This window comes from Cajanus cajan, chromosome 2 (assembly GCF_000230855.2).
Source record: "Cajanus cajan strain Asha chromosome 2, NIPB_CcT2T_4, whole genome shotgun sequence".
Taxonomy (NCBI): Eukaryota; Viridiplantae; Streptophyta; class Magnoliopsida; order Fabales; family Fabaceae; genus Cajanus; species Cajanus cajan.
The window spans coordinates 3,353,165-3,425,253 of NC_138518.1; the positions used below are offsets into that span (position 1 = coordinate 3,353,165).

The 72,089-nt window shown below is 37.2% G+C and overlaps 2 protein-coding genes and 1 pseudogene across 3 annotated transcripts; 1 reads left to right on the top strand and 2 right to left on the bottom strand.

The window, feature by feature from the left end:
- Positions 1-16,100: 16,100 nt before the first annotated feature.
- On the top strand, positions 16,101-18,865 carry LOC145954098 (cytochrome P450 82A4-like; annotated as a pseudogene). The gene is made up of 2 exons (XR_014431264.1): positions 16,101-17,030; positions 18,095-18,865. The product of XR_014431264.1 is annotated as a cytochrome P450 82A4-like (transcript).
- A 40,952-nt stretch (positions 18,866-59,817) lies between these two features.
- Positions 59,818-60,354, bottom strand: LOC145954626 (uncharacterized). The gene has a single exon (XM_083069315.1). The coding sequence runs from the start codon at positions 60,352-60,354 to the stop codon at positions 59,818-59,820; it is 537 nt and encodes a 178-aa protein (XP_082925441.1).
- Positions 60,355-62,373: 2,019 nt separating this feature from the next.
- Positions 62,374-63,162, bottom strand: LOC145954628 (uncharacterized). The gene is made up of 2 exons (XM_083069316.1): positions 62,787-63,162; positions 62,374-62,723 (listed from the first exon to the last, which is right to left on the bottom strand). Exons 1-2 carry the CDS (start codon positions 63,160-63,162, stop codon positions 62,374-62,376), a joined length of 726 nt encoding a protein of 241 aa, XP_082925442.1.
- Positions 63,163-72,089: the final 8,927 nt, after the last annotated feature.

A 72,089-nucleotide genomic window follows, 5' to 3' on the forward strand; every position in this document is an offset into this window, starting at 1 on the left:
GACAGGCTCTGTTGAAAGTCTTGAACGAGGCATATGTGTCGCACACAATCTCCCAAGACAAGTTTGAGGGGATTGTTAGTCACATCACGGCTAATGATCACCTCATCTTCACCGATGAAGAAATCCCCGCCGAGGGATCAAACCACAACAAGCCCTTGCACATCTCTGTAAAGTGCAAGGAGTATCACATCAGTCTTGGTGGATAATGGATCTTCCTTGAACGTGATGCCAAAAAGAACGCTTGATCAAGTGGCAATCAAGGGACTCCAAATGCGCCCGAGTAACATGATCGTTCGAGCTTTCGACGGCTCTAAAAGAGAAGTGGTGGGAGAAGTCAATCTTCCAATCCAAATTGGACCCACCGTCTTTAATGTCGAATTCCAAGTGATGGACATTACTCCCGCATACAGTTGTCTCCTCGGCCGACCTTGGATTCATGATGCGAAAGCTGTACCCTCTACGCTCCACCAGAAAGTCAAGTTCATAGTGGGTGACAAACTGGTGACCGTGCAAGCTGAAGATGACATACTCATCAGCAAGCCATCCAACATACCTTATGTGGATGCAGCAGAGGAAGCTTTGGAAACCGCCTTCCAAGCATTGGAAATCGCCAATGTTGAGACATTTCCCCGAGAAATGAAGAAGGTAGCTCATATGCTCACAAAGAACGGATACTTGCCAGGACAAGGATTAGGCAAGGACTCCCAAGGAATCCCGGAGCTACCCATTATCAAGGACAATCCGGGGAAACAAGGGTTAGGATACAACCCTGTTAAAGATCAAAGAACGAAGAGGAATCAAGATCCTTCTCGACGTTCTTTAAGCCAGATCTTTAGGAAGGCTGGTTCACAAACGTCAAGGCCAGCTGTCGTCATCAAGTGTCATTTTCCTTCTAATAGGGATGTGTAAATTCAGTGACTATTAGAGATCACTCCTCGGGGACAGCTCGACCCCCGAGCCTCGATAGGGCACATGTTTCCGCTGCGATTATAATAAAATCATTCTTCATTATTTCTTATTGCTTCTTTTCTTGCTTGCAATAAAATTCTAAACCGCATTATGTAACCCTGTTTGAATAAACATAAATGAGGTTAAAATCATCTTAATAATCAATAAACCCGCATCATTTTTATGTGGAAGTGTGTGACAACTTGGAGCACCTTTCCTTGGCCTCAATAAGTGCCGTCATGGATAAAAAGAAATCCATTCAGGACAAAAATCCTAAAAAACAAAAAGCTCGGCAGGAAACCCAAAAAGGGGACTGCGCAAAAATAAGAGCAAAAGACCCGCTAGGAATCCCACAAAAGGGTGACCTAGGCAAAAATTAGGGTTACAAAATAATGAACAAAAACAAAAGCCCGCTAAAACTCCACAAATGGGTGTTTTAGGAAAAAGTTAGGGCCGTCAAAAAAGAAAAAAAAAAATAAATCCATGATGGTACCATCAATTGAATTCAACAAGGGGCTCAAGAAAAGCTATCCAAGTTGTCAAAGCACAATCATTAATAACAAAGATGTGCTTAACTTCATAAGTGTTTAATCGAACAAACCTAAACACAATAAGCCTACCTTGGCCAGCCATTCTTACAAAAACAATTTTTCAAAAATAAAATAATCCCCTCTAAAACACAAACTTTTGAAAATATATCCTTTCCTTCTTTTCTCTCTTGTCCCAACGATTTTTGAATAATCTAGTGGAAACATGGAGATATAGTGGTCAATAGGAGGGTTGACATGTCTTCTAAAGGAAGGGGAGGATCACTGGGTTGATGACGCCCATCTCAATATAATACGCAGCATTCCTCGGTTACAGAAATCGGCAGCGCACAGCCCGTCTAGAGGAATGGCAAAAATCCAAACAGAAAAAATGCATCGGTTAATTCTTTTGAAAAATGAATCAAATAGAATTAGGTGCATCATACATGCATACAGATGATAGGTGTACTGGAAGATCACTTATTCTCTGTTTACAGAAAAAGCCAAAATCAACAAAAAATACAGCAAAAGCTGAAATCAACAAAAAAAGGCAAAAACACAGAAAAAGCCAAAATCAACAAAAAGGCAAAATACAGAAAATCCAACAAATTATACAAAGTAATTGAGCCTGGAGAGGCTTGCTGAAATAATACTCCCACAGAATAATTAAGCCTGGAGAGGCTTGCTGAAATAATACTCCCACAGAATAACTGAGCCTGGAGAGGCTTGCCGAAATAATACTCTCAGAATAACTGAGCCTGGAGAGGCTCGCCGAAACAATACTCTCTGACCATACAGAATAACTGAGCCTGGAGAGGCTTGCCAAAATAATACTCTCACAAAATAATTGAGCCTGGAGAGGCTTGCTAAAATAATACTCCCACAGAATAATTAAGCCTGGAGAGGCTTGCCGAAATAATACTCTCCAAAAGACGCCTCAGCTCGCATTCTCGGGCTGAACAAAAAACCAATTCATCATACAGACTAATTGAGCCTGGAGAGGCTCGCAGAAATAATACTCCCAAGAGAAACCTCAGCTTAAGCTCATGGAACAAATCCCCAGCGAGAGCTATCAAAGCAAGATCGTCAAAATCCCCAATGGAAGCGCGATCATCCAAGCAAAATATTCAGTCAAAGGACTTGAAACTTCCTCAGTGGAAGATAGCTCTCTGACTCAAGCGCTGAGTGAGGCTAAGCCTGCAGAGGCTTCCTAAATAATACTCTGGGATATATAAACTTTAAATCCCCATTCGCCTACTCAGAGGCACCCTTTCAAAAAGAGAAAAAATCAAAAACATCAATAACCATTCCCCAAGCGGAATCCGGCACTCAGCCGAACATTGAACATCAAGATCATTCGCCTACTCAGAGGCACTCCTTTAAAAAAGAGAAAAATCAAAAAGATCAATAACCATTCCCCAAGCGAAATCCGGCACTAAGCCGAACACCGAACATCAAGATAATTCGCCTACTCAGAGGCACTCCTTCAAAAAGAGAAAATCCAAAAAAGATCAATAATCATTCCCCAAGTGGAATCCGGCTCTCATCCCAAACATCAAGCGTCAAGATGATCTGCCTAACAGAAGAGGCTAATCACAACAAAACGACAAAATCCCCCAGCGGATGATAGCCTACACAGAGGCAACAAAATTGAAAAATCAAAAGAGTCACCCGAATAAGGACAACCGGGATACTCCACTTACGTCAAAAGGACGTCAGCCAAACATAAGGCATCGCTCAATTCAAGAAGAGCACCCGTGTCTGCACCCCAAGGAGTCAAAAATTCCCCATGGGTACCAACTATGTAAATGCAAGTTGGGGCACAAGAACCTATGAATGACTGCACATCCCCTAGACGGATCCCTGCGTTATCCAGCCCTCAGTGGCACAAAATCAGAAAAACCATCGAAGCAGCATAGTGGACTGTGGAGACAAAAAAAATCATATCAGATCCCTGGAGAGGGTAAACTCGCATTGCCGAAGTGATCAGAAGACACGGACGCAGACCCTGGAAAGGGAAAACTCAATTGCCTAGGTCGTCAGAGACAACCGAAGCAAAGTCTGGAGAGACAGTACTCAAAGTCTGGAGAGACGGTACTCAAAGTCTGGAGAGACGGTACTCAAAGTCTGGAGAGACGGTACTCAAAGTCTGGAGAGACGGTACTCAAGGTCTGGAGAGACGGTACTCAAAGTCTGGAGAGACGGTACTCAAAGTCTGGAGAGACGGTACTCAAAGTCTGGAGAGACGGTACTCAAAGTCTGGAGAGACGGTACTCAAAGTCTGGAGAGACGGTACTCAAAGTCTGGAGAGACGGTACTCAAAGTCTGGAGAGACGGTACTCAAAGTCTGGAGAGACGGTACTCAGAGTCTGGAGAGACGATACTCAGAGTCTGGAGAGACGGTACTCAGAGTCTGGAGAGACGGTACTCGAAGTCTGGAGAGACGGTACTCGAAGTCTGGAGAGACGGTACTCGAAGTCTGGAGAGACGGTACTCAAAGTCTGGAGAGACGGTACTCAAAGTCTAGAGAGACGGTACTCGAAGTCTGGAGAGACGGTACTCGAAGTCTGGAGAGACGGTACTCGAAGTCTGGAGAGACGGTACTCAAAGTCTGGAGAGACGGTACTCAAAGTCTGGAGAGACGGTACTCAAAGTCTGGAGAGACGGTACTCAAAGTCTGGAGAGACGGTACTCAAAGTCTGGAGAGACGGTACTCAAAGTCTGGAGAGACGGTACTCAAGGTCTGGAGAGACGGTACTCAAAGTCTGGAGAGACGGTACTCAAAGTCTGGAGAGACGGTACTCAAGGTCTGGAGAGACGGTACTCAAGTTCTGGAGAGACAGTACTCAACCATCAGCATCGTCAGAGGCACGTTGGTGTTCAACTTCCGGCTCGGGCGTCGAGTGAAGTTGACCCTGGAGAGGGTAAACTTAGCTACCGAGGTTGTCAGAAGCGCTAAGGTATGCAACAACCTGGAGAGGCTACTCAACAATTTTCCACCGGAAGACGCTACAAGTCAGAAGGTTGGCACATCACCCGGACAATTGGGTCAACTCCTTTACTTGTCAGCCGGTACACCAAAAGGCCGTCCGACTAAGTAAAGGGGGGGCAGCTGTAGACCCCTAAAATTGTCCGGGTCGGAAATAAAGCTTGAAGACTCTTGAAGACTGAAGGAAGATCAGCCAGAAGGACTTCCAGAAGGCCCAAGGAGGGTTCTCTATAGGTCTAGAGGTCTTAGGATAGCTAAAATAAGAAAAGTGGGAGGAATGAAGCTCAATACGGCCTCCCAGAGGTTCAGTACGGCCGTATTGAGCATTTCGAACTACAATACGGCCGCAGCGAACTCAGTACGCCCGTATTGAAGTCTTTGAACTTCAATACGGCCGTACTGAATTCAATACGGCCGTATTGAAGTTCAAAACTTCAATACGGGCCGTATTGGACCCAGGGGCCGTATTGCGCCTCATCCCTATAAATATGGCGTCATTTCAACGTCATTCTACACTTTTTCACACAGTTTTGACTCTCTCCTTGAGTGTTCTGGGGTGTTTGAGCAGTGTTCTGCCCTAGAAATCGCTCTGAGAGTCAATCCGACGAAGTTCTTGAGCCACGAGCCATTTGCTTGAGGCTCGAACCTAGTCGAAGGGAAATCCTCCGGATTTCCATAGTTAAAATTTTCTAGGAGGGAGCGAGCGGGCTTGTAAAGCGAGGGAACGCCAAAAAGCTTCCCAGTTTTACTTGAATATAAAAGCACGCTTCAAAGGTTTCCTCTTAAGTCCTTCCTTTTACTGCTTTCTGTGTGTATATTTAACTGTCATCATGTAGATAGTTAAGTTATAATTGTTTAGAATAAATAGGGGTAATTTAGTAATTTCGCACTATTATTTTTAGAAATAATCTGTCATAGGGAACCCGAAAGGGGCGCTGTGGGGTGCTAACACCTTCCCCACGCGTAACCGACTCCCTTACCCGACTCTGGTTGTAATGGCTGAAGTCGATTTTTGAATCGATTGCCTTAAACTTCTTTTTCCAATGTTTTGAGTAAAACATTGGTGGCGACTCCATGAACCCTTCCTTTTTATGAAAACCGCTAATCCATGGAGGGTCCCGCTTGGGATTAACATGGATTGGTGAGCCTTTTAATAAAATTGCTCGTTTGACGAGGTCTCAGTTTGAGAATAAGTCATTCTAGCAATCCATATTTTTAAACAAATAAACGAGTCCAACCATCCTTCGCGAATGCCGAAAGCCCGTTTCGGGCCGGTGGCGACAGTGAGGAGTGCCAAGTTGAGACTCTTAGGAGAGGAGATGTGCATGAGCATATAGTGAGCATGTGTATGAAAGTTTGTATGATTGAAAAAATGATGTTTGGTAATTATATGAGATGTATTTGTTGTTTATATTTAATGATGATATTTTGGTGCACGGTGTGGGGTGGGAATTGGGTAGCTCTATGTTCATATATGATGTTATCTATCTCTCACCGTCCTGTTTTTATGTGGTTTTCTTTTAGGTGAAGATGAAGGCACTCATAGTGTTGAGTTCTAAAGGGAAAGGGTTCTGCTCTGATAGGATGTGACATTGGGGCATGAATTTAGGATGTTTTAGTTATGAATTGTTATTTGTCGTTTGAGGAGACTTATTTTTAAGAGTTTTATATTCACCTTATATTTGTAAATTTTGGATTCCTTTCTTTTTTTTTAGAGAGACCTTGATAATTTTCTTTTAAGAGTAAAACTTTATTATTATTATTATTATTATTATTTCTATTTATTTCAAGACTTGTGAACCTATGAGTTTTTATAAAAATATGTGGACCCTTCTTGATGTTATATTTATTGAATTATTCTTATTGTGGTTACTTATTTATTATGGGGTAGAAGGGTGTCACATGGGTTGTTACATTGAAAGCGACTAGTGAATTAATGGATGAAATTAGAGAAGCCTAGGAGTTAGATCTTTTCTTAGTGAACCAAGTGGAGAGGATTGGTAGGGGTATAAATAGCCCTTACGAGTAGAGGTTGATGGTGTTTTAGGGGTTCGAGGATAGAATCTATGTGCCTAGTAATCCCGAATTAAGGAAGATGATCTTAAAGGAAGGACATAAAAGTACTCTTAACATTCATTTTAGGAGCTACTAAAATGTATCAGAGTGGTGCATCGGAAGCGTGGAGGTTTAAGGTGAAGAAAGATGTAGAGTAATTTGTGTACTCGTGTTTAGTATGCTAGAAGTCTTTAGGAGTTTTGCAGCCTTTAGACGTCCCATTTTGGAAGTGAGATGGTGTGTAGATAAACCTTGATTGTAGGTTTGCCTATAGATGCTTAAGAAATTCAATTCTATTTGGGTTATAGTGGATAGACTCACCAAGTTTACCCTTATTGATAATAGATATTCCTTAGAGAAATTGATAGATTCGTACATTAATAAGGTAGTGAGGTTGCATGGGAGTTAGAAAGCAAGATGCGAGGAGTCCTATTTTCAGGAAAATTTTGGGGACGAAATTTCATAAAGGGGGGGAGAATTGTAACACCTCAATTTTCACAGATTAGACGAAGGCCCAAAGCCCAATAAGGGTGATTTAGTAGCCTAGAACGGGCCGTTCCAAACTACTAAAAAGACCTAATTTTGGTAGCCCAGAACGAGGCGTTCCCAAACTGGAAGGGGTCGTTCCAAACCACCAAAATGGCCTATAACCCTAGTTGGAAACGGGCCATTCCAAAGAGGAGAATGGGTCGTTCAAAAGATGAGAACGGGCCGTTCCAAATATGGTCATTGTGGGTTAAATTGCAACCCCAGAACGGGTCGTTCTGATTTGAGAATGGGTCGTTCTAGATGTGAGATTTTCACAAGATAAGTGAGTCTAGAACGGGCCGTTCTGAAATCGAAACAAGTCGTTCCGATGACTCCTGATGCCTATAAAGAGAGTGTTTTGGCACTTCCAAAAGACACTTTTGACTTCTGACTTCTTTCTTCTACATCTCTTCTTTTCTTCTACACTCTCTAAAGACCGAGGGGAACCTAGAGGAGGAGACCAACCAGATCTTGCTCTAGTTTCAGCTATTGCTTATCAAGGTACGGGGGAAAAGGGGATTATTTGTATGCAAAGTTACATGAGGGAATTGGGTAGAAGAGAAAGCTCGTAGGATTATGAGTAATTTTATAATTATTTTTGTTTGGAGAATTGTTGGTATTATGAGATTCTGTATGTGTTTAGGATTATGAATATGTGATTAATTTGGAAAAAATTGGATGTTTTACTATTTGATTTAATATTCTATTAAATTGATGAATTAATTGGGTTTTATATTAATTTATAAATGTTATTATTATATTATATGATAACAATTGATGATCTAGATGTGGATTTATGGTGAATTTCTTTAGAGATATGTGAATCATTGTTTTGTGTGGACTTATCTATATTGTGTATGTGATGTAGAATTGACTTATGGACTGTGGTGTGATGTCTTAGCACAAATGTGTACATATTGTATCTATCGTTTTAGTATTGAATTGATAGCATGATGTGGCGAATGGTATGTTATGGCTTAATTGTCCAATTAATTATGATGTGAGATGTTGTATTGAATGTGAATGTGATATGATTGTGGTGCCTCACACTAACGACTAGGGATGGCACGACCCTTTGGTAAGTGATGCTACAAGGACGGCGTGACCTTGACATGGTGTGGGATGAGTGAGGCAATTAACACGTATCACTTATGTCAGATGTGGTGTGGCCTTGACATAGGGTTAATTGTAAGATTTGTGTGGATTATGAATGTGATTGTGGTTCCTCACACTAATGACTAGGGATGGCATGAACCTTGGGTAAGTGATGCTACAAGGACGGCGTGACCTTGGCATAGTGTGGGATGAGTGAGGCAATTAACCCGTATCACTTATCTCAGTTGTGGCGTGGCCTTGGCATAGTATTAATTGTAAGATTTGTATGGATTATGAATGTGAAAATGATAGTGTTAATTGCAAGATTTGTGATGGATTGGTGTGATTGCGAATTATGACGTGAAGATGAAGTATGATTGATAGAGTTATGATATATAGAAATGTTTATAAATATTTCATTATGATGAGTTATGATGAGATTACATTGTGGTATGTTTGTATGTGCTTTACATACAGATGTATTCTTTTCTCACCGTATAATTTGTGGATGCTTTAGGTGAAGAAGATCCGGCTATGAGCGACATCTAGAATCCCAATAATTGAATTATGGATATGCTCTGATATTGTGATATCGAGGCAGAGGATTTCTAGGATATAAATTTTTATATGTATTTGGAGTTGTACTTTTTATTTAGAAAATAATTTGTAAACTCTTAAGTTTTACTTTATAATCTTTATTTTTTAATTATTTTTGATATTGAAGAATAATTATGAAGATTTTATGTGAACTCTTTTACCAACGTTGAAAAATTTATTCGTTAGTTTTAATTACATTATTACAATATATGTGTTGAGTTAGTAAGGATGTCACACTTTTCCTATATTTAAATATAAATGTATAATTTTGAGATCTCTATAGGTTCCTATGGGAAACCCTAAGGAAATGCATTTGTAATTGTAAGAGGCAATTATATGAGTAAGATGTTTATTGTATGAATTAAAGTGCTCTGTGGGTACTTGAGAGAACCCTATGAGAAACAGACAAAATATGAATATTTTCTGTTTTGCTTTTTTATTGTTGTCTTGTATTCCTTGTTGTATGAGATGTATGAATATGTGTTTAATTTCGCAAATAGATGAGTTTTGATATGAATTAAAGTGCTCTGTGAAAATTGTGAATATGATGTGATAATGTGATATGACAATGAGATGTGATAATGTTATATGAGAATGACACTAGTACAAAAGAAGTGTATTATGTCGGATATTTTGAGCTTTTTACGTCAGCAAACATACCGACGTAAAAGCGGGAGACGTAAATTTTACGTCGGACCTGCAAAACCGACGTAAATTTATGTCAGACATTACGAAATCCGACGTAAAAAAAGTAGTAAAAAAACAAAAAAAAAAACATAAGAATGCAAGCAGAACGGCCCGTTCTCCAAGCAGAACAGGTCGTTCTGCTTGGAGAACAGGCCGTTCTGCTTCCAGAACAAGCCATTCTGCTTCGTAGAACAACCCAAAAGAAAACGTCCACTACCTATACAAATAGAACAACCAAAAAATCGAATAAAATAGATAGCCAGAGTAGCAATGCGAAGTAGAAAAGTGCTAACGAAACCTTGATTCATACCTGAGGAGCAACAACAATGTGCGAATGAGTAACAAAGAGTTCATCTCTCTGCAAAAGACAAAAAAATGATTCAGTAACAAAGGAGAGGGAGAGGGTTTACAGAGAAAAAAATGAAAAGTGATGAAGAGTGAATGCACGCGGTGTGCCTCGCGCTCTCTTATTCAAATTTGCGTCATTTTTTACGTCAGACCTGGTAGGGTCCGACGTAAAATGTCAAATCTACGTCGGACACAACATACCTCCGACGTAGATTTGACTTTTTACGTAAGACCCTACCAGGTCTGACGTAAAAAAGTTCGCGAAAATTACAAAAATGCCACTGCGTTTTTTTTATGTCAGATTTTCGTATTTCCGACGTAAAAGGGGTGACGTAATATGCTGATTTTCCACTAGTGTGAGACATGAAAATGTGATATGAGAAAAGCATTGAGTCTTGATTGACATGCATCATGTGCATAAATATTTTTAAGGGTACGATATGGAATACACTGCCAGGGAAGGCCCCATAGTGTAAAAGCTTTGGGGATTGGTCCTTGGGGATAACTCGGTTTGTAAGTCCCAATCTCGCCCATTATGTGCATGGGATGTATCTTGCGCGGCTTAGCTATCTCGATGAGACCCTAATAGTATGTCCTTCTAGTGAGAGTACGTAGAGGGTGTGACTCAGCATGTACTCCTAGACTACTCTTCGTGTATTGCTAGCGACAATATGTCATGTGATATGTTACTGGCGCCACATGCATGATAAAATGTAGTCCGTATCCATACATGTGCATTTTACTGTTATATGAAAAATTGATATGTCTTGGATGAGTGAGATGTGATATTGTTATTAATTTATCTATGCTATACATATTTTGTTTGTGTTTGGCTATTTGGTGTATATTCCTACACTGTGAGCCAGAGTGAGATGTTTCTCGCTCCTTTTTCTTTGTGTTGCTTTCCTTTGACTGTTATACAGGTGATCATCAGCATGAGGCTGGGGATGTTGGTGATGAAGCTTAAGCTTCTATGTTGGATTTTGCTCTGATAGGACATGCGACATTGGGGCGTAAATAAAATTAGATTAGGATGTTGTTCTTATTAAATTATTTTGAAAAACTCAGTTTTATTTCTTTGTAATTTTATTGACATATTATTTGGATTAAGTTTATGAATGTGAACTCTTTACCCTTATGTGGTTAGAGATTTTTTTTTATGAAGAATTTTATTGAATTTTTTTTTTAATTACGATATATGTATGTTGGGGTAGAGGGTATCACAGAAACAAATGTTTCGGATGAATTCATTGTGAGCATTTGAAAGTTGAACAATTTTTGATAGAATTTATAGTAATTTATTTATTTATTTTCGTAAAAAATATTCCTGCAGAATTTTTTGCAAAAAAAATCGGAGGAAACTTTCCCGCGAATATTTTTCGCAAGAAAATTTCTTCGAATTTTAAAATTCGGAAAAATATATTATCTACGAAAGTATAGATTTTAATTTTAATTTGCCTATAGATGCTTAAGAAATTCAATTCTATTTGGGTTATAGTGGATAGACTCACCAAGTTTACCCTTATTGATAATAGATATTCCTTAGAGAAATTGATAGATTCGTACATTAATAAGGTAGTGAGGTTGCATGGGAGTTAGAAAGCAAGATGCGAGGAGTCCTATTTTCAGGAAAATTTTGGGGACGAAATTTCATAAAGGGGGGGGGGAGAATTGTAACACCTCAATTTTCACAGATTAGACGAAGGCCCAAAGCCCAATAAGGGTGATTTAGTAGCCTAGAACGGGCCGTTCCAAACTACTAAAAAGACCTAATTTTGGTAGCCCAGAACGAGGCGTTCCCAAACTGGAAGGGGTCGTTCCAAACCACCAAAATGGCCTATAACCCTAGTTGGGAACGGGCCATTCCAAAGAGGAGAATGGGTCGTTCAAAAGATGAGAACGGGCCGTTCCAAATATGGTCATTGTGGGTTAAATTGCAACCCCAGAACGGGTCGTTCTGATTTGAGAATGGGTCGTTCTAGATGTGAGATTTTCACAAGATAAGTGAGTCTAGAACGGGCCGTTCTGAAATCGAAACAAGTCGTTCCGATGACTCCTGATGCCTATAAAGAGAGTGTTTTGGCACTTCCAAAAGACACTTTTGACTTCTGACTTCTTTCTTCTACATCTCTTCTTTTCTTCTACACTCTCTAAAGACCGAGGGGAACCTAGAGGAGGAGACCAACCAGATCTTGCTCTAGTTTCAGCTATTGCTTATCAAGGTACGGGGGAAAAGGGGATTATTTGTATGCAAAGTTACATGAGGGAATTGGGTAGAAGAGAAAGCTCGTAGGATTATGAGTAATTTTATAATTATTTTTGTTTGGAGAATTGTTGGTATTATGAGATTCTGTATGTGTTTAGGATTATGAATATGTGATTAATTTGGAAAAAATTGGATGTTTTACTATTTGATTTAATATTCTATTAAATTGATGAATTAATTGGGTTTTATATTAATTTATAAATGTTATTATTATATTATATGATAACAATTGATGATCTAGATGTGGATTTATGGTGAATTTCTTTAGAGATATGTGAATCATTGTTTTGTGTGGACTTATCTATATTGTGTATGTGATGTAGAATTGACTTATGGACTGTGGTGTGATGTCTTAGCACAAATGTGTACATATTGTATCTATCGTTTTAGTATTGAATTGATAGCATGATGTGGCGAATGGTATGTTATGGCTTAATTGTCCAATTAATTATGATGTGAGATGTTGTATTGAATGTGAATGTGATATGATTGTGGTGCCTCACACTAACGACTAGGGATGGCACGACCCTTTGGTAAGTGATGCTACAAGGACGGCGTGACCTTGACATGGTGTGGGATGAGTGAGGCAATTAACACGTATCACTTATGTCAGATGTGGTGTGGCCTTGACATAGGGTTAATTGTAAGATTTGTGTGGATTATGAATGTGATTGTGGTTCCTCACACTAATGACTAGGGATGGCATGAACCTTGGGTAAGTGATGCTACAAGGACGGCGTGACCTTGGCATAGTGTGGGATGAGTGAGGCAATTAACCCGTATCACTTATCTCAGTTGTGGCGTGGCCTTGGCATAGTATTAATTGTAAGATTTGTATGGATTATGAATGTGAAAATGATAGTGTTAATTGCAAGATTTGTGATGGATTGGTGTGATTGCGAATTATGACGTGAAGATGAAGTATGATTGATAGAGTTATGATATATAGAAATGTTTATAAATATTTCATTATGTAATGAGTTATGATGAGATTACATTGTGGTATGTTTGTATGTGCTTTACATACAGATGTATTCTTTTCTCACCGTATAATTTGTGGATGCTTTAGGTGAAGAAGATCCGGCTATGAGCGACATCTAGAATCCCAATAATTGAATTATGGATATGCTCTGATATTGTGATATCGAGGCAGAGGATTTCTAGGATATAAATTTTTATATGTATTTGGAGTTGTACTTTTTATTTAGAAAATAATTTGTAAACTCTTAAGTTTTACTTTATAATCTTTATTTTTTAATTATTTTTGATATTGAAGAATAATTATGAAGATTTTATGTGAACTCTTTTACCAACGTTGAAAAATTTATTCGTTAGTTTTAATTACATTATTACAATATATGTGTTGAGTTAGTAAGGATGTCACACTTTTCCTATATTTAAATATAAATGTATAATTTTGAGATCTCTATAGGTTCCTATGGGAAACCCTAAGGAAATGCATTTGTAATTGTAAGAGGCAATTATATGAGTAAGATGTTTATTGTATGAATTAAAGTGCTCTGTGGGTACTTGAGAGAACCCTATGAGAAACAGACAAAATATGAATATTTTCTGTTTTGCTTTTTTATTGTTGTCTTGTATTCCTTGTTGTATGAGATGTATGAATATGTGTTTAATTTCGCAAATAGATGAGTTTTGATATGAATTAAAGTGCTCTGTGAAAATTGTGAATATGATGTGATAATGTGATATGACAATGAGATGTGATAATGTTATATGAGAATGACACTAGTACAAAAGAAGTGTATTATGTCGGATATTTTGAGCTTTTTACGTCAGCAAACATACCGACGTAAAAGCGGGAGACGTAAATTTTACGTCGGACCTGCAAAACCGACGTAAATTTATGTCAGACATTACGAAATCCGACGTAAAAAAAGTAGTAAAAAAACAAAAAAAAAACATAAGAATGCAAGCAGAACGGCCCGTTCTCCAAGCAGAACGGCCCGTTCTCCAAGCAGAACAGGTCGTTCTGCTTGGAGAACAGGCCGTTCTGCTTCCAGAACAAGCCATTCTGCTTCGTAGAACAACCCAAAAGAAAACGTCCACTACCTATACAAATAGAACAACCAAAAAATCGAATAAAATAGATAGCCAGAGTAGCAATGCGAAGTAGAAAAGTGCTAACGAAACCTTGATTCATACCTGAGGAGCAACAACAATGTGCGAATGAGTAACAAAGAGTTCATCTCTCTGCAAAAGACAAAAAAATGATTCAGTAACAAAGGAGAGGGAGAGGGTTTACAGAGAAAAAAATGAAAAGTGATGAAGAGTGAATGCACGCGGTGTGCCTCGCGCTCTCTTATTCAAATTTGCGTCATTTTTTACGTCAGACCTGGTAGGGTCCGACGTAAAATGTCAAATCTACGTCGGACACAACATACCTCCGACGTAGATTTGACTTTTTACGTAAGACCCTACCAGGTCTGACGTAAAAAAGTTCGCGAAAATTACAAAAATGCCACTGCGTTTTTTTTATGTCAGATTTTCGTATTTCTGACGTAAAAGGGGTGACGTAATATGCTGATTTTCCACTAGTGTGAGACATGAAAATGTGATATGAGAAAAGCATTGAGTCTTGATTGACATGCATCATGTGCATAAATATTTTTAAGGGTACGATATGGAATACACTGCCAGGGAAGGCCCCATAGTGTAAAAGCTTTGGGGATTGGTCCTTGGGGATAACTCGGTTTGTAAGTCCCAATCTCGCCCATTATGTGCATGGGATGTATCTTGCGCGGCTTAGCTATCTCGATGAGACCCTAATAGTATGTCCTTCTAGTGAGAGTACGTAGAGGGTGTGACTCAGCATGTACTCCTAGACTACTCTTCGTGTATTGCTAGCGACAATATGTCATGTGATATGTTACTGGCGCCACATGCATGATAAAATGTAGTCCGTATCCATACATGTGCATTTTACTGTTATATGAAAAATTGATATGTCTTGGATGAGTGAGATGTGATATTGTTATTAATTTATCTATGCTATACATATTTTGTTTGTGTTTGGCTATTTGGTGTATATTCCTACACTGTGAGCCAGAGTGAGATGTTTCTCGCTCCTTTTTCTTTGTGTTGCTTTCCTTTGACTGTTATACAGGTGATCATCAGCATGAGGCTGGGGATGTTGGTGATGAAGCTTAAGCTTCTATGTTGGATTTTGCTCTGATAGGACATGCGACATTGGGGCGTAAATAAAATTAGATTAGGATGTTGTTCTTATTAAATTATTTTGAAAAACTCAGTTTTATTTCTTTGTAATTTTATTGACATATTATTTGGATTAAGTTTATGAATGTGAACTCTTTACCCTTATGTGGTTAGAGATTTTTTTTTATGAAGAATTTTATTGAATTTTTTTTTAATTACGATATATGTATGTTGGGGTAGAGGGTATCACAGAAACAAATGTTTCGGATGAATTCATTGTGAGCATTTGAAAGTTGAACAATTTTTGATAGAATTTATAGTAATTTATTTATTTATTTTCGTAAAAAATATTCCTGCAGAATTTTTTGCAAAAAAATTCGGAGGAAACTTTCCCGCGAATATTTTTCGCAAGAAAATTTCTTCGAATTTTAAAATTCGGAAAAATATATTATCTACGAAAGTATTACTTGCAGATAAAATTTCGCAGAAAAATTTATAGGAACAACGTTTCCTGCAAAAAAATCGCAAAAAAAGTCGCATGTAATAAAAGAAATTATAGTAGTGACTAGTTTACCAATCTATATTCATAATTCAATTTTATTAACTTCAGTTCCTTAAAACTGATATTAGGTAGATTAAAAAATATTAGAAAAGTAAATAAGCACCATATATGTAACTTCACAAATGCTTTTTGGACAAATTTGTCATCTTTATGTCATATAACTTATGATAGAAAAACTTTATAATTTTATATACGTGCTATTCACCCTAGCCATTCATCACTAACGTTTTCTTTATCTTTCTCTGTGTAGCAACGAATGATCTGCTTAAAGACCAAAAATCTGCACTACTTCTGCAGTATTACTGAACAATACAAGCTAAAATGGATTTTGTTCTAAATTACCTAAACACCACCGCTATTGGAGTTCTTTCTCTAATCCTCTACTGTTTGTTTTTGTATTATCCCTTCAAATTTGGTCACAACAAAGAGGCTCCCACAGTTGCAGGTGCATGGCCAATACTTGGTCATCTCCCACTGTTGAGTGGCTCACAAACACCACATAGAACTTTGGGTGCTTTAGCTGACAAGTATGGACCCATATTCAACATCAAGCTTGGTACCAAAAAGGCTTTGGTGATTAGCAACTGGGAAATAGCTAAGGAATGCTTCACCACAAACGACATGGTCGTTTCCTCTCGCCCCAAGCTCGTTGCCATTGAACACATGGGCTACAACGCCATGTTTGGCTTTGCATCCTATGGTCCTTATTGGCGTGAGCTAAGAAAGATTACAACGTTAGAGATACTTTCTGTTCGCCGAGTGGAGCAACTACAGCATATTCGTGTTTCAGAAGTTCAAAATTCGATTAAGGAGCTCTTTAATGTTTGGTGTAGCAAAAAGAATGAGTCTGGCTATGCGTTGGTGAACCTGAAGCACTGGTTTTCTCACTTGTCATTTAACATGGTTCTTCGAATGGTCGTTGGAAAGAGATTATTCAGTGATACAACTATGGATGATGAGAAGTCTCAGAGATGTATAAAAGCTGTGTTGGAGTTCATGCGTCTGGTAGGAGTATTCACTGTATCCCTTATTTGAGATGGTTTGATTTTGGTGGCCAAGAGAGGAATATGAAAGAAATTGGCAAGGAATTGGATAGTATGTTAAGTGAGTGGTTAGAAGAGCATCGGCAAAGCAAGGCTTTGGGTGAGAACGTTGATCGAACTCGACTTCATGGATGTGATGATTTCCATACTTGATGGAAAGACAATTGATAGGGTCGATGCTGATACCATGATCAAATCCACTGTACTGGTATGTATGTTCATTCATGTAGTTGTAATTAGATTGTTAGCACCTAGTAACCTTAATTTGGAGTTAACAAAATCTTCAATATTAACCATTGATGTTGTTAACTTAAACATGAAAATCAAGGTCCAATATTCCCATTTTTCGTTGGTGATAAGTGTCCAATTTTTCTATTTTAAACTTAAATTTAAAAACACAACTTGTTTGGCTAAAATATGTTGAAATAATTCTTGAAATGAATTTTAAAACTGCAGTGACTCACTCTTGGTCAGAAACAGGGAAAACAAGTTATTTTATTCTAATTTGAAGTTTTAGAAGTTGTCTGGTTCATTTTGATATTTTTCATCTGTTGCCTATTTTTCTGTATCTTGTCTAGTCTGTTTCAAAAGTGGAAAAATAGATCAGGTTGTACAACCTTTGCCGAACTTGCTCCATAAGGTTGAGTTCCAAATTTCGATCATGAATTAAATTCAAGTCATTTTAACCCGATCCATTTATGATTTAGTTTGAGCTCGGCAACAAAAAGTTCACAAAAATTGGACTTTTACCCAAATTAAATGTAGCTTCTGTTTCCCAACCAATGTTGCTCACGAGGGACCCCATACCCCACCCAAACTTGCTCACTAAAATGTTGTGTTTAATTTGGGTTTTAATTTGGATTTAAGCCTCTGTTTGGAATGCATAAAAAAACAGAGGAAAAGGAAATAATAGAAGGATTGCGCATATATCAAAATTCTTTATCTCATTTGGTATAAAGGAAAAAAAAGAAGGAAAAGAAAAATTTGGTACATCGTGTACCAAAATCTTTTCTTTCTAATGCATGATATTTCTCGCTCAAATAGAAAAGAGACATGAAAAGCACATACAAAAGTAAAATATATAAATCTTAGTGTGATAACAATCCAAATGTCATAGTTACAAGTTAAAATCTTTTCAAATTCAAGTACAAAGATTCAAACGATGTGAAACTACAACAAAATCTCAAACATGCAAATATCATATTCTTTTCCTTTGTTTCTTGATTTAAGCATCCATTTAAACACCTTAAATATTCTTGTTTTGATTTACAGACAGTAATAGCAGGGGGAGTTGACACAACTGATACTGCATTGATATGGGCAATATGTTTGATTTTGAGAAATCCTTTTGTATTGAAAAAAGCTAAAGCAGAACTTGACATCCAAGTTGGAAAAGAGAGACATATAAATGAGTCAGATATAAGTAAGTTAATATACCTTCAAGCTGTAGTCAAAGAAACTTTAAGATTGTATCCTCCAGGTCCTCTCTCAGCACCTCGTGAATTCATAGAGGATTGCACTTTAGGTAACTACAAAGTCAAAAAGGGAACTCGTCTAATTACAAATATTTGGAAGACCCACACAGATCTTAATGTTTGGCTAGATCCATTGGATTTCAAGCCAGAAAGATTTCTTACCACTCACAAAGATGTTGACATTAGAGGACATCACAATTTTGAGCTATTACCATTTGGAAGTGGGAGAAGAATTTGTGCAGGAATATACTTTGGCCTTCAAATGGTTCATTTAACTCTGGCTAGCTTCCTGCATTCCTTTGAAATCTTAACTCCGTCAACTGAACCTCTTGATATGACTGAAACATTTGGATTAACCAACACTAAAGCCACTCCACTTGAGGTTCTTATTAAACCACGTTTATCTCCTGGTTGTTATGAAAGCATGTGATCATTGTATTAGCTATGTGATCTTAGTATATTGTTGATTATTTAAGTATATGTAACCTATTTTGGTTAATCCAATTTTTCTTATAAACTATTTCGAAACTATGTATATATATTAGCTCTTTCCTTTTAACCATCTAGAACATCTGTTCTGCTTTATTTTTCGATAATTAGCTCCTATAATTTCTTATATATATTTACCTCTTAAAAGATTTCTTATACAAAATTTTCTTATAAATATTATCTTATACATATTTAGCTCCTTAACTTTATGAAAATAGCTTTGTGAATATGGTGTATAGACCTTCTAGTGGTAATGAGAATAAGTATAATTATTTCTTATTTTTACTTCTTTTGATATTGATTCAGAGATCATTTTTATTATTTAAGAATTGTTCGGTCATAATAGAATTTGGATTAAGATTGAATTTTTACAATTCAACCAAAATCATATTTGTATGATTATTTTTTGGATGGAAAATGTGTTCTGCAACAAAATAACATCGATCCAAAGTGATAGAGGAGTGAAAACCACCTGTAAACACTTCAATGCTCAAGTTAGTAAGAGTTTGAGTAGAATAACTATATGAGTATGAAAAGTGTAACCATATGAGTAACGTGAGTCCTTATTTTATACCTAGCTACCAGAGAGAGAAAATTGTTATTATGCACAAATATTTTGTTATATACATGGCGCATTACATCACATGTGGTGCAGAAAAGCAACTATTTAATTTGAATATTGAGAGAAAAAAGAACTCTCAACAAGTAAATATCGAGAATTATTCTCAGTAAATGTCAGAAAGGAAAATACATGTTTATATACAAGAAAGATGAGTTAATAACTAACAAAAAGAAAACACCAATAAACCATATTTTAACTCACTAATTAACCAATTGAAACCTATATACACTGAAGCAAAGCTATATTGTATTTGACATGCCCCCAAAAGCTAGAATGTGTATATCCATTATCCCAAGCATGGAAAAACATGTCTGAAATGGATTGGGTGCACATGGCTTAATTTATAAATTTAAATGTCTAAAACTTTGGACTTAAATTGGATTGAGAGTAAGTGAAGGACACCATTTGGAACCCTCACAATATGGTAATTGATCTAGATGTGTTTCATTCTTTTATGAAACATAGTGTTAACTACAACATACAAGGAAAATTAGTTATCATAATATATCACTACTAGACTAGAACAAAGTACATGTGTAAATCATGAAAACACAATCTATTTAGCCTTTCAAGCTTCATGGACAAGTGCTTGATATTTCGCTTCAGAGGATGATCAGGAAACGATTGTTACACCTTAAACCCTAAAAATAGAATCCAATAATATAATGGACCAACAAGGGCATATACTCCAATATAAGTTAGTGAGCCTGTTTAGAAAAAAGTCTATAGTAGAAGAAAAGAACAACCTTTTACCAAATGTTCCTTTATGTATTTTAGAATCCAAAAAGAAGTTTGTTGTGTAATAATTGAAGCTTGACGAAATTGATTGAGACAGTGAGATATCATGCCAATTGTGAGTAAGGTAAAGTGTATCACTTTATTACATTTGACTTTTTAATTTTAATCCATGGACATGGTACATGCATTATCCAAAAACTGAGAATCAAGGACTAATATGCACTTATAGAATATGGTTTCCTCTATTCAAACTTTATTGTAACATAAATGAAAATCGAACCTAGGAGTACCTAACCCCATGTTAACTAGTTTAATTTAAGTTATTCTATTCTATATTTAATAAAACTAGTGAATTTTGTTTTCCATAAATAACTTGCTACAAAAAAATATATATATAAAGATAAGTTTGCTTTAGCCTTTTCATTAATTAAAAGAATTTAACACATCAATAATCATCTTGAAACAAAAATACAAATAACGAAACTAGTACATGATATGTAGGGTTCCCACATAAAAGGATCGCTATTAACCCTATAGAGTAGTCTCCTAAACTCCTATAATAAGTTCTTTCCTTCATTGTCGTAGCATAGGCATCTCGTAGCATAGGCAACCAAGTCATCAAATAGGCATAGACTCCACTATATTGGCCTAATTCCATCTTCGAATAATGAACGATATACAAAAAAATGGAAAACATATGGAGTAAGGTATTTGTACTTTGATCCTTATCTCTTTAGGACGAGTTGATAACTTTTCTCACTCTAGCACACAACAACACACAGAAACATATAGGAGAAAACTTGAGAGTTAAACTATGTTACCAAGACTTTAATGTCAACCTCAACAAGGTTCCTCAAAACAACCCCAACTAAGTACTCAAGACTGCTCCCCCCCCCCCCTCCTCCCTTCACAACCACAACTACCCCATCTAGGTTCAAGGCTCAACCCCTCCCCCTAATCTCAAATTTTTCGTATGGATCCACACTCACTATTGGCCAGCTTTCGACCACCAACAAAACCTTTGGGAAGTTGTTAGAATCCAAAAAATTCCTATTTAGCTCAGATGATTTTAACCTCCATTTTGAAAATCTAATCAATTAAGAAATGTCTGAAGACTAGATTAATCCCTAATTAATAGTTTTAAAAGAGTTTGAAGGAGTCGCCACCGATGTTTTACTTAAAACATCAAAAAAAGAAAAGGTTTTCAAAATTGCAATAATGATCTTTATAGCTAGAATTGAGTTTAAGGGTCGGTTACGAGTAGGCAAAGTATTAAGCAGTCTACAACACCCTAATTCGGTATCCTACGACGGTTTTAGCATAATAATAAATAATAATTCTAATGTTTACCCCTTTTATTAAATATTATTTGCATTACAATCAATAACGGATCCAGAAATTTTAAGTAGTGGGAATAATATTTACATACAAATTTATGATAATAAATATATAATTTTATATTTTTAGAATAAAAATATATATTTTAATTATTCTCTATTAGATTTCATATTCTAAAAATATTGAATAGTTTTTTTCATTTTCAACATCTTCAAAAGTATTTTTTTTATATAAGTAACAAAACAATTATTTAACCATTCATTTTTCACATTAAAATTTTGTTTTTTTTAAAAAGTATAATATGAACTTGGATAAACCCTAAACAGTTATAACTTGTTAATATACTCTTTTTAAAAGAGAAGATGTATTTTAACAAACCTCATATACATTTGATAACTTACATCCATTTATTTTTAAGAAAAATTAAGTTAGCAAGTTACACTCAGATGTATTTTTTTTAAAAGAAAAATATATTTCAAAAATAAATATTTAAAAAAAACATTTTACAACATAAAACACAAAAAACAATAGAATACTTAATTTTTAACATGATAAATAATATATTTTATTATAACATATATTCAGAAAATAATTGATATAAAAAATAGGAGTTTAAACCCCAAATATTTGAAAAGATTTTGATCTACATGGTGATTAGATATTCATGGCAATAATATATGAATAAAACAATTTAAATGAATAGAGGAAAGAGAAATAATTAATAAAAATACCTTTGAAGCGAGCTTTTATAGAATATCCTTCCAATGTTGGATTATAGGCGTGTTTTTGCAGCCTTTCGCATTACAATTACCTCACAAAACTTAAGAAATACAAGAAGAATATGAGAGAGAGAATTTTGAGCTATCAAGACTTTTAATAAACAATTTTTCCAATCCGTATTTTTGGTTTCAGAGCACTGTGCACAAGGTGATGGAAATCTAATCCCCAAGGATCCCTTTGGAAGAGGTAAGACCAAAAAGGATGAAGGTTGATCCATATATAGGAGGGCTAACACTTGAAGATCATTGTGCCTTTAGGGTATGTTACTTGGAGACTTTTGCTCCATTTAAACTTGTATTAATTAAGGGTCATTGATTTTCATATTTTTAGTAGTAGAAGTGGGGTGACAAATAGTAAGGTGTGTAGGTGTAACTAGTAATTGGGACCAGAGGTGGGTCTAGGCTAAATTTTATATATTGGGCTTGTTTTCCTCCATTTTTTTCCAAGGAATTGATTTAGCTAGGTCTCACCATCATTTAGTGAACCTAACTAAACCAATTCCAAGATTTTTGGATTGGACTTAGTGAAGGAAAAAACCCCTGGCCACCTAGCTCATCTCCTTGCCCAAAATTGCTTGGCTTCTTCTACACACTTGGATAGCTTGTGCTACAAGCTTCTAACTTAGCTTGCTCCCCAAGCTTCTTCCTCCATTGGAAGCTTTGGGGAAGCTTAAGGAGAACCAAGGATCCAAAGGTCTTGGGAGAAGCTTGAAGAGGAATCAACATCAATCTAGTTCCAAAACAAGTTTCCATCACAAGGCTTACATTTATAGTCACGAAAATCCACTAGAACGGGCTGTTTTGATATCAAAATAGGCCATTTTGGAGGATTTTGTTATAGTAAAAATTCAAATTTGGAACAGCCCGTTCTGAAATCAGAACGGTCCATTTTGAATTTGAATGTACATGTAACAAACTAGGTCAAAATGGGGTGTTCTGACCTAGGATTTCTAGTCATTTTTGGTAGTTCAGAACAGCTCGTTCTTGTTCCAGAATAGCTTATTCTAGGCTACGAAAACTACCACTCATGCCTTTTTGATGCTTTAGGGTATTCTAGGTTTATTTCCACATCAGTTTGGACTTTTTAGGTCCTATATGTACTAGTCTACTTAGTCTTCTTCTTGATATAAGCGTCTTGGACGAAATTAGGTGTCTACAGAAGTGACGAAAAATGCATCTCTGATCCAAAACCATGATACCTTGACACCAAAATCAGAAGTTAAACATCATACAAATGTTCATACTAATAACATATTCATGTTATGCATAACCACAATGAGATACTACCACAAGAGATGCATCCTCCACTCATCATAGATTATTAAGCAATCAAGATTATATGTGAGTTAGCATTGTTTATCTCGACACATATTGAGATCCTATCCATTTTGTGACTCCCACACTCACATCGTAATCCCTTAGACCTTATTAGGTTCACACTTTAATCTTTGGCATACCAAATCATAACTTCTCACATCTTTACCTAACCAACTTTCAAGTCATTTAGAGCATTAAGGTACAAGATTTCAAATATAAATTCCACAAGATCCATGTACTAAGGATCTTTCTCATTCTTAATATGTCAGTTTGTAAGTGTTAAGATCATACATACATACATATATATATATACATATATATATATATATATATATATATATATTCAACATGCCAAATTATATAATCTCATTGTATAACATTCATGAACTATTTCATCATAAATAATTAACACTACTAGAAAGTGATTGTTCAACATCGTCAATTCTACATCGGTTTAGGTACAAACGATGTAAAAATTGTGACACCCTCTACCCCATTATTAATATACAACAAATGTAACAATAAAATATTTCTTTTCTTCTTTTTGGGTAAATAAAATCTTTCATAGTTGACAAATATTTCAAATATAACAAGGTAGAAGATTCACATTCGTAACTCATAAATCATAACTCCAGTGTAAAAATTATAAAAGAAAAGAAGTTAAGATTTTCAATACAATTTAGTGTAAAACAAGAAATCATATATATACAAATAATAATAAAGGAAATATAAATTAACTCCAGTAAAGGTGGCAGTGCCTCCTAGTTAGGAATCAATTTATATTTTCCAAATCATGTAATAAAATATAACAAGGATATTCATTCTGGTCTTTTATCAAGAACGTTCAAATTACAATTCTTAACATACAATTTCCTTGAATTATAAACTTTATCTACGATATCTCTTCGTTAGAAATTACAAAGAAGAGAAACTAAAGTTATTAAAACAATAACATATTAAACTAAAAATAACTATGCCCCGATGTCACATCCTATCAGAGCATGCCCAATTGAAGCCTTTAAGCCTCATCACCAACATCCTCATGATGCTGATCACCTGCAACATAATTTAAACATATACAAAAGCAACAAGGGAGTGAGAAACATCTCACTCAGTTTCAGGTGCAGAAATAAAGGCTAGATAGCACCCACACACACAACAAATATAAGTCACTTATAAACAATACACATACATCATCAATATCACATATATATTCATTTATCATGCAATGATGTCATGATCTTGACTTATAAATGCATGCATGTGGCGCCATAAGGAAGTTTCACATATCATCACTGGTGACCCTAAGGCACACCTGGTTACATCACTGGTGACCCAAAGGTACACCTGGTTACATCACTGGTGACCCAAAGGTACACCTGGTTACATCACTGGTGACCCAAAGGTACACCTGGTTACATCACTGGTGACCCAAAGGTACACCTGGTTACATCACTGGTGACCCAAAGGTACACCTGGTTATATCACTGGTATGTGGCCTCAGTGGCACACCTGGAATAAGATATGCATATGATGCATGTCATACATTCATTATTTCATGAACTCAACATTTAACTTATTACAGAATTTCAGTTAGTACATCATGTCCTCATTTGTCATAGTCTCATAATCATAGTTTGTCTCAATAGTCAATTCTTAGGTCTCATGTCATTTGTCCATATTTCACATGGTCATGTCATCAATACTCCTCATAAGGTCCGCATAGGTACTCACAGAGATTCAGAGAGCATTCTTATTCATATTAAAACTCATGTATTATTAACATTAATTTCATATTCATTTATTACTTCAACAAAGAAAAAGGTAGAGTAAATAGAAAATCAGACAGAACAACGGCACTTTCAACAAAAACAAAGTAGAATAAATAGAAAATCGGACAGAACAACGGCACCTTCAACAAAGAACAAAGTAAAGTAAATAGAAAATCAAACAGAACAACGGCATCTTCAACAAAGAACAAAATAGAGTAAATAGAAAATCAGACAGAACAACGGCAAGGGATTGGGGGCCAATCCGACAAACAACTATCCAACAATTATCCCCACACCCCTGAGCGAGGTTCTCACTCCCCCCTTACCTGGATAAGCGGAGCTGGAACTTAGGCAGAGCCTCCTCCTCTAGATTCCCTCTTCCTTTCTCTCTCTCTTTCTTTCTCTTTCTTTCTCTCTCTCTCTCTCTCTCTCTCTCTTGTCTTTCTCTCTCTAAAATTTCACTTTCTTCCTCTGTATAAAAATTTTCACCCCCTGCCCCTATTTATAGGCAAACTGATGTACCCGGAACGGCTCGTATTGAATTCGGAACGGCCCGTTCCGGATCCTTCGAATTTGTGCAAATTTCTCAACTGGAACGGCCCGTTCCAAAATCGGAACGGCTCGTTCCCAAAAAGCAGAACGGCCCGTTCTAAAACCAGAACGGCCCGTTCTTAATCTCAGCAGAACGGCTCGTTCTCCCTCCGGAACGGTCCGTTCTCAATACCAGAACGGCCCGTTCCAGGCCCGTTCTGGGACTACCAAAATTTCACATTTTCAACATTTGGAACGGCCCGTTCCGGAACCCAAAATACCCCTATAACTTTATTAAAATTACGAAAATGCCATTAAAATAATAATAATAAAAATTTGGGTGTTACAATTCTCCCCTCCTTTTAGAAATTTCGTCCTCGAAATTTACCTGAAAACAGAAATGGATAAGCTTCTCGCATCTTGCTTTCTAATTCCCATGTAGCACTTTCTTCAATATTTCCTCCCCAAACGACCTTAACCAAAGGGATTTCCTTTCCTCTTAGTTGTTTCACTCTCGTGTCATCAATCCTTAAAGGAACCGTTTCATAAGTAAGATTATCCTTCAACTGAATGTTGCCAGACTCAATGATATGGGAAGGATCATGGACATACTTTCTGAGTTGGGAAACATGAAAGACACTATGGAGATTTGAAAGAGATGGAGGCAAAGCAATTTGATAGGCCACTTCACCGATTCTTTTAAGAATTTGATAAGGACCAATGAAACGTGGAGTAAGCTTACGGGATTTCAGTGCTCTGCCTACTCCTGTCCAGGGAGTGACTTTAAGGAATACATGATCACCTTCTTTAAACTTAAGGTCTTTTCTCCTCTTGTCATTATAACTCTTTTGCCTACTCTGGGTTGCTCTCATCTTCTCTTGGATCATCTTAACCTGTTCAGTAGTTTGTTGAACTATCTCAGGTCCTAACATGACATTCTCTCCAGGTTCTGTCCAACATAAAGGTGTTCTACATCTCCTACCATACAGAGCCTCATATGGTGCCATCCCAATACTAGAATGGTAGCTATTATTGTAGGTAAATTCTATCAAAGGTAGGAAACTATCCCAACTACCCTCATGTTCCAAGATGCAAGTCCTCAACAAGTCTTCCAAAGATTGTATGGTTCTCTCAGTTTGGCCATCTGTTTGAGGATGGTAGGCTGAACTCAATCTAAGCTTAGTGCCTAAAGCCTTATGCAAACTCTCCCAAAATCTAGAGGTGAACCTAGGATCTCTATCAGACACAATACTAGTAGGAACTCCATGCAACCTCACGATCTCACTGATGTACAACTTGGTTAACCTCTCCAAAGAGTACCTAATATTAATGGGAATAAAATGGGCAGACTTAGTCAATCTATCCACAATGACCCATATAGCATCCAAGTTCTTCACAGTCTTAGGTAACCTAACTACAAAATCCATAGAGATGCTATCCCACTTCCACACAGACACATCTAAAGGTTGCATCAAACCTGAAGGTTTTTGGTGTTCTACCTTAGCTTTCTGACATACTAAGCAAGCATACACAAATTCCTCCACTTCCTTCTTCATCTTAGGCCACCAAAACATTTTCTTAAGGTCTTGGTACATCTTAGTGGCTCCTGGATGGATACTAAGGATACTCTTATGACCTTCTTCTAGGATTGCTCTCTTAAGTTCTGACACATTAGGAATACACAACCTATCCTTAAGTTTCAAAACTCCATCCACTCCAACTTTAAACTCACTAATCACACCTTGATTCAATTTCTCTACCTGTCTCAATAAGAAAGGATCTACCTTCTGACCTTCTCTAATCTCATCTATCAAGCTATTAGTCACTCTCAAAGCTCCCAACTTAATACTCTTAGAGGTCAACTCACACCCTAAGCTCATATCCCTAAACTCCTCAATCATTTGCATTTCCCTAATCATCAAGGAAGACATCCTCAAAGATTTTCTACTCAAAGCGTCAGCTACAACATTAGCCTTGCCAGGGTGATAATTCAATTGAAAGTCATAATCCTTAAGAAACTCTAACCATCTCCTCTGCCTCATATTCAATTCCTTTTGGTCAAACAAGTACTTAAGGCTTTTATGGTCACTAAAAACCTCAAATCTAGACCCAAACAAGTAATGTCTCCACAACTTGAGCACAAAAACTATTGCAGCTAACTCAAGGTCATGGGTAGGATAGTTTTGCTCATGAATTTTAAGTTGTCTTGAAGCATAGGCTACTACCTTACCCTCTTGCATAAGCACTCCTCCTAAACCCAATTTAGAAGCATCACAAAATACCTCAAAAGTCTTACTAGGATCAGGTAATACTAACACAGGAGCACTAGTTAACCTCCTCTTAAGTTCTTGAAAACTTTCCTCACACTTAGAATCCCACACAAAAGGTTGGTCTTTCTTCGTCAGCTTAGTCAAAGGAAGAGCTAGCCTAGAGAAATTCTCTATGAACCTTCTGTAATAACCAGCTAGTCCTAGGAAACTCCTAATCTCAAATACTGATTTAGGTGTTCTCCACTCTAACACAGCTTCTACCTTAGCAGGATCTACAGCTATTCCACCCTTGGATATCACATGTCCTAGAAAGTTCACAATATCCAACCAAAATTCACATTTTGACAATTTAGCATACAACTGTTTCTCTTTAAGGGTTTGAAGAACGATCCTAAGGTGCTCAACATGCTCTTCCCTAGTCTTGGAATACACTAAGATATCATCTATGAAGACCACTACAAATCTATCCAAGTAAGGGTGAAAGATCCTATTCATGTAGTCCATAAAAACACCAGGTGCATTAGTCACACCAAAAGGCATAACTAAATACTCATAATGTCCATAGCGGGTTCTAAAGGCATTCTTAGGAACATCCTCAGTTCTCACTCTAATCTGATGGTATCCTGACCTTAAATCTATCTTACTGAACACACAAGCTCCAACTAGTTGATCCATAAGGTCATCTATCCTAGGCAAAGGATACTTATTCTTAATGGTCACTTTATTCAGTTGCCTATAGTCTACGCACAACCTCATGCTCCCATCTTTCTTCTTAACCAATAAAACAGGCGCTCCCCAAGGCGAAACACTAGGCCTAATGAATTGTTTTCCTTGTAATTCCTCTATTTGTTTCTTAAGCTCAACTAACTCTTTAGGGGACATCCTATAGGGTGCTATAGATATAGGTGGGGTACCTGGTACTAAGTCTATGCTAAACTCAATCTCTCTCTCAGGTGGTAAACTAGACACATCCTTAGGAAATACTTCTGGAAATTCTCTCACTAAGGGAATCTCATCTAGCTTACTATCAGTCTCAAGTGTTAAAGAAGCTAAGATCATGTACACTCTTTCATTGTCTTTTAAACAAGTTTTAATGTCAGCAGCACTAAGAAATTTCGTACTCTTACATTCACCAAAGGAAATAGATTTCTCAAAGCAGTTTAAAAGGACATGGTGAGAAGATAACCAATCCATACCAAGAATTACATCTAATTGACTAAGAGGCAAACAAATTAAGTCAACTAGAAACTGCTTATCAGAAACTGTCAAAGGACATTTCAAACACACTAGGGATGTAGTCACAGGACCATTAGTAGGGGTTTCAACAACTAGATCAAAATCTAACAAAGACACAGGCAAATTCAATTTTTGGACACAAGAGACAGAAATAAAGGAATGAGTTGCACCAGAATCAAATAGTACAACAAAAAGAGTCTCAGCTATGAAACAAGTACCTTGTATCAAATTTTCTGACCGAGAAGCTTCAGTACCACTAAGAGCAAATACTCTCCCTACAGTCTTTGGACGCTCAATTTGCGAACCCGATCCAATAACACGTGGTCTTTGTGATTCAGGACATTGGGTACTGATGTGACCTTTACCATTGCAGTTGAAGCAGGTAACTTCCCTGTCACGACACTCAGACTGATTATGACCAACAAGTCCACACTTCCAGCATCTTACTGAAGGAGTGGACACAGACCCTCCAACACTTCCAGTAGCACTAACAGTGGATCCTCTAGTAAGCAACTTGCTTTTATTAGCAGCAGCTTTACTCCCTTGAAATCTATTAGAAGCGGAGTAAGGCTTGCTCCTACCCGAAGTACTAGAACTCACAGCACGGATAGGACCTCCAACTCCTTTATAAAAAGCAGCACGAGCACGGTTGTCATGATCATAAATGCTGCACTTATTGACCAGAGTGGGAAAGTGATATATCTCCTGATAGTTAATTGCAGTTTTTACTTCCGGACGCAGACCATTTACAAATTTTATGCATTTAGCTCTTTCACCACCCTCACCATGGTAGTGTGTGCAATAACGAACCAAAGCATCAAATTTGGCAGCATACACAGCCACTGTGTCGTTCCCTTGATTCAGCTCAAGGAATTCCATTTCTTTCCGACTTCTCACATCATCCGGGAAATACTTCTCAAGAAAGACCTTCTTGAAGTTGTCCCAATTCAAGTGCACCCCTCCATCAATCATCCTCCGAAGTGCTCCTTCCCACCAAAAGTGAGCATCAGCAGTCAACATGAATGTGGCCAACTTCACCTTCTGAGCGATGGGACAATCCATAACATTGAAAATTTTCTCTATTTCTGTTAGCCAATTCATAGCAGCATCTGGGTCATATCCTCCTTTAAAGGTAGGTGGGTGATTTCGTTGAAATTGCTCCAACCAGTTAGGAGTAACTTCAGTCCTATTATTATTATTCATAGCTTGTGCTAATGCTTGAAGAGCATCGGCAATCGCACGATCATTTCTACCAGCCATAGTCTAAGAAAATAATACAATCAATAAACATAATCAATTAGCATACCAACAAGTTTAACAATCAGTTTAGTCCATCATTCATGTACCAAATAAACATAGTAAATCAAATAAGCATAGTAAACTCATAACTCACGGTCGATTAGATCGACCTGCTCTGATACCACTAAATGTGACACCCTCTACCCCATTATTAATATACAACAAATGTAACAATAAAATATTTCTTTTCTTCTTTTTGGGTAAATAAAATCTTTCATAGTTGACAAATATTTCAAATATAACAAGGTAGAAGATTCACATTCGTAACTCATAAATCATAACTCCAGTGTAAAAATTATAAAAGAAAAGAAGTTAAGATTTTCAATACAATTTAGTGTAAAACAAGAAATCATATATATACAAATAATAATAAAGGAAATATAAATTAACTCCAGTAAAGGTGGCAGTGCCTCCTAGTTAGGAATCAATTTATATTTTCCAAATCATGTAATAAAATATAACAAGGATATTCATTCTGGTCTTTTATCAAGAACGTTCAAATTACAATTCTTAACATACAATTTCCTTGAATTATAAACTTTATCTACGATATCTCTTCGTTAGAAATTACAAAGAAGAGAAACTAAAGTTATTAAAACAATAACATATTAAACTAAAAATAACTATGCCCCGATGTCACATCCTATCAGAGCATGCCCAATTGAAGCCTTTAAGCCTCATCACCAACATCCTCATGATGCTGATCACCTGCAACATAATTTAAACATATACAAAAGCAACAAGGGAGTGAGAAACATCTCACTCAGTTTCAGGTGCAGAAATAAAGGCTAGATAGCACCCACACACACAACAAATATAAGTCACTTATAAACAATACACATACATCATCAATATCACATATATATTCATTTATCATGCAATGATGTCATGATCTTGACTTATAAATGCATGCATGTGGCGCCATAAGGAAGTTTCACATATCATCACTGGTGACCCTAAGGCACACCTGGTTACATCACTGGTGACCCAAAGGTACACCTGGTTACATCACTGGTGACCCAAAGGTACACCTGGTTACATCACTGGTGACCCAAAGGTACACCTGGTTACATCACTGGTATGCGGCCTCAGTGGCACACCTGGAATAAGATATGCATATGATGCATGTCATACATTCATTATTTCATGAACTCAACATTTAACTTATTACAGAATTTCAGTTAGTACATCATGTCCTCATTTGTCATAGTCTCATAATCATAGTTTGTCTCAATAGTCAATTCTTAGGTCTCATGTCATTTGTCCATATTTCACATGGTCATGTCATCAATACTCCTCATAAGGTCCGCATAGGTACTCACAGAGATTCAGAGAGCATTCTTATTCATATTAAAACTCATGTATTATTAACATTAATTTCATATTCATTTATTACTTCAACAAAGAAAAAGGTAGAGTAAATAGAAAATCAGACAGAACAACGGCACTTTCAACAAAAACAAAGTAGAATAAATAGAAAATCGGACAGAACAACGACACCTTCAACAAAGAACAAAGTAAAGTAAATAGAAAATCAAACAGAACAACGGCATCTTCAACAAAGAACAAAATAGAGTAAATAGAAAATCAGACAGAACAACGGCAAGGGATTGGGGGCCAATCCGACAAACAACTATCCAACAATTATCCCCACACCCCTGAGCGAGGTTCTCACTCCCCCCTTACCTGGATAAGCGGAGCTGGAACTTAGGCAGAGCCTCCTCCTCTAGATTCCCTCTTCCTTTCTCTCTCTCTTTCTTTCTCTTTCTTTCTCTCTCTCTCTCTCTCTCTCTCTTCTCTTTCTCTCTCTAAAATTTCACTTTCTTCCTCTGTATAAAAATTTTCACCCCCTGCCCCTATTTATAGGCAAACTGATGTACCCGGAACGGCTCGTATTGAATTCGGAACGGCCCGTTCCGGATCCTTCGAATTTGTGCAAATTTCTCATCTGGAACGGCCCGTTCCAAAACCGGAACGGCCCGTTCCAAAATCGGAACGGCCCGTTCCCAAAAAGCAGAACGGCCCGTTCTAAAACCAGAACGGCCCGTTCTTAATCTCAGCAGAACGGCTCGTTCTCCCTCCGGAACGGTCCGTTCTCAATACCAGAACGGCCCGTTCCAGGCCCGTTCTGGGACTACCAAAATTTCACATTTTCAACATTTGGAACGGCCCGTTCCACTTTTGGAACGGCCCGTTCCGGAACCCAAAATACCCCTATAACTTTATTAAAATTACGAAAATGCCATTAAAATAATAATAATAAAAATTTGGGTGTTACAATTCTCCCCTCCTTTTAGAAATTTCGTCCTCGAAATTTACCTGAAAACAGAAATGGATAAGCTTCTCGCATCTTGCTTTCTAATTCCCATGTAGCACTTTCTTCAATATTTCCTCCCCAAACGACCTTAACCAAAGGGATTTCCTTTCCTCTTAGTTGTTTCACTCTCGTGTCATCAACCCTTAAAGGAACCGTTTCATAAGTAAGATTATCCTTCAACTGAATGTTGTCAGACTCAATGATATGGGAAGGATCATGGACATACTTTCTGAGTTGGGAAACATGAAAGACACTATGGAGATTTGAAAGAGATGGAGGAAAAGCAATTTGATAGGCCACTTCACCGATTCTTTTAAGAATTTGATAAGGACCAATGAAACGTGGAGTAAGCTTACGGGATTTCAGTGCTCTGCCTACTCCTGTCCAGGGAGTGACTTTAAGGAATACATGATCACCTTCTTTAAACTTAAGGTCTTTTCTCCTCTTGTCATTATAACTCTTTTGCCTACTCTGGGTTGCTCTCATCTTCTCTTGGATCATCTTAACCTGTTCAGTAGTTTGTTGAACTATCTCAGGTCCTAACATGACATTCTCTCCAGGTTCTGTCCAACATAAAGGTGTTCTACATCTCCTACCATACAGAGCCTCATATGGTGCCATCCCAATACTAGAATGGTAGCTATTATTGTAGGTAAATTCTATCAAAGGTAGGAAACTATCCCAACTACCCTCATGTTCCAAGATGCAAGTCCTCAACAAGTCTTCCAAAGATTGTATGGTTCTCTCAGTTTGGCCATCTGTTTGAGGATGGTAGGCTGAACTCAATCTAAGCTTAGTGCCTAAAGCCTTATGCAAACTCTCCCAAAATCTAGAGGTGAACCTAGGATCTCTATCAGACACAATACTAGTAGGAACTCCATGCAACCTCACGATCTCACTGATGTACAACTTGGTTAACCTCTCCAAAGAGTACCTAATATTAATGGGAATAAAATGGGCAGACTTAGTCAATCTATCCACAATGACCCATATAGCATCCAAGTTCTTCACAGTCTTAGGTAACCCAACTACAAAATCCATAGAGATGCTATCCCACTTCCACACAGACACATCTAAAGGTTGCATCAAACCTGAAGGTTTTTGGTGTTCTACCTTAGCTTTCTGACATACTAAGCAAGCATACACAAATTCCTCCACTTCCTTCTTCATCTTAGGCCACCAAAACATTTTCTTAAGGTCTTGGTACATCTTAGTGGCTCCTGGATGGATACTAAGGATACTCTTATGACCTTCTTCTAGGATTGCTCTCTTAAGTTCTGACACATTAGGAATACACAACCTATCCTTAAGTTTCAAAACTCCATCCACTCCAACTTTAAACTCACTAATCACACCTTGATTCAATTTCTCTACCTGTCTCAATAAGAAAGGATCTACCTTCTGACCTTCTCTAATCTCATCTATCAAGCTATTAGTCACTCTCAAAGCTCCCAACTTAATACTCTTAGAGGTCAACTCACACCCTAAGCTCATATCCCTAAACTCCTCAATCATTTGCATTTCCCTAATCATCAAGGAAGACATCCTCAAAGATTTTCTACTCAAAGCGTCAGCTACAACATTAGCCTTGCCAGGGTGATAATTCAATTGAAAGTCATAATCCTTAAGAAACTCTAACCATCTCCTCTGCCTCATATTCAATTCCTTTTGGTCAAACAAGTACTTAAGGCTTTTATGGTCACTAAAAACCTCAAATCTAGACCCAAACAAGTAATGTCTCCACAACTTGAGCACAAAAACTATTGCAGCTAACTCAAGGTCATGGGTAGGATAGTTTTGCTCATGAATTTTAAGTTGTCTTGAAGCATAGGCTACTACCTTACCCTCTTGCATAAGCACTCCTCCTAAACCCAATTTAGAAGCATCACAAAATACCTCAAAAGTCTTACTAGGATCAGGTAATACTAACACAGGAGCACTAGTTAACCTCCTCTTAAGTTCTTGAAAACTTTCCTCACACTTAGAATCCCACACAAAAGGTTGGTCTTTCTTCGTCAGCTTAGTCAAAGGAAGAGCTAGCCTAGAGAAATTCTCTATGAACCTTCTGTAATAACCAGCTAGTCCTAGGAAACTCCTAATCTCAAATACTGATTTAGGTGTTCTCCACTCTAACACAGCTTCTACCTTAGCAGGATCTACAGCTATTCCACCCTTGGATATCACATGTCCTAGAAAGTTCACACTATCCAACCAAAATTCACATTTTGACAATTTAGCATACAACTGTTTCTCCTTAAGGGTTTGAAGAACGATCCTAAGGTGCTCAACATGCTCTTCCCTAGTCTTGGAATACACTAAGATATCATCTATGAAGACCACTACAAATCTATCCAAGTAAGGGTGAAAGATCCTATTCATGTAGTCCATAAAAACACCAGGTGCATTAGTCACACCAAAAGGCATAACTAAATACTCATAATGTCCATAGCGGGTTCTAAAGGCAGTCTTAGGAACATCCTCAGTTCTCACTCTAATCTGATGGTATCCTGACCTTAAATCTATCTTACTGAACACACAAGCTCCAACTAGTTGATCCATAAGGTCATCTATCCTAGGCAAAGGATACTTATTCTTAATGGTCACTTTATTCAGTTGCCTATAGTCTACGCACAACCTCATGCTCCCATCTTTCTTCTTAACCAATAAAACAGGCGCTCCCCAAGGCGAAACACTAGGCCTAATGAATTGTTTTCCTTGTAATTCCTCTATTTGTTTCTTAAGCTCAACTAACTCTTTAGGGGACATCCTATAGGGTGCTATAGATATAGGTGGGGTACCTGGTACTAAGTCTATGCTAAACTCAATCTCTCTCTCAGGTGGTAAACTAGACACATCCTTAGGAAATACTTCTGGAAATTCTCTCACTAAGGGAATCTCATCTAGCTTACTATCAGTCTCAAGTGTTAAAGAAGCTAAGATCATGTACACTCTTTCATTGTCTTTTAAACAAGTTTTAATGTCAGCAGCACTAAGAAATTTCGTACTCTTACATTCACCAAAGGAAATAGATTTCTCAAAGCAGTTTAAAAGGACATGGTGAGAAGATAACCAATCCATACCAAGAATTACATCTAATTGACTAAGAGGCAAACAAATTAAGTCAACTAGAAACTGCTTATCAGAAACTGTCAAAGGACATTTCAAACACACTAGGGATGTAGTCACAGGACCATTAGTAGGGGTTTCAACAACTAGATCAAAATCTAACAAAGACACAGGCAAATTCAATTTTTGGACACAAGAGACAGAAATAAAGGAATGAGTTGCACCAGAATCAAATAGTACAACAAAAGGAGTCTCAGCTATGAAACAAGTACCTTGTATCAAATTTTCTGACCGAGAAGCTTCAGTACCACTAAGAGCAAATACTCTCCCTACAGTCTTTGGACGCTCAATTTGCGAACCCGATCCAATAACACGTGGTCTTTGTGATTCAGGACATTGGGTACTGATGTGACCTTTACCATTGCAGTTGAAGCAGGTAACTTCCCTGTCACGACACTCAGACTGATTATGACCAACAAGTCCACACTTCCAGCATCTTACTGAAGGAGTGGACACAGACCCTCCAACACTTCCAGTAGCACTAACAGTGGATCCTCTAGTAAGCAACTTGCTTTTATTAGCAGCAGCTTTACTCCCTTGAAATCTATTAGAAGCGGAGTAAGGCTTGCTCCTACCCGAAGTACTAGAACTCACAGCACGGATAGGACCTCCAACTCCTTTATAAAAAGCAGCACGAGCACGGTTGTCATGATCATAAATGCTGCACTTATTGACCAGAGTGGGAAAGTGATATATCTCCTGATAGTTAATTGCAGTTTTTACTTCCGGACGCAGACCATTTACAAATTTTATGCATTTAGCTCTTTCACCACCCTCACCATGGTAGTGTGTGCAATAACGAACCAAAGCATCAAATTTGGAAGCATACACAGCCACTGTGTCGTTCCCTTGATTCAGCTCAAGGAATTCCATTTCTTTCCGACTTCTCACATCATCCGGGAAATACTTCTCAAGAAAGACCTTCTTGAAGTTGTCCCAATTCAAGTGCACCCCTCCATCAATCATCCTCCGAAGTGCTCCTTCCCACCAAAAGTGAGCATCAGCAGTTAACATGAATGTGGCCAACTTCACCTTCTGAGCGATGGGACAATCCATAACATTGAAAATTTTCTCTATTTCTGTTAGCCAATTCATAGCAGCATCTGGGTCATATCCTCCTTTAAAGGTAGGTGGGTGATTTCGTTGAAATTGCTCCAACCAGTTAGGAGTAACTTCAGTCCTATTATTATTATTCATAGCTTGTGCTAATGCTTGAAGAGCATCGGCAATCGCACGATCATTTCTACCAGCCATAGTCTAAGAAAATAATACAATCAATAAACATAATCAATTAGCATACCAACAAGTTTAACAATCAGTTTAGTCCATCATTCATGTACCAAATAAACATAGTAAATCAAATAAGCATAGTAAACTCATAACTCACGGTCGATTAGATCGACCTGCTCTGATACCACTAAATGTGACACCCTCTACCCCATTATTAATATACAACAAATGTAACAATAAAATATTTCTTTTCTTCTTTTTGGGTAAATAAAATCTTTCATAGTTGACAAATATTTCAAATATAACAAGGTAGAAGATTCACATTCGTAACTCATAAATCATAACTCCAGTGTAAAAATTATAAAAGAAAAGAAGTTAAGATTTTCAATACAATTTAGTGTAAAACAAGAAATCATATATATACAAATAATAATAAAGGAAATATAAATTAACTCCAGTAAAGGTGGCAGTGCCTCCTAGTTAGGAATCAATTTATATTTTCCAAATCATGTAATAAAATATAACAAGGATATTCATTCTGGTCTTTTATCAAGAACGTTCAAATTACAATTCTTAACATACAATTTCCTTGAATTATAAACTTTATCTACGATATCTCTTCGTTAGAAATTACAAAGAAGAGAAACTAAAGTTATTAAAACAATAACATATTAAACTAAAAATAACTATGCCCCGATGTCACATCCTATCAGAGCATGCCCAATTGAAGCCTTTAAGCCTCATCACCAACATCCTCATGATGCTGATCACCTGCAACATAATTTAAACATATACAAAAGCAACAAGGGAGTGAGAAACATCTCACTCAGTTTCAGGTGCAGAAATAAAGGCTAGATAGCACCCACACACACAACAAATATAAGTCACTTATAAACAATACACATACATCATCAATATCACATATATATTCATTTATCATGCAATGATGTCATGATCTTGACTTATAAATGCATGCATGTGGCGCCATAAGGAAGTTTCACATATCATCACTGGTGACCCTAAGGCACACCTGGTTACATCACTGGTGACCCAAAGGTACACCTGGTTACATCACTGGTGACCCAAAGGTACACCTGGTTACATCACTGGTGACCCAAAGGTACACCTGGTTACATCACTGGTATGCGGCCTCAGTGGCACACCTGGAATAAGATATGCATATGATGCATGTCATACATTCATTATTTCATGAACTCAACATTTAACTTATTACAGAATTTCAGTTAGTACATCATGTCCTCATTTGTCATAGTCTCATAATCATAGTTTGTCTCAATAGTCAATTCTTAGGTCTCATGTCATTTGTCCATATTTCACATGGTCATGTCATCAATACTCCTCATAAGGTCCGCATAGGTACTCACAGAGATTCAGAGAGCATTCTTATTCATATTAAAACTCATGTATTATTAACATTAATTTCATATTCATTTATTACTTCAACAAAGAAAAAGGTAGAGTAAATAGAAAATCAGACAGAACAACGGCACTTTCAACAAAAACAAAGTAGAATAAATAGAAAATCGGACAGAACAACGACACCTTCAACAAAGAACAAAGTAAAGTAAATAGAAAATCAAACAGAACAACGGCATCTTCAACAAAGAACAAAATAGAGTAAATAGAAAATCAGACAGAACAACGGCAAGGGATTGGGGGCCAATCTGACAAACAACTATCCAACAATTATCCCCACACCCCTGAGCGAGGTTCTCACTCCCCCCTTACCTGGATAAGCGGAGCTGGAACTTAGGCAGAGCCTCCTCCTCTAGATTCCCTCTTCCTTTCTCTCTCTCTTTCTTTCTCTTTCTTTCTCTCTCTCTCTCTCTCTCTCTCTCTCTCTTCTCTTTCTCTCTCTAAAATTTCACTTTCTTCCTCTGTATAAAAATTTTCACCCCCTGCCCCTATTTATAGGCAAACTGATGTACCCGGAACGGCCCGTATTGAATTCGGAACGGCCCGTTCCGGATCCTTCGAATTTGTGCAAATTTCTCAACTAGAACGGCCCGTTCCAAAATCGGAACGGCCCGTTCCCAAAAAGCAGAATGGCCCGTTCTAAAACCAGAATGGCCCGTTCTTAATCTCAGCAGAACGGCTCGTTCTCCCTCCGGAACGGTCCGTTCTCAATACCAGAACGGCCCGTTCCAGGCCCGTTCTGGGACTACCAAAATTTCACATTTTCAACATTTGGAACGGCCCGTTCCACTTTTGGAACGGCCCGTTCCGGAACCCAAAATACCCCTATAACTTTATTAAAATTACGAAAATTCCATTAAAATAATAATAATAAAAATTTGGGTGTTACAAAAATCAAATATAGTGCCATTTTTGTAAATAAGAGTATAATGTAAAGCATATTTACATCGGTTATGGCTGAGACCGATGTAAATATTGAGTGTTTTACATCGTTTTTGGTGGGACCGATGTCGTTTTGAATGTGAGGTGGAAATTTTGTGAATAATTGCAAATACATCTACATCGGTTCACCTAGTAATCGATGTAGTATTGAGACACATATCTTGGCTCGCGTTGGAGCCCTTTCTCCACAAAGAACATTTTGTTCAGTTTTGGTTAAACCTAGCATTATGGTGAAGCCTCCGTCGCGCACACCCACTGTAGCACCGAAACCCTAGTGGAGAACTCCGGCTCCAGCGAGCCGCCACCACTACTCAAATGACGGACAGCGTGCCCAGCGATCTTCCCCTCTCTTATCATCTGGAGGATGACGTCGGCAGCCTTGCGCACAGCGACCTGGCCCACCATGCCCTTCGAGACGGCACATGGGGAGAGGGAGGAGTCCAACCCCAGGCTGCCACTACTAGAAAATTGCAAAATAGCGACCGAAATTAGCGACCAAAATTTATCAGTCGCTATTTAGCGACCGATTATGAAAAATCAAAATAGCGACCGATTTAGCGACCAAAAAAAGTCGTCGCTAGAAAATCGGTCGCTATTTCGGTCGTTAAATAAGAAATTTTGATTTTTTAGCGACAGAATTAAATTCGACCGCTATTTCAGTCGCTAAATTATAAATTTTGATTTTTTTAGCGACGAAATTAAATTCGGTCTATATTTCGGTCGCTAAATTATAAATTTTGATTTTTTTAGCTACAAAATTTAATTCGGTCGCTAAATAGTAGTTAAAATTAGCGACGGAATTGAATTCGGTCGGTAAATAGTGCTTAAATTTAGCGACGGAATTAATTTCGGTCGCTAAATTATAAATTTTGATTTTTTTTAGCGATGAAATTTAATTCAGTCGCTAAATAGTAGTTAAAATTAGTGACGGAATTGAATTATGTCGCTAAATAGTAGTTAAATTTAGCAATGGAATTGAATTCGGTTGCTATTTCGGTCGCTAAATTATAAATTGATTTTTTTAGCTACGGAATTTAATTTGTTCGCTAAATAGTAATTAAAATTAGCGACGAAATTGAATTCGGTTGCTAAATCTTAGTTAAAATTAGCGATGGAATTAAATTCGGTTGCTAAATAGTAGTTAAATTTAGCGACCAAATTTAATTCGGTCGCTAAATTAGAAATTTTGAGTTTTTTAGCGACGGAATTAAATTCGGTCGCTAACTATTAGTTAAAATTAGTGACAGAATTGAATTCGGTCTCTAAATCAGAAATTTTGATTTTTTTAGCGACAGAATTAAATTGATCGCTAAATATTAGTTACAATTAGCAATGTAATTCTATTTGGTCGCTAAATATTAGTTAAAATTAGCAACGAAATTCTATTCGGTCGCTAAATATTAGTTAAAATTAGCGACGAAATTCTATTCGGTCACTAAGTAAAACTTAAAAAAAATTATAAATTGCTTAAAAGTAATGATAATATTGTTGTTGAGTATCAATCTCATTTTCTTCTTTTTGTAAGAGCAAGACATTAATTTATATTAAAAAATTATTTATATGCACTCCTACATAATTAATACCAATAGTTATTTATGTGAAAAAATATTTAGAGGTTTTTTTTTACGATTAGATTTTTAGGTAGTTTTTTAATTAGAGTATATGAATTTTAAAATTTCTTATTTATTTTGATCCATATTTATAATATATATTTCTAACTTATGATAACTTTATTTTTAAATAAATTTTTATATTTAAATTTTAAATTATTATTTTATTAATGGTTGATAATTATAAAATAAAACAAGGATAAATACATTTTTTTAATTTTATATCTTAGATTTAAGATGAATAAATATATTAAGTTACTTAATAATTTATTTAAAATGTTAAAATTTAATTTATAAAAATAATATTTTAAAAGAGAAGGGTTATAATAACATCGGTGTAACTTTTACTAAGTATTATATCATTTAATAACTTTATATTAAATGTGAATTTTATAAATTCAACCGTTAGATTGAAAGTTTTTTACTCGTAGATCATATATACAGAATCTTATATGAATTCAAGATGATTTGATACTTCATTCTTGTAAAACAAAATTGACGTAATATATACATTTCAAATAAAATATGAGCACTTTGATTACTTTTAAGTTGTTGTTTAATTTTAACAAAAATTGACATAAACATATAAAGTGATATGAACTTTCAATCTATCGGTTGGATTTACAAAATTCACATTTAATATAAATTTATTGAGCGGTGTAATACTTAGTAAAAATTATATCAGTGTTATTATAACTCTTCTCATTTTAAAATATATAAATTATTACTTAAACTTTTAAATTTATAATAAATAATTTAAATTGTATCATAAAATTAATTTTAAATAGAAACAAGTAGATTGTTAATTATAAAAGTAAGTATATATATAAATAAAGATTAATTAAATATAATATAAATATTATTATTAGTAATATAATTATTATATATATTATTATATATTTATAACGGTCCGGATATACCAAAATGATAAGGATCCAAAAATAATATAAGTATGAGATTGGATAGTTGAGGATGACTTAAATAAATTAATTTGTACTACTTATACTAATAACATATACTTATCCTTTTAATATCTTCATGTATCTCTCAACAGGGTACATCCATCTAAGATAAACCAGACCACATAACCAAATCTCCCTAACCAAATGAACTATCAAATGCACCATGATATCAAAAAATGAAGGTGGAAACTACATTTCCAATTGACACAAGATTGTGATTGCTTCATTTCTAACTCATCTAATTTTAGAGGGTCAATTACTTTCTTGCAAATGGCATTGAAGAATAAACACAATCGAGTAATAGAAACTCTAACAGAAGATGGTAAAATGTTATGAATAGCCATAGGTAAAAGTTGTTGCATTAAGACATGACAATCGTGAGACTTTAAACTAATTAACTTCAAATCTTGCATAGACGTACACCAGACTCTTAACATTTGAGGAGTACCCTTGTGGAACTTTGACACTACGTAAGCACTCACAAAATCTTTTCTTTTCTTTTTTTGATAGAGTATGACAAGCTGGAGGCAAGTAAGTGCGTTTTCCAATAGATTGAGGATGTAACTCAGAACGTATACCCATGTCCACCAAATCTTGTCGTGCTTTCACTCCATCTTTTGTCTTTCCTTTTATGTTTAGCAATGTCCCAATTACACTATCGCAAACATTTTTCTCCACATGCATCACATTTATAAAGTGTCTAACATCTAGTTTGCACCAATAAGGAAGATTAAAAAATATGGATCGTTTCTTCTAGATATTTTTTTTCAGTTGACTTGTTTTGCGTCTTTCTGAACACAATGTTAATGTTCTTCACCCGCTCATATACTTGTTCACCATTACGCAGTGTCAAGGTAATTTCATCCTCCTGACTTCCATTGAATGTTTTCTTCAATCTACAGTATGGATGACTACGAACTAGAAACTTGTGATGCCTAGTGTATGCGGTCTTTTGCCCATGCACTAGTGGAGAAAACACTTTTAAGATCGATCATTTTTTAGTTTTAAGATCGGTTTCTTGATCGATCTTAAAAGAGTTGATCTTAAAAGTTGAACTTTTTAAGATCGGTCGTTAGACGATCTTAAAAGTTTTTTAAGATCGGTCACGCCAATAGGCGATCTTAAAAGCTGGACTTTTAAGATCGGTCATGCTAATAACTGATCTTAAAAACTGAACTTTTAAGATCGGTCATAGTAATAATAGATCTTAAAAGCATGACTTTTAAGATCGGTCATGATAATAGCCAATCTTAAAAGTCCAACTTTTAAGATCGGTCATTGTAATAGCCGATCTTAAAAGCTGGATTTTTAAGATCAGCTATTACCACCGATCTTAAAAGTTGTGAATTTTTTTAAAATGGTTAGTTTGTTTTTAGAAGGTTCCTGAACAAAATCTGCAAATTAATACCAGGCAATTGATATAGTTTCAATGGTCCACAATACATACAAAATACAAGAGAACTTTTTGGAAATGTATTCAATACAATAATGTATGCATAATAAGTACATAATAAGTATTGCATAAAGAATAAGTCCTAACTAGTTAGTGTTTTAATGAAAAATGTAGCTCATTGCTCCCTAATGATGTTGATGTCTTCTGATGACAATGGTGATTGATCTATAAATATCTACAAAAAAATTTTAGAACAATTATAAGTATTCATAAAACATGACAAGATGAAAATTTAAAATAAAAACTTTCAAAATTGTAAAACTTACTTCAGTCCACCCAGATACTATTTGTGAATTAACAATAGTATGCATTGCCTTCATTACATAGTACCCGCACTCATAATTTCTTATTTGTTTATGAGACTAAAAAAATAATATAATAATTAATTTCAATAATAATGATAATTCAAAACAAAATACCTTAAAAAATATCATTATTAGAATAAAATTACTTACTTTAACAAATAACCACTGCATTTTTTTCTTGGACATTGAACCCCTAAGTATATGATATCTTTCCATGGTCCTATAATAAAATGATATTATTATTATAGTTTAAAATAAAATGTAATGATAATCAATAAATCAAAGTACGTAGTTTTCTCTAAACAACTTACTTATCTAATAACTGTTTGAAGTCTGCAGGAGGAGGTTTATACATTGAACAAAAGCATAAAGATTTATTCTCCATAGGACAGATAACTATAAGTTGGCAATGAACACTGTATTGGGAAACAATTAGTAATAGAGAATACATTTTTAAAAATTTTATAATCAATTATATACAAATAGACTTACTTATAAAAGTAAGGGGTCAGGTAAACATTTTTATTTAAGTCAAACATCCAATTCTGGATGTAAGCTTGTATTTCGTATGCCTTGTTCCCACTCTTTTGGATTGATTCGGGTTCCAAAAATCCATAAATGTTATCATTCCCTTTATCCACACTCAACTTATGGATAAATCTACAAGGTTAGAAACAAACTTAGATAAAAGCAGCAAAACAGAATTAAAACTAATTCAAATACTTACAATATTCACAACTGTAAAATTGATATGTTCAACATACAATGCCAATGTGTAATCTCTGATATGTCACTCTATATAAGGGTACTTTACTAGGTATGCCAAACACTTTACGAGGCCACTGAAGGAAGGTATTTAGGGCATGTCCTATGGTTTAGACCTCTTCTGTGGGCACAAGAACTCTAGCCTTTGGGTGTCTAACATGCAACACTAAAATCCTAACCATATCATCTCCCATGGTTTGATGGTGCACAATGGACCCCAAGATGTGAATCCTCCCTATGCCCACAGGATCCAGTAATCCATCAACTAATAACTCACATTGATTAGATGTATCAAGGTTAATGGTAGTAGTAGAGGGATTAATAGCTGCACATGATCCCTTTGTACTCATATGTTCAACAACCGGTTCTGTCACAAGAGTATTCTGTTGAAACTGTTGGCTAAATGATTGCATATACTCTTGTAGCTGGCTTTGCATGTCCTCTTTCATTTGCCTTTGCATGTCCTCTTTCAAAGTTTCTACAACCTGAGACACCTTTAATTCCACCAATTGATCCACTAAGGTAGATGAGTGTGAAGTTGATTGTCATCCAGAGTAAGTTTGCAAGTTATGACCTTTACCAGCTGCTCAAACTTGACCTATGTGCTCAGGCTTCCTAATGGCAACAACAAGTATATCTTGTCATCCATGGGAAACAAAAGATCTTTTTTTGGCCTGTTGTTCCAATATCTCCTATAACATAAGACACATAAATAATTTAATAAACCTTTATCAATCTTACTATCATACTTACCATCTTGCTATCATATGAACAAAAAAAATATACTTACTGTCTTGCTAACAATCTCCTTTGCTGCCTCAGTTGTAAAATTGCCCTTTTTTTTATGCAGGTGAACTTCCATAATTCATGACGTGTGGGTGTTGACGGAGGATCACTAACAAAAATGTCATCTTGGGTAGCTTGATGCTTCATAGCTTTCTCCTTCATGATCTTCTTCTTAAGTAATTGATAACCCCCACGAGACGTAATAACAGATGTTTCATTCTTTGCCTGAGCCTCTTGTGCCTTCTTTCTTTTCTTCTATAAAAGTATCATATAATGAGATTAAGGGCAAAAAGTAATATTCACAATTACAAAAATGACAATGCATATAATTCTAACTTACCATAAACTCATCACTCATTCTAGACTTTATAAATGCATCCCACGTCTCTTGATCTATAGTGGGGTTTTCATTATCGGGAAATTCTCCTTTCTTTCCCCCAAAAATATACTTGCTTGTGAGGGTGGTCTTATATGCCCTCCACCTCTCAACCACAATAGAGAGAATCTTCCTTCTCATCCTCTCTGTGTTGGGAGTGTCCCAAGTTTCCTACATTTGCGATAATAATGCGTTAATACATGTTGATATTCTAATCATGTTTAAAAATATGAAAATGTTGTGTGTAAATAAAACTTTACCATAATATCAACCAAATATGATTTTTGACAACCTCTTCTACATCATCCCAACTAGGGATTAAAATAGAAATCTTGGTTCTAACATGGTACTCATAAATTGGGCAGTTGAATCCCCTATAGGTTGCCCAATGATCTCATCTATATCAACATGTATCCTTTCTCCCTTGAGACATAATTGATTGCAACATGTTTCATTTTAGTGGGACCTCTGACATTCTTCTTAGCTGTAGACTGTGTAGAGGATGTAGACTGTGCAGAGCCTGAAAGAAAGTCTTGTTGTTCATCCATATCTACCTATTAACACAAAAATAAATTATAATTCATTAGTATAAATTGAATTGATGACAAATAGTACTTAAATAAATTATAATAACGTACTTTAGAAATATTATCAAGTTGGAATGTTCTCTCGTATTCCTTCCCGATCCACATCATCATCTTCATTGAAAGTTGGTGCCACGTGTATTGAGAAGGAAGGAGTATCCATAATATCAGCCAAATCTCCAAATTCGTCACATACATTGTTATTTTTACCTTGTAGAACAACTAAATACTTATTATTAGATGGATCAGTGACATAGAATACTTGTTTTACTTGGATAGCCATGATGAAAGGCTCTTCCTTATGACCAACTTTATTAAGGTCTACCAAGGTAAATCCAAATTCATCAATTTTGACACCACTATTACTATCAACCCACTTGCACTTAAATACAGGTACTCGGAATGGACCGTAATCGACCTCCCATATGTCTTCAATAACCCCAAAATAGGACATCGATACTATGATAGGGTTCTTATCATTTTTGGTTGAGAAATGCATAGACTGAACAACTATCATAATCCCACTATTTTGCATGGTACTTTTGTCATCTTGTGCCTTTATATAAAATGAGTAATTGTTAATGTCATATCCACAAAAATTAAACACATCAAAGTTAGGCCCTTGAGCTAAACATTGTAAAGTTTCAGAAACATTTAAATTTGTCCCAACATTCTTTTTGAACCACTTGGCAAAAGTCTTATTATGGTCGTTCAACACCCATTTTTAGGCATTCGAGGGTTATTTCTCTTCACCAAGTCTTTGTGGGCATTCAAATAAGGAAGAACCTCATCTGTGTTGTTCCACTACAAGAAAAATGCTGATTTCTGACAGAAATTTCCGACGAAAATAGGCAAATTTCTGACGGATTTTTCTTTTTCCGACGGATTTCCGACAGATTTCAATCCGTCAGAAAAAGTGGCGTCAGAAATAATTTTCTGACAGAATTTTCCGACAGAAAATTCCATCGGAAAATTCCGTCAGAAATTTCTGACAGAAATATCCGTCGAAAAATTCTGTCAGAAATTTTTGACGGAAAATTCTGTCAGAAATTGCTGTCAAAATTTCTGACGGAAAAATCTGTCAGAAATTATAATTTTTTTTTTAATTTTAATAAATTTATTAATGTAACAACTCTCATATTTGGCCTCTGAAGGGTTCTATTCCACAATATTTCACTGTTTAGCATGTTTTATCCTTACTTGTGCAATTTCTGGGAGACTTCTTAGAAGGTCACCCATCCCAATACTACTCCAGGTCAAGCACACTTAACTGTGAAGTTCTGATGAGTAAGCTACCGAAATGTCTATGTATGTTGTCAGTATAACTTGTACAAATTAATTCATTTAAGTCATCCTCAATTATACAATCTTATATTTATACTATAATAATAATATATAATAATTTTATATTACGAATAATAATAATAATAATAATAATAATAATAATAATAATATATTTAATTATTTTTTATTTATATGTACTTACTTTTATAATTAACATCTACTTATTTTTATTTAAAATTATAATTTAAATTATTTAATTTTATAATTTATAATGATAATATAATTTATAAAATTATAAATATTTATTTATTACATACTTATAAATTAAATTTTAATATTTTTAATAAATTATTAATTAATTTAACATATTTATTTACCTTAAATCAAACATATAAAATTCAAAAAATGTATTTATCCTTATTTTTTTTCTAATTATCAACTATTAATAAAATACTAACTTAAAATCTTATCTAATTATATATAATATTTTCATATAAAATTTAAAACCAGATATTAGTTATACAAAAATACTAAGATCATATAGTAAATTGTCAATAAGATTTTAGTTAAATAATTTAAAATAATTAATGTTTCAATTATATTGTTAATTAGAAAATAATTTATTCCAAAACAAATTAATTTTTTTTATATTAATTATTAGTAAAATTTAATAACTTTTAATTTAACAATTAATTGGATCGATGAAATTCAACACACACCATGAGTTATTGAGCGGAATAACTTTACCAAGAGTTATTTTGTAAGTTATCTTAAATCAAACATATAAAATTCAAAAAATGTATTTATCCATGTTTTATTTTTTAATTATCAACCATTAATAAAATACTAACTTAAAATATTATCTAATTATATCATAATATTTTCATATCAAATTTAAAACCAGTTCTTACATTTTCGACAAATATAAATTTGTTTGAAATATTCTATCAATAATATAGTTTTTCCTACAAAAATTTTCTCATCGAAAATATAAATTTTTTGACAGATTTAATTTTGTTTTATAAAAAATCATCTTCGATTAACATAACATTTTGTATATATGATTTAAGAGTAAAAGATTTTCAATTTAACAGTTGAATTTACAAAATTCACATTTAATATAAAGTTATTGAGCGGTGTAATATTTAGTAAAATTTATACCATTGTAATTATATATGTATATATATATATATATATATATATATATATATGTGTGTGTGTGTGTGTGTGTGTGTGTGTGTGTGTGCGTGTGTGCGTGTGTGTGACTTTTACAAACACACGCACACACACACACACACACACACACACATATATATATATATATATATTAAATGTGACTTTTACAAAGTATTACACCGCTCAATAACTTTATATTAAATGTGAATTTGATAAATCCAACTGTTAGATTGAAAGTTCATATCTCTTATAGATTATACATACAAAACTTTATATTAATCCAAGATGATTTGATACTTCATTCTTATAAAACAAAATTGATGTAATATATTCATTTCAAAATACACTAAAATATGAACTCTTGGATTATCTTCCAGTTGTTGTTTAATTTTAACAAAATTTGATATACACGTATAAAGTGATATGAACTTTCAATTTAACGGTTGGATTTATAAAATTTACATTTAATATAAAGTTATAGAGCGGCATAATACTTAGTAAAAGTTACACCGGTATAATTATAACCCCCTATATATATATATATATATATATATATATATATATATATATATATACATACATATATATACATGGACAGCTGCACGTTTGGAATAGTGAGGCACTTGCCCTCACTACTATTTGACATATACATAATTTTTTATCTAAAAAAGTAATATATTTTAAAAAAAATAAAATTATATTCTAATAATAGATTCAAAAAAAAATGTTTATTTATTTGATATCTGTCAAATTTTTGAAGGAAATTAATTCTCATGTGATAAAAAAAATATCTTAGTAATGAATTAATTTTTTTAAAAAAATTAATTATAATATATATATATATATATATATATATATATCTTAATATTCACATATATAATGTAATATATTAAAACAAATAATTTTTTGATAAAGTAAAATTTGTAACATGCATGTTTCTCTTTTGTGTTTTTTATTTATTATATACGTCGATTGAAAAAATCAAAATAGTAAAATTGTATACATTGATTAAAAAAATCAAAATAAGAAAAATCATAAGATTTATATTCTATTTAGAATTGTTATTATAAGATATATTTTAAAATAAATTATCATCTAAAAATATATATTAGATATTAAAAACATATTTATATCATAAATAAATTAAACTTTATTTTTATAAATTTAACATATTTATTTTTATATTTTTAATAGTGTTAAATTATTATAAAATAAGTCTTTATGATTGTAGTTCTACCCAAACATTTAAAAATTGTTTATGATAGATAAATAAGTCATACTTAAAATATATATTTTTAAAGAAAATTAGGTTCAAACCAAGTAAATTATAATAAAATATAGTATGACCTAATTTATTTTCAACTTTAATACTAATCGTAGATATAAAAAACTTGTAATAAATAATTATAATATATATTTATACCTTTAAAAGATATATAAAATTTTTAATACTACAAATATATATAAGAAATTAAAAATAAGAAATTAAAAAAAGAAATTAAAAATAATAATTAAAAATAATAATTAAAATAAGATTTCCGACGGAATATTTCGTCGAAAATTTCCGACGGAATAATTCTGTCGGAAATTTTTGAGGGAAACGTCAGAAATTTTCCATTAGAAATTTCTGACGGAATTGTTTTTCCATCGGAAAGTTTCTGTCGAAAATTTCCGACAAATTTATATTTCCGTCAGAAATTTCTGATGGAAAATTGCTGATGAAAAATTCCGTCAGAAATTTCCGACGAAAATATAAATCCGTCAGAAATTTTCAACGGATCCATATCCGTCGGAAATTTACATTTTTCTTGTAGTGTTCAAAATATATAAATGTGCTTGAAGAACTTCTTCTCGTGACATGCTCTTTAGTTTTGTGCCTATTCTACCCTTCCCAGCAATTCGTCCCTCATGACGAGTCTTAGGAATGCCTATTGATTCAGCTTGGGCCATGTATTCAGTACAAAACTCAATAGCTTCCTATGTACTATACCTTTTTATAATGGATGCTTCCGGACGGTGTTGGTTCTTCACATACCCTTTCAATATCTTCATGTATCGCTTAATTGGGTATATATCCACCTCAAAAATATAGGACCACACAACCACTACAAGGAAAATGATGAATTGTGACGAACAAATTGCGACGGTTATCCTGAAACCGTCGTCGCTTTGATATTGCGACCCTTCATACGACAAATTCTACCAACCTTCGCAAAATTTTTCAAAATTGCGACGGTTTCTACCAAAACTGTCACAAAATTTTCTAACATTGCGACGGTTGGGAGAAACCGTCGCATAATTTTCCAACATTGCGACAGTTCCTCCTAACCATCACAATTTATAAGACAAAAATTGAAATATAAATTCACACAAAGTCATGCACACTCCAAAATTATATAATTATACTTTCAATAAAAAATAAAAAATAAAATAATAATGACATGTAATTACATTTAGAAATGTTAAAAAGGAAAACATATTTTAATATACTATATTAATTTTATTTCTCTATCTTTTAAATTATTTTAGAATAAAAAAGTTTTATGTTAATCCTAGGAAGCTAAAAATTAAAAAAATATATATATATATGTTACATTTTTTTTATGTGTTAGTGAAATTAATAATACATCTTAATTGTGGATTAAATCGATAATATTGAAAAAATAATAAATCATTTATGAAATTTATTATTTTAATAGTTAATTAAATATGAGATATTTGATAAATTAATTATCTTTTCACAAATAATAACTTAAAAATTACTTTTAGGTTTGAATATAATACACACACACATACAAATATATATAACCCCTATTTAATTAGAATTTAAAAGTTATTTTTGGTACAAACTAAATATTATTTTGTTCAAAAATTACGGTGAAATTTGATAAAGTTTAGGATTAAAAATACATTTAATAGTATATTAGACCAAAAGTAATATTTTTCTTTTGGAAGTATTATATTATCTTAATAAACTTATATTTTATTAACAATTTTATATATATTTTGTTTAATATAAGATACACAATTATCATCAAAAAAGTTATATATATATATAGAGAGAGAGAGAAGGAGAAATCAAATGACTCACAAAGTAACTCTTAATAAAGTTACACCACTCAATAACTCATGGTATAAGTTAAATTTTAACGATCTAATTATTAAATTAAAAGTTTTTAAATTTTAATAATAATTAATATAGAAAAAATTGATTAGAAAATAGAACAAGGATAAATACATTTTTTTAATTTTATATCTTAGATTTAAGATGAATAAATAAATTAAGTTAATTAATAATTTATTTAAAATGTTAAAATTTAATTTATAAAAATAATATTTTAAAAGAGAAAGGTTATAATAACACCAGTGTAACTTTTACTTATGCCGCTCAATAACTTTATATTAAATGTGAATTTTATAAATTCAATCGTTAGATTGAAAGTTTTTTACTCTTAAATCATATATACAAAATTTTATATTAATTCAAGATGATTTGATACTTCATTCTTGTAAAAAAAATGACGTAATATATATATTTCACAATATATTAAAATATGAACACTTTGATTACCTTCAAGTTGTTCAATTTTAACAAATTTTGATATAAACATATAAAGTGATATGAACTTTCAATCCAACGGTTGAATTTACAAAATTCACATTTAATATAAGATTATTAAGCGGTGTAATACTTAGTAAAAGTTATACTAGTGTTATTATAACCTTTCTCATTTTAAAATATATAAATTATTATTTAAACTTTTAAATTTATAGTAAATAATTTAAATTATATCATAATATTAATTTTAAATAGAAATAAGTAGATTGTTAATTATAAAAGTAAGTATATATATAAATAAAGATTAATTAAATATAATATAATTATTATTAGTAATATAATTATTATATATTTATAAGGATTCGGACACACCGGAATGAGAGAGATTCAAAGATAGTATAAGTATGAGATTGTATAGTTGAGAATGACTTAAATAAAATAATTTGTACTACTTATATTGACAACATGTATATGCTTTTCTGTAGCTTATCTCATCAGAACTCCACAGAACTCCACAGTTAAGTGTGCTTGACTTGGAGTAATACAGGGATGGGTGACCTTCTAGGAAGTTTTCCAGAAACTGTGTAAGTAAGGACAAAACATGCTACAAAGTGAAGTATTGTGAAATAGAATCCTTGAGAAGAATAACAACCGAATTTGAGACATCTAAAAAATTTAATAAAATAAAAATAAATATTTAGCGACTGATTTAGAGGCAATTGGTGAGACGGGTGGTATAAGGGTGACAATTCCAATTTTGGTGAGACGGGTGCTGTAAGGGTGAGAATTCCAATTTTGCAACGGTTACTACTACTACTACTACTACTACTACTACTACTACTACTACTACTACTACTACTACTACTACTACTACTACTACTACTACTACTACTACTACTACTACTACTACTACTACTACTACTACTACTACTACTACTACTACTACTACTACTACTACTACTACTACTACTACTACTACTACTACTACTACTACTACTACTACTACTACTACTACTACTACTACTACTACTACTACTACTACTACTACTACTACTACTACTACTACTACTACTACTACTACTACTACTACTACTACTACTACTACTACTACTACTACTACTACTACTACTACTACTACTACTACTACTACTACTACTACTACTACTACTACTACTACTACTACTACTACTACTACTACTACTACTACTACTACTACTACTACTACTACTACTACTACTACTACTACTACTACTACTACTACTACTACTACTACTACTACTACTACTACTACTACTACTACTACTACTACTACTACTACTACTACTACTACTACTACTACTACTACTACTACTACTACTACTACTACTACTACTACTACTACTACTACTACTACTACTACTACTACTACTACTACTACTACTACTACTACTACTACTACTACTACTACTACTACTACTACTACTACTACTACTACTACTACTACTACTACTACTACTACTACTACTACTACTACTACTACTACTACTACTACTACTACTACTACTACTACTACTACTACTACTACTACTACTACTACTACTACTACTACTACTACTACTACTACTACTACTACTACTACTACTACTACTACTACTACTACTACTACTACTACTACTACTACTACTACTACTACTACTACTACTACTACTACTACTACTACTACTACTACTACTACTACTACTACTACTACTACTACTACTACTACTACTACTACTACTACTACTACTACTACTACTACTACTACTACTACTACTACTACTACTACTACTACTACTACTACTACTACTACTACTACTACTACTACTACTACTACTACTACTACTACTACTACTACTACTACTACTACTACTACTACTACTACTACTACTACTACTACTACTACTAAATAAATAAATAATCAATCGTCACATTAGCACATCAATAAGCTTCACACTCAATGCATTCCATCATTCATCTATCGAACAAGCCTAGTAGACTCACAACTCACGGCCGACTGGATCGACCTGCTCTGATACCACTAAATGTGACACCCTTACTACCCCAACACATATATTGTAATAATGAAAACTTAACAAAAACAATTTTCAATTTCGGTAAAAGGGTTCATATGAGAATCTTCAAAATTGTTCTTCAATAACCACAACAATAAAAATGAAACGTGAGAGTTTACAAATGATTTTCAAAAATAATATTTACAATTCTAATTTCATATAACAATCTATGTCCTAAACAAAATCCTCTGCCCCGATGTCACAATATCAGAGCATAACCACAACTCAACCGTTAGCATTCTAGATGTCACTCGTAGCCGGATCTTCCTCACCTAAAATATCCACAAATCGCACGGTGAGAAAAGAAAACATCTATATATATAGCACATAAGAAAACACAATATATTATCTCATTATAATTTAATATTCATAAATATTTCAACATATCGTATTTCAATCAATCATACATCGTCATCACGTCATAATTCTCAATCACACCAATCATCACAAATCTTGCACTTCACACTATGCCAAGGTCACGCTACCCATTTAACAATCTCAGGCCGTGCTCACCCCTGATATAACACTGTGCCAAGGTCACGTTATCCCTATCACAGGGCCGTGCTCACCCTTGACATGTTAACCAAGGTCACGATACCCACGTAACAATCCAGAGCCGTGCTCACCCCTGATATAACACTGTGCCAAGGTCACGTTATCCCTATTCCAGGGCCGTGCTCACCCCTGACATGTTAACCAAGGTCACGATACTCATGTAACAATCCAGAGCCGTGCTCGCCCCTGATATAACACTGTGCCAAGGTCACGTCCCTGATATAACACTGTGCCAAGGTCACGTTATCCCTAACCTAGGGTCGTGCTCACCCCTGACATGTTAACCAAGGTCACAATACTCATGTAACAATCTCGGGCCGTGCTCACCCCTGGTCATAGGTGTGAAGAACATAGGTGTGAAGAACCACAATCACATCTCATTCACATTCACATTCACATCCACATCCACATCTCAATTCCACAATACACACACAATCCACACAAAATGGTGATTCACATACCCCTCAAGTAATTCATCATCTAGATCATCAAATAATATAACAATAACATTCATAAACTAATATAACAAACAACAGAATTATCAATTTAATATAATTTTAACGTAAACAGTAAAATCCCCAATTGTTCCAAAACCTAACTCACAGGCACTTTTCTACAATTTCGTTCTCCCTCTCAGATCATCATTCTTACAAATTATTAGCATATCTATAATCCTCAACACATACAGAATCTAATGGGATCCTCAATTTTTCAAACAAAAATCATCCAATTTTTCACAACCTAACTTACAGGCACTTTTCTATAATTTCGTTCTCTCTCCCAGAGCATCATTTTTACAAGTTAAACATATATTCGTAATCCTAAATATATATAGAATCACATAAGATAATTAATTCTCCAAACAGAAATAATTATAAAATTATTCATAACCCTAAGGGCTCTTCCTCTACCCAATTCCCTCATGTAACTCTACATATAAATAATCTCCTTTTCCCCCGTACCTGGATAAATAGGAACTCGGGCAGAACCTCCTCCTCTTTTTCCTTAAACAAGGATCGAAACTAAATCTGGGACAGAACCTCATCCTCTGAGTTCCTCTTGGTCTTCAGAGAGAAGAAGAGGAACGAAAGAGAGAACAGAAGAGAAGAGAGAGTGAGAATGAGAGGTGTGTAGAAATGAGAGGATTTGAGGCCTATTTATAGGATTTTTTGCCCACCTACCACTACGGCCTGTTCCAAAATCGGAACGGCCCGTTCTGGGCCCTTCAAACCTACGCAAATTTTTGAACTGGAACGGCCCGTTCCAAAACCAAAACGGCCCGTTCCCAATCCCAGCAGAACGGCCCGTTCTCACTCCGGAACGACCCGTTCTCCAAACCAGAACGGCCCGTTCTTCCTCTGGAACGGCCCGTACTCCAAACTGGAACGACCCGTTCTCCCTCCAGAACGGCCCGTTCTGATTCTCAAATTTTGGGCCTTTAACTTATTCCAGAACGGCCCGTTTCACTTTTGAAACGGCCCGTTCTGGGCAACAAATTGGGCCTACGGCCCATTGAAAATTGGGCTGTTACAGGAGGAGGTTGCTCCTCTTGAAACCTGCCGAAAAAGAAAGAGGGGAGAGAAAGAGGTCGGGGGGACCTCTGCCCCTCAAGATGCTGTAGAGGTGACTTCAAAGGCTACTGATGTCGATGCGGTCGATCTGACAGGAAGTTCTCCTCCCGAGGGATCATCCCGAGCTACCGTGGAGGAGGTTGCTCGGGAGGTGCAGGTTTGTGTCTTTCCTCTTGCCGTTTTTATTCTACATTGTGTGGTTTTCTTGCTTTATAACTTAGGGAATTTTTTGTGTTTTGTAGGCGGAGCCTACGAAGTCTGCCGCCAAGGTCCGAGTGGAACCGAGCTCGGAAGCACCAGGGCTGAACGCCCCCGCTGTTGCGCAGGCGGTGCCTACTTCGTCTCCCGTCGAGGTTCGGGAAGGGGAGCCGAGCTCTGAAGCTCCGTCGTTGACTCCTGCAACTACTACGCCGCCTCCTCCTCCTCCAGTAGGGGCTCCTAAAGGGAAGTTTATCGCCCAACGCTTCGACAAGGAGCGCCCTTTGACAAGGCTGGACCACGTGAGCACATCATCAGATGTGGACTCATTGTGGAGTTTGAAGGTGACTGTTGAGACCTTCTACTCGAAGGGCTTGCTCCGTTCGGCCGATAAGGCAATGATTGAAAAGGTCAGGCCGATAGAGAGCCTCGACTCTGTGGAGGTCTTCATGCAGCGGTCGCTTGCCATTGTGGACCACTGGAAGCACAAGTGGTCGAAGCTCCAGGGGGACCTCGAGAAAGCGAAAGGCCGGGTCCAACCTTTAGAGGAGGAGAATAAGGCCTTAGGAGCCGCTCTCGGCGAGGCCAAGAGGCAGAATGAGGCCGAGCCTCAAGCGACAAGGAGGGATCTTGCAAGGGTTCATAAATCTTTGGAGATCGCCTTGAGGGCTAATGAAGTCTACGCCGCTCAAGTTGGCGAGCTTCAGGAGCTCGCCACTTTCTCTCGAAATTGAGTGCGTTCTCTTGATGACGAGGTCTCGGCGTTGAAGGCCGAGCTGGGGGAAGCCGCTGAGAGGCGTATCTGTGACGAGGTGCTTCTTAGTGGCAAGGGAGAGGAGGTCATCGCTCTGAGGGCGGACCTTGACAAACTAGTCGCGGCTAAGGCAGAGTTGGAGAGGAAGCTTGTTGAGACCGAGAGAGCTGTCCTGCTGGACCATAAGAGGGGATTTGTCAAGGCAGCTCGTCAGGCGAGGTTGCTGGCTCCTGGGGTTGACCTCTCACCCATGCATGTGGAGAAAGAGGTGCGAGCAGGGCGGCTGGTGAAGGAAGACGACCTCCCTGACAGCTCGAGCAAGATTGCCTCTGTCTAGGCCGCTGGTTTCTGTAATAACAGTTTATTTCGTTCATTTTTCTTTCCTTTTGGATTCATGTTTTGAACTCATAAACTTGTTGTGTATATATTATTTTTCTGAGTTTTCATCTTGCGCTTTTGATGGTTCTATTTTGACCTTTGGTTTTGCGCTCATGTTTTAGGCTTAGTTTTTGCCCATTTTTTTTGTATGAAAACACGTTCAGAATTCGTTTTGTATTTTGTGCTTTGGGGCTCAAACTTTGCTTAAGATAAAATAATTCGTACCAAGGTTCGAACTCGACCTCGGCTTAAGATGGAATAATTCGTACCAAGGTTTGAACTCGACCTCGGCTTAAGATAAAATAATTTGTACCAAGGTTCGAATTCGACCTTGGCTTAGGATAAAATAATTCGTACTGAGGTTCGAACTCGACCTCAGCTTAATGTACAATAATTCGTACCAAGGTTCGCACTCGACCTTGGCTTAAGATAGAATAATTCGCACTGAGGTTCAAACTCGACCTTGGCTTAAGATTTCGTAACAAGGTTCGAACTCGACCTCAGCGTAGGATAAGAGATTTCGTACCAAGGTTCGAACTCGACCTCGACTTTAAGATTTCGTACCAAGGTTTGAACTCAACCTTGACTTAAGATAAAGCATTTTATAATAAAACAATGTAAATTTAAGAACCCTCTCAACCAAAACCCATTTTTTTTTTGGGACAAAAGACTGAGTCGGGAAAATAGTGCACAGCTTATTCGTACAATTTCAACTGAAGTAGAACTTGAGATGCGTGGCATTCCAAGTTCTCGGGATGGCTTTGCCATTGAGCTCTTCCAGTCAGTATGCCCCATTTTCTATGTTTTCTATGACTCGGAATGGGCCATCCCAGTTAGGCGCGAGCTTCCCTTCTGACGAATCTCTGCGAGCGTCTCCTAGTAGTCGCCACACCAAGTCGCCAACCCTGAAGGAGCGAGGTCGGACTCATGTGTTTTACCTTTTGGAGGCTCGAAGCTTGCAGACCTCTTCATGAATCTGAGCTTCTTCTCTGAGCTCGTTAATCAGGTCAAGGTTGACTGCTATCTCCTGAGCATTTTGCTCACTGTTGAAAACTTGACGTCGATGAGACATCTCTCCAACTTCTACAAGGATCATGGCATTGGCTCCATAGGTTAGCCTGTAAGGTATTTCCTACGTCGTTGATTGGGGTGTGCAATGGTACGCCCAGAGGATGCTGGGGAGCTCGTCAACCCATTATCCTTTGGCGCTTCCTAGCCGCTTCTTGAGCTCTAGGAATATCACTTTGTTTGCGGCTTTGACTTGGCCATTGGTTTGGGGATGCTCTACCGAAGTCAGGAGGTGTTTGACTCCGAGCTCATGGAGGAAGTCCTCGAAGCTCTGTGCGATGAAATGCCTGCCGTTATCGGTAACAAGGGAATATGGAATGCCAAACCTGCATACGATGCTCTTCCAGGTGAACTTCTGTACGTTCTCGGTGGTGATCTTGGCGAGTGGGCATGCCTCGATCCACTTGGTGAAGTAGTCGATTGCCATTATGAGGAATTTTAGCTGACCCTTCGCGGGGGGAAATGGACCGAGGATGTCCATCCCCCACTGGGAAAAAGGCCACGACGACATCATTTGGTGGAGGGCTTCGGGCGATTGCCGATGTGCATTGCCAAACTATTGGCATTCCTTGCATCTTTGTATGTAGGCTTGGCAGTCCGACTTCAATGTGGGTCAGTAATACCAACTCGGAGTACCCTGGTCGCCATCGAGCGTGCTCCGGAGTGCATACCACATATCCCTCGATGGATCTCCTCGATGACATAAGTGGCTTGAGGCTCTGTTAAGCATTTGAGCAATGGGGTGGAGATGCCGCGTTTGAACAGTTCATCTCCGACAATGACGAACTTAGCTGACCTTACCCTAATCTTCCGAGCTTCACCTTTATCCTCGGGTAGAATTCCCTCCTTTAGGTAGTTCCAAATACCTGTCATCCATTCCTGATCCTCACTGTCACTGGTGTTGACGACCTTATCATCTAGGTTGGGCGAGTTCAAAGTCTCCTGTATGATGGTTCGATGCTGTCCGGGGCATTTTGTGCTGGCCAGTTTGGACAAGAGGTCGGCTCTGGCATTCTGCTCGCAGGGCACATGGGGGATTGTGAACTCATCGAAGGAGGAGTTTAGGTGGGAGGCTACATGAAAGTACCTCTCCAGTAGGGTATCCTTGGTCTGGTATGCCCCACTAAGCTGCTCCACCATGACCTTTCAGTCGTTGTTGCAACTTACTCTCCACGCTCCGAGGTCGTGAGCCAACCTTAGCCCTACTAGAAGCGCTTCATATTCTGCTTGGTTGTTGGTCACTTTGAAGCCAAACTTGAAAGATTGCTTTAAAGTGACCTCATTTGGCCCTTCCAAAATAATACCTGCACCACCACCCTTGGAGTTGGAGGACCCATCAACATGTAAAGTCCATACCTGTCGTTCGTCAGCCGAGGTTGGAGTCAGTTCGACCACAAAATATTGAGTTTTCAAGGGGCCGCGACTTTCGTATTTGATGCCTAACTCGGACAGCTCTACTGACCATGCTATCATCTGTCTGGCGAGCTCTAGCTTTCTCAGGATTCGCTTGATCGGGTAGTCAATTTCTACGACCACCTGGTGACTTTGAAAGTAGGGTCGGAGGTGCCAAGCTGCGGTGACAAGTGCTAGTGCAAGCTTCTCAATCATCTGATACTATTTTTCCGTGTCTTGAAAGACTCGGCTGATGAAGTAGATCGGCGTTTGCACCTTCTGGTGCTCTTGCACTATGACTGCGCTGATTGCGCCTTCTGCCACGGCCAGGTAGAGGACGAGGTCGGCGCGGTGATCCGGCCTTTGGAGGATTGGTGGAGTCGTGAGGAAGACCTTGAAGCTCTTAAAAGCCTCTTCGCACTGGTCCGTCCACTCGAAGTTCTTCGGCTTTCACAGCAGGGTGAAGATGGGCCCTGCTTTCTCCGCCAACCTGGGGATAAAACGGGAAAGGGAAACCAACCTTCCTGTCAGGCGTTGGACGTCTTTCACAGTCTGAGAGCTCTGCATCTGGATAATGGCTTTGCATTTCTCCGGGTTGGCTTTGATGCCCCTGCTAGTGATCATGAAACCAAGGAATTTACCTCCCTGGATGTGGAAGACACACTTCTCTGGGTTGAGGCGCATGTTGTGGTCTCTAATCTGGCTAAACACCTCGGCTAGGTTGGTAGCATGACCTTCGGCTGAAGTGGTTTTGACCACCATGTCGTCAACGTAGACCTCCATATTCCGCCCAATCTGTTGGTGGAAAACTTTATCCATCAGTCGGTTGTAAGTGGCTCCTATGTTTTTGAGACCGAATGGCATCACTCGGTAGCAAAAGTTGGCGTGGTCAGTGATGAACGACGTGTGCACCTCGTCTGGTGGGTACATCATGATCTGGTTGTACCTGGAGTAAGCATCCAGGAAGTTGAGTAGGGCGTGCCCGGATGCTCCGTCAACCAGTCTGTCAATGCTTGGTAAGGGGTATGAGTCCTTGGGACATGCTTTATTCAGGTCGGTGTAATCGACGCACATGCGCCACTTCCCCGAGCTCTTCTTCACCAGTACCACGTTTGCCAGCCACGTGGTGTATCTGACTTCGCGAATGAAGCCCACATTCAGTAGCTTTTGTGTCTTGGTGATGATGGCTTCTCGTCTTTCACCACCGGCCTTCCGCTTCCTCTGGGCCACTAGTTTTGCCTCCTTGTAGATTGCCAACCTGTGATAGATAAAGTTAGCATCTATACCTGGCATGTCGGTGTTGGACCATGCAAAGAGGTCAGCGTTCTTGGAGATTTCGACTTCAAGTTGCCGCCGTAACTCCGGGTTTAGTTGCCTGCTTATTTTTGTAAACTATCCAGGGAATTTACCGACTTGGAGGTCATCAAGCTCGTCGATGGGACTTGGTCGTTCGTCACGGGATTCTGACCTTGGATCCAGGTCAGTGATATCAACCTGGGCTATGTGAGCTACGGTAGGGGGGTCACTTTTGTGACGCTCCTTGGATGGCGAGACCTTAAAGCTCTCAGTGTAGCATTGCCGAGCTGTTTTCTAGTTTGCTTTCACGGAGATGATCTTGCCACTACTCCCTGGGAATTTCATCGTCAGGTGCGGGGTAGACACCACAGCTCTGAGTTGATTCAACGTCGGTCTTCCGATGATTATGTTGTAGGATGTGTTGGCCTCGACGAAGAGGTAGCAGACCATGATCCTCTTGAGGAACGTCGGCTAGAATAGGACATCAGTCGAGCTTCCTTGGTCGATCAGCGTCTTGTGGACCTCCCAATTGGCGACCTCCACGACAATGACCATTGGATCAACCTGGTTTGGACAGACGCCAGTGTAGTCATCATCGGTGAAGGTGATTGGTGGTGTGGTGTGGTGCGGGGCTGAGGTAGCGGAGTGAACATTGTTGATGCTGCGCAAGTGACTTTTTCGTGCCGAGCTGCTAGAGCCTCCCCCTGCGAAACCACCTGCAATTATGTTGATAACTCCTCGCAAGGGAGCTGACCCTATTTCCTGGCTTACCTCAGCCTGCACCGCGCCACCAGCATTTTGTTGAGATCCAGAGGGTTGGTCTATACGAGTGTTGGAACCGTGACCTCGCCCTCATCCTCGTCCGTTGTAACCTCCTTGGTGACCTTGTTGCCGTTGGACGTATTGTCCGAGGTATCCCCCCTGGATGAGCTCCTTTATGCGATCTCTGAGTGTGCGACACTCCTCGGTTGTGTGACCATAGTTTCTATGGTACTGGCAATGCTTGGATTTGTCTGCACTATTGGGACTGTGTCCAGGTGGCGGCAGAGTGAGCAGATTGTTGTTGCTGGCCTCCTCCAGGATGTGTACTCGGGGCGCATTCAAGGGGGTATATAAGTCGTACCTCCCCCGTTTGTTTGCCCTAGCAGCCTTCTTAAACTGACTGTCATTGGTGACCTTCATCTTATCTTTGTGACCGTGGTCCAGCTTTGCCTGTGATTTTTCGCGAACCTGGTCACGAAAAGTAGAGAGCTCTTCCATCTGAATGTACCCTACAGCTCAGGCGCGGAGTTTGTCCATATCGAGGGGGGATCGTCGACACAGGCTATCGACGAAAGGTCCCGGCTTGAGCGCCATGAGCATGGCGTGTAGGGCGACCTCGGGGTTCAAGTTTTGGATTTTGACCGAGATGCCGGCGAAGCGCTCCATAAATGTCCTCAGTGGTTCGTCGTCGCCCTGTCTGATGCTAGCCAAGGCGGCTGATGTGACATGGTGAGGTCAGCTCGTCGCATACTGCGTCGTGAATCGCCTTATCAAGGTGTCAAAGTTGTCGATTGACCCCACCGGCAATTGTGTGTACCATGCCAATGCAGCTCCCTTGAGCGAGGTCGGGAAAACCCTACACAGAATAGCATCCTCATTAGTTTATAGGTTTACCTGTGTAATATAGAGATCGATGTGCTCGTCTGGATCAGTAGTGCCATCGTAGCGGTCGATGCTGAGAGGCTTCCATCCGAAAGGGAGGGGCGTCTCCATAATGCCGTCAACAAAGGGGTGGCGGCGGATGCTCGCCCTATGTCCTGGATCTTGGGCGGGCGCGTTGCTGATTTCATGGGCCAACCTGTTCGTTGGTGCGTGTGACCGATGTGTGGCAGGCCTGTAGGTCGGTGCCCTGGTCGGTGGTTGAGAAACCGAGTGCCCCTCTTCCTCGTGTTGATTACTCGGTTGAGGGGGTTGATCAGAAGGACGCCGAGGAAGTTGAGCGCGGATGCGCTCGTTCTCAGTGCGTAGCGTTGCTAGGTCAGTTTCGTTCTCAGCACGCAGCGTCGCTAGATCGGTTTCGTGCTTGGCACGAATGTTTTGTAGGTCGACGGCGTGTTGCTGCCGCATTTGTTCGACTTGTTTGATCAGTCTCCTCAGTGCTGCTTCGCTGTCCATTCTTGTTGTGCGATTTGAGTCGTCCGTTGCTCGTCTACTATGGCTTCGGGTGAAAACCATAAGCGTGGCCAATAAGAGCTATCTTGATCGGCCCCACGGTGGGTGCCAAATGTTCTTACCGGAGATCAGTCGTAGGGACGATCTTCTGGGCAAGATTGGTGAGCCTCCTTCGCTAGGTACGATTGTTATTCCAAGTTGGGGTGGTACCTGCAAAAGAGACTCTGATGCTAAAGTTAGTGTTTGTGGATGTATGTGTCTCGTATAAGTAATGCACGTACCTCTGTGAATTAGGGTTTCATTGGGCCTTGGGCCTTAGATCGGTTATGACCTATTTAGATAACGGACCTCGTCTTGGCCGATGTTGCCTAGTGCGTATCCGAGGTCGATTTGCGCTGTGATGCCGAGCTAGAGCTTGGCTTCGCGGTACGGATAGTACAGTAATCATAGATATAAAAACTTGTAAAAAATAATTATGATATATATTTATACTTTTAAAAATTATATATATAATTTTTAATATTACAAATATATAATTAAATATTATTACTCCCACTATTTAAAATTTTTGGATCTGTCACTGTTTACAAGTAATGAGTTTATTATATGGTAGAGAACAAAGCATCCAAGTAATATTTTTCTACGAGGCTAGCAGGTCAGACTTAATAGCATTACTCTAATTTATGTTTTGCCACAACGTCGAAGGTGATTGGTTCGGACTTAGGATAATGCAAGGTAAAAGGAAAAATGTCTATGTAAAGGTAGAGAGTGAATACACATTTGATGTTGAAGATGATTGAGCATCTATTGTAGTGAGTATGAAAGAATGGTAATCCTTAAAGTTTGATAGATTCCCAAACCGTTAATTAATTAATATTAAAGTTTTGGTCTATGTATATTTTGGTGCTAAATTTTAAAATACTTATCTTTTGTATTAAATACAAATTTAAAATTTACTATTTTAACGTATTTTGTAAACTAATTTTAAATAATCATAAAGTAAGAAAATTCAATTTATATTCAATAAAAATAATTCATGTCTATTTTAGTATATATATATATATATATATATATATATATATATATATGTATGTATAAAATTTACAATAACTACTTTTTATTAATTTAATAATATATTTTTTAATGTATAAATTCATATGAAATGTCATATTGATTGAATAATTATAATATATATTACAATAAAATATTGTCATTCAAAATTGAAAAGGCTTAGAAATGGAATTATTTCGTCTATGATATTTGAGAAATCTTAAAAATTAAAAATGATCAAGCAGAGACGGATTTTATTAAAATGTACCATAGATGTATTAAAGATATAAAAGATTAAAAAAATGAAAATATTCTTGTCTATAATTTTAATAAATTCATATAATAAATAAAATATATTAGTTTTTTTAAAAATAAAATTGAGTGTTTACACGTGCTTCTTTTGGAGCAGTTTGTGTATTTACTATATAATTATACATCTAGAAAACTAATATGCAAGACTATTGTTCATTGAATCAACCACATTATACTTAATTTTCAAATTTTAAAGTCTCAAGTTGAAGTTTTAAGTTTATAAAAATAGTCAAATTAGCTAAGAAATTGAATACAAGTGATTAATATGTTGAACTCATGATCAAATCATTCATATTATATGCGAGTTCAATCCTTAGGAAAATAATTTTTTGTTAGACTTTATTTACCTCTCGATCAAATTAGATTAATCTAAGACAAAAGTTAAAAACACCGATAAAAAATAAGAAAAAATGTAAGACTAAGACTTTGTTCAATTAAACTTTTCTATAAATGTGTTTAAGAATGAAAATAAAATAAAATTAAAATGACAAAAATATGGTTGATTGACCATTGAAGGGCAGTTTGAGAAACTAATTACTTAAATGGGTCTGTTTTGAAACTATTTACGCCTTTGGGGTACTTTACTACAGTGTCGCTATGGCCCATAGCGACACCAGTGCCACGTGTCCTTTTTTTAATTTTTAGAAGTCATGAACGTCATATTGTGAAAGTCGTTATAGCCGGTAGTGCCTCCTACAAAGTCGTTATAGCCTATAACGACAAAAAATGGCTTTAAAGAAGTCGTTGTAGGCTATAGCTCCACCAGTTAAATATTTTTTTAAAAATAATTTACTTAAAATTTTCGTATATAATATTTTTGAACAAATGTAATTAATTATAAATTTTTTGTATAGTGTATAAATATAATTTAAAAATAAATAAATATTTTTAGCAACACATATTATTTATATAAATAGAAATAGCATTAAAAAAATACAAAAAGGGAGATCGCTAAAATATAGAAAATTAATTGAAGGAAAATATATAAAATATAAAAGAATAAATTATATGTAGGAAAAAAATGAAAATAAAACAAGAAAAATAGAAGTATAAAAATAAATTTTTAATTAAAAATGATACAATAAATGTAAAAAAAGTAAAAAAATAAATAAAGAAAAACATAGTCGCTATGGCCTGTAGTGCCACAACGTCGCTACAGGCCATAGCCACTCTAGTATACTATAAAAAAAACAAATTTTAAAAAATATAAAATATAAATAAATAAATAAACTGAAGGTAAAAAATTCTTAAAATAATGCAAAAGAGAAATCATAAAATTGTAAGCGAAAAATATTTGCAAGAAAATATTGTAAAATAAATATGAATTAAAATAAATTAAAAAAAAGTTATGTCGCTATGGCGCTATACAAGGTCGCTACAGGCCATAGCGACTCTGGTATTAAAAAAAACAAATTTTAAAAAATATAAATAAATAAATAAATTTAAGTTAAAATATATTAAAATAACGTAGAAGAAAAATCATAAAATTGTAAAAAAAAAAAATTTGCAAGAAAAAATTGTAAAATAAATATGGATTAAAATAAATAAATAAATAAATGAAAAAAAGCAACATCACTATAGCCTATAGCGCCACAAGGTCGCTATAGGCTATAGCGACACCTTATTTTCCCAGGTGAAATTAATGCAAGTGTGCCACGTGTTGCACTTATTGCGGATGCAACCAATAAGAGGGCGCCACGTGTCATTGTTACTGTACCTGTCTAAGGGCACACTCGTAATCTTCTAATAAGTGGAGGGCCGAACGAGAGCTTCAGGTGGATGCTTCAGAGGGGGGGGAGGTACCTGCAAAAGGCACTCTGACGCTCAAGTCAGGACAAGCACAATTCTCAAGAGTAATAAATGAACAGTGACATACCTCGTTTCGTGTGACCTATTTATACTACCTGTCATGGGCCCTGAACATGGTGGGCCTTTTCTGACACTTACCAAATTAGGTAATACGGTGCTAATCGGCTGATTATGCCTTAATCGCACGTTTTCCCTTGTTAATCATGATCATCGTCCTAACTGTTCTGGCTTTGTCGGTCCTTAGCCGAGCCGATAGGAAAAAGGTTGACAACCTCTTCGTTCTCGACCTTTGGTCGATCCGATACGAAAAGGTTTGGGTTGTCCCTAGTTTTCGGCCCTCTTCGTTCGATAGGACCACGTGTCGGTCCACGTGACTGATAGGATCCTTCCAGTACACAAGCCCCCCAGCCTTGAGGAGTGAAATGACGCAAAGGGTAGACGTGGCGCTTCAGTTGTGGCGGTTAGGTTAAAATGTGAAGAGTTGTAACCGTTGATTTCGTAACCGCTGGGTATTAATTATGGGAACGTGAAGGGTTACAACTGTTGGGCTTGTAACCGTTGGGCACTAATGATGGGGGATGTGAAGGGTTGTCGTTTGTGGATCATTGGATCAGGTTGATCCAATGGTTCATAGGGGTGTGACGTTTGGTGTTCATCTTGAGAAAACGTTATAAATAGGCGTGGTGGGGACCAACCTTGTGTGTTTACATATTCACTTGCTCCGAGCCAACGCGAAGATCAAGCTTGACCACTCTAGCTACTGACCGAGGCCAACTCAACTTCGAGGTACGTTTCCATGGCCGACATTGAAAGGGGTGTGGATGATAGGGTTTCACAAGTTAGCTCCTCTGGGGGTGTCGGGACTGGATCTGCCGATACCAGCTCGCGTGAGTCTTTAGATCAACCTGAGGTTTCTGCTTCGGCGTCGAACAATTCGGTTAGCCTTGAAATCATTGAGGGGTTTGAGCAGACAGGAATTGGGGGAGAAGCTTCTTCGCTTGCAATATCCGAAGGCCGGCCAAGCACTCGCAAAGTTGGCTCGGCCTCTCGGCGCTTCCTCCCCATACAAGTCCCTGGCTACAAATGGGTGCATGGAGAGGTGGGGAGCATGTTCTCGCGTTATACCGACAAGAGTTCTATCGTGCTGCTATTCGACGCTGACAATTTCGTTACGCTTCCGGATGATGAGGAGCCATCGGCTTTCTTCTTCCAATCGTGCCGGAATGATGGGGGCAGATTCCGATTTTGTCTTTTTGGGCCGAGAGAAGTGTGAATACCATTTTTTCTTTGTGTACGACTACCTGTTCCGGGACTTGGGAGTGACTCTCCCGTTCGACAAGTTTTTTGTTGGCGTGCTTCGACTTCTGAATGTAGCCCCGACACAGCTTCATCTCAATAGTTGACAACTGTGTATAGCGCTTTGCATCAAGCCAACTCCCAACCTTTTCCTATATTACTATGCTTCTCGTCCAACGAGGAAGGCCAAATGGCTTTCCTTATTTCGGGGGGCCAACTGTTTGCTTTAGCCGTTTACTACATCCAACAAGAGGTTTAAAGTAGGATTTTTCAAGGTTATGATCTGGCCTAGCACCGGCAACAAATACTTTTTCGATGCCGAGGGGAGAGCTCTATTCCCTTTGTATTGGACTCGGACGCCGAAGAAGTATGACGTGGTGTCCAAGTCTCGATGTCTTCAAAGGAGCAAGCCGACTTGAATATCCTGGAGAAACTGCCTCGGCCCTTGCCGTGCCGAGAGCTAGTTTGGCTAATGAAATCATCGCAACCAATTGACAATTTAATTGGTATAGCATCTGTCTTATGTTTAAATTCATGCGTTGTCATTGATTTTGACTAATGTTGTGCAAGTATCATGACGAGCTGCGGGAGCGATGACCTGGATATTCGCAACTTGATTCGAGGCCGTGCTACTACACCTGTGCCGACTGGGCAGGAGAAGAATCGGGCCCCGGCTCACACAACGACCCAACCTATTGCACAGTTGAAGAGGAAAGGTCTTCAAGATCCGAATAGGCCGAAGGTTACGAAGAGGAAGCCCGACGAGGCAAGGGCCAAGGACGAGTCTCGGCGATAAAGGCTACCTGTTCTCGCGGCTCCCCAAGGGTTGGTGAGTCCGAGCTTCCTGGCCTCTCATGTCAGTGCTTAGGATTTTCTGAGCCAAGACTTGACCTCGGAGGACGAGCAAGCAATTCTTAGCCGAATGAGCTCTTCCCACAAGTGGAGCTTCTTCTACGAATTCCAAGTTCGCGCGTTGGCCTTGGCTCAAAGCATTGTGATGGAGCTGAGTGTTGAGGCTACGGAGCTTCGCCAAAAGCTTTCTAACTCGAAAAGGGCCATGCAAGAAGCTTTAGCTACTTTGTCCGATGCACAGGCGAACAACAAGAAGTATGAGGCCGAGATGGACCGCCAGGGTCGTGTGAACGATGACCTAACATTGAAGGTGCAACGGCTAGAGAATTCTTTGAAAGCTGAGGCCGAACGGGCGACTCGACTGGCCGGCGAGCTTGAGGCCGAGAAGAAGGCGTACGGCTCGTACCGAGAGAGGGCTAAAAGTAAGGTTCTCTCTCAACACGAGGCCGGCTTTACGCAAGCGGCACGCCAGGCCCGGTACTTTGGAAGCTTCCCTCCTGACTTCCAATTTGACATGTCAAGGGACTTCTTTCGGGGGAATATGTCAACCTGACTCAAATTCCCCCGAATGAACAGCCTGATGCTGAAGCACCCGTTCCTCACCAGGCCAGACCGATTGGTGAAGAGGAAACGATGTACGAGGAGGAAGTCCCGGCCCAAGGGAAGCCCGAGTCTTAGGGCATTGTTATTATTTCCTTTCGTTGTTCTTGCAAGTGGGGGCCAATAGAGTCCCTTTTTAATGAAATTTCTTTGTAATTTTGGGCCGATAGAGCCCCCTTTTTTCTTCTTTAATGAAATTTTGCTTTGTTGTTCTTGTCAAGTATTTGTTAAGTAACGTACCCGGATAAAATTGTAAACATTAATGTAATAAAAGAATTAAGCCGTGCCGTTGACCGAAAGGATTCTCGGGAGGGAAGACTTAAAATTTATCGTAAGTCACATCCTTGGCCGAGAGGATTCTCGGGAGGGAAGACTTGTAGATAATTTTTAACGTAAGCCGCATCCTTGGCCGAGAGGAATCTCGGGAGGGAAGACTTAAAATTTATCGTAAGCCACATCCTTGGCCGAGAAGATTCTCGAGAGGGAAGACTTGGAATTTTTTGTAAGCCACATCCTTGGCCGAGAGGACTCTCGGGAGGGAAAACTTGTAAATAATTTTTAACGTAAGCCGCATCCTTGGCCGAGAGGAATCTCGGGAGGGAAGACTTAAAATTTATCATAAGCCACATCCTTGGCCGAGAGGATTCTCGGGAGGGAAGACTTGGAATTTTTTGTAAGCCACATCCTTGGCCGAGAGGACTCTCGAGAAGGAAGACTTGTAAATAATTTTTAACGTAAGCCTCATCCTTGGCCGAGAGGAATCTCGGGAGGGAAGACTTGGAATTTTTTGTAAGCCACATCCTTGGCTGAGAGGAGTCTCGGGAGGGAAGACTTGTAAATAATTTTTAATGTAAGCCGCATCCTTGGCTGAGAGGACTCTCGGGAGGGAAGACTTAAAATTTATCGTAAGCCACATCCTTGACCGAGAGGAATCTCAGGAGGGAAGACTTGTGAATAATCTTTAACTTAAGCCGCATTCTTGGCCGAGAGGATTCTCGGGAGGGAAGACTTAAAATTTATCGTAAGCCACATCCTTGGCCGAGAGGAATCTCGGGAGGGAAGACTTGTAAAAATTAAAAATGAACCATAATGTGTGAACTGCATTTTCATTGATGGGTTGATGCCTCGTTAAAAACCTTGCCGGCCAAAAACCCCTTTTCACGATTTTATAAGGGGGAAAAAGACCGGTTCAAGGAAAAGAGTGCATCTTAATACATTTACATGTGCAAATACAAGAGTCAAACCCTAACTATAATATATCTTTAAGTGGGTGGAATTCCATGTTCTCGGGATAACCCTGCTGGACAGTTCCTCGAGCTTATATGCACCGTTGTGAAGAACGTGTCGTACCCAGAACGGGCCGCCCCAGTTTGCCGATAACTTTTCTTCGGAAGGGTTTCTTCTGGCCGAACATGTCTCCCTCCAAACGAGATCTCCTTATTAGAAAGCTCTAGGCTGCAAGTTGGAATTGAATCGTCGGTGCATTCGTTGTTTGCATGCTTCGGCTACCACTAGTGCCTTGTCTCGCAACTCGTCCACTACATCTTGCTCCGCACGGAGGGAGTTGTCATTAGATTCTTCGTGGAAATCGGTCCGTCGAAATGAAGGTTCACCCACTTCTACCAGTATCATCACGTCCGAGCCGTAAGCTAGTCAAAAGGGGGTCTCCTTTGTACTCGATTGGGGCGTGCACTTATATGCCCACAAGACTTCTGGTAATTCATCGGCCCAGGCTCCTGTGTTCATGCCCAGCCATTTCTTCAATTCCGTGATGATGACCTTGCTGGCTGCTTCGGCCTGACCGTTGGACTATGGGTGTTCTACGGACGTGAATCGGTGCCGAATGCCAAGGTTCTTAAGGAAGGTGTTGAATTTTTTGTCCGTGAATTGTAGTCCATTGTCCGAGATGATAGCATAGCGAATGTCGAAACGGGTGACTATGTTCTTCCAAACGAATTTCTGAACGTTGGCGACCGTGATGGTGGCAAGGGGCTCGGCCTCGATCCATTTGGTGAAGTAGTCGACGACCACGACGAGGAATTTACATTGGCCCTTAGCTAACGGAAATGGGCCAAGTATGTTGATGCCCCACAAAGCAAACGGCCAAGAGGAAC

What these genes read in the sequence shown, in the direction of transcription:
- LOC145954626 (XM_083069315.1), bottom strand. Translation starts at nt 60,354, where the DNA reads ATGGTGGAGCAGCTTAGTGGGGCATACCAGACCAAGGATACCCTACTG.
- LOC145954628 (XM_083069316.1), bottom strand. Translation starts at nt 63,162, where the DNA reads ATGGAAGAGCTCTCTACTTTTCGTGACCAGGTTCGCGAAAAATCACAG. An exon ending in ATACGTCCAACGGCAACAAG is followed by an intron (nt 62,724 to 62,786) that starts GTCACCAAGGAG and finishes ACACTCGTATAG; the next exon opens with ACCAACCCTCTGGATCTCAA.